General features: G+C 40.4%; 1 protein-coding gene across 1 annotated transcript; it reads right to left on the bottom strand.

Moving 5' to 3' along the window:
* Positions 1 to 12,846: 12,846 nt before the first annotated feature.
* On the bottom strand, positions 12,847 to 55,926 carry ptch1 (patched 1). Its single transcript, XM_058389903.1, has 24 exons — positions 55,342 to 55,926; positions 54,183 to 54,375; positions 46,090 to 46,279; positions 45,907 to 45,976; positions 45,731 to 45,822; positions 44,305 to 44,503; positions 43,923 to 44,044; positions 43,261 to 43,408; positions 41,780 to 41,911; positions 41,517 to 41,672; positions 41,323 to 41,421; positions 36,783 to 36,908; positions 31,775 to 31,893; positions 30,266 to 30,650; positions 29,285 to 29,594; positions 27,321 to 27,463; positions 24,313 to 24,496; positions 22,825 to 23,105; positions 21,156 to 21,293; positions 19,909 to 20,051; positions 16,516 to 16,615; positions 15,794 to 16,099; positions 15,043 to 15,589; positions 12,847 to 13,529 (listed from the first exon to the last, which is right to left on the bottom strand). Exons 1-23 carry the CDS (start codon positions 55,507 to 55,509, stop codon positions 15,044 to 15,046), a joined length of 4,350 nt encoding a protein of 1,449 aa, XP_058245886.1. The 5' UTR covers positions 55,510 to 55,926; the 3' UTR covers positions 12,847 to 13,529; position 15,043.
* Between the last annotated feature and the right edge of the window lie 16,163 nt (positions 55,927 to 72,089).

The following is a 72,089-nucleotide window of genomic DNA, read 5'->3' as shown; positions in this document are numbered from 1 at the left end:
TTATACAGGGGTATTTGACACCCCACATTTACCCCTTTCCCTTACTCATGGAACACATACCATGGTGTCCTGATTCGCTGTGGCTCATGCTTGGATACCGCTAGCCATTTTTTAATTGAACATTGCAAGCTAATATTGGATAAATGACATGTATGGTTGAGTGAAAATAAGGGTGTGTTTAACCCACACTGCTGGCTCAGTGCAGGTATAGCGTTTTAGACTGATTTCCCAGTAATTACTTTCTGTTCACCTCCGGCAGGAGACTATTATGGCTGCTGCTTCCTGCCCTTGGCCTATGTGTGGTCACGTCTAGCCAAACCATTGTGGTGAGAGAGAGAGAGAGAGAGAGAGAGAGAGATCCACGCATGACTGCAATCAGTGGGCCTCCAACTGACTCCAGGGTGGTGGAAAGTAGATATGTATATATACTGCATGTAGATATAGTGGATGTAGTCTGCATAATAGATCAACTGTATCTTTCAAGTTAGTATTTGTGTTTTCTGTTCTAGTTGAACACCTGATTCAACTGTACAGTTACATTTGGTCCCTTTTAAAAAGGGTAGTAATAGTTCCTATTATGCTTCACTTTATTTGGATGTAAAGACCCTCAAAATAACCTGAAAGTCTGCAGACTTAATTTAAACTTTAATATATAGATGATAGATGCTGAAATAATAACTGTGTCACAATTAATAATAATACATATCAGTATGCCTTCATTGTCTATTTTCCTGTCACATTGGTTATGGACAATATGGTTAATATCTAACACTAAACTTGTTAATCCATCCAACAACAGTCTTATTAAAGCCACATACACTATATTGCCAAAAGTATTCGCTCACCCATCCAAATAATCAGAATCAGGTGTTCCAATCACTTCCATGGCAACAGGTGTATAAATTCAAGCACCTAGGCATGCAGACTGTTTTTACAAACATTTGTGAAAGAATGGGTCGCTCTCAGGAGCTCAGTGAATTCCAGCGTGGAACTGTGATAGGATGCCACCTGTACAACAAATCCAGTCGTGAAATTTCCTCGCTCCTAAATATTCCACAGTCAACTATCAGCTGTATTATAAGAACGTGGAAGTGTTTGGGAACGACAGCAACTCAGCCACGAAGTGGTAGGCCACGTAAACTGACGGAGCGGGGTCAGCGGATGCTGAGGCGCATAGTGCGAAGAGGTCGCCAACTTTCTGCAGAGTCAATCGCTACAGACCTCCAAACTTCATGTGGCCTTCAGATTAGCTCAAGAACAGTGCGCAGAGAGCTTCATGGAATGGGTTTCCATGGCCGAGCAGCTGCATCCAAGCCATACATCACCAAGTGCAATGCAAAGCGTCGGATGCACTGGACTCTAGAGCAGTGGAGACGCATTCTCTGGAGTGACGAATCACGCTTCTCCATCTGGCAATCTGATGGACGAGTCTGGGTTTGGCAGTTGCCAGGAGAACGGTACTTGTCTGACTGCATTGTGCCAAGTGTAAATTTGGTGGAGGGGGGATTATGGTGTGGGGTTGTTTTTCAGGAGCTGGGCTTGGCCCCTCAGTTCCAGTGAAAGGAACTCTGAATGCTTCAGCATACCAAGACATTTTGGACAATTCCATGCTCCCAACTTTGTGGGAACAGTTTGGAGCTGGCCCCTTCCTCTTCCAACATGACTGTGCACCAGTGCACAAAGCAAGGTCCATAAAGACATGGATGACAGAGTCTGGTGTGGATGAACTTGACTGGCCTGCACAGAGTCCTGACCTCAACCCGATAGAACACCTTTGGGATGAATTAGAGCGGAGACTGAGAGCCAGGCCTTCTCGTCCAACATCAGTGTGTGACCTCACAAATGCGCTTCTGGAAGAATGGTCAAAAATTCCCATAAACACACTCCTAAACCTTGTGGACAGCCTTCCCAGAAGAGTTGAAGCTGTTATAGCTGCAAAGGGTGGACCGACGTCATATTGAACCCTATGGATTAGGAATGGGATGTCACTAAAGTTCATATGCGAGTCAAGGCAGGTGAGTGAATACTTTTGGCAATATAGTGTAGCTGTTTCTCTCCTCTTACACCGCTCCCAGTGAACCAAAATCCATGGAGATGGTTAGAGTCTCTACTGAGGGAAAAAAAACACTGCAGGTTCTTTGGCCTGTGTTTATGCTGCAAAAGGAACGTTTCCATGCCTGTTGTAAGCTGAGAAAATGATGTGAATATCACACTCATTTCCATGCAAAAAAGTAAAAGCATAACCTTTCTTATGGTGCATAAAGTTGTCATGGTGCAATAAAACAAACAACACAATTTTTTTTAGTTTTCATTGATTCAGGTTTCATGGATGATAATATGACCTCTTAGCTGGTGCTACTTCACCTAGAGGTTGAACTTACCCTCTCTCAGAACTATGAAAGAATACAAAGATCTAGCACAAGTCTATATCCCTGCCTCTACCTCACATGCACTGCTGGCTTTATGTTTGTAAAAAACAAAAGCCTGGCAAGCTTTGTCCATGTGTTGATTGCTGAAACCTTGATGTTGTGAAGTACTGGTACCTTCTCCCTCTAATGCTGGCAGCCCTTAAACAGGTAAGAGGTGCTTGGATCTTCACAAACAGGATCTTCAAAGTGCTATAACTTGATCCATATAAGAGAGGTTGAGGAGTGGAAGACGGCATTTATAAACACATCAGTTCACAATGAAGATTTATTCATTCCATATGGCATCGTTAATGAGCCTTCTGTGTTTCAGGCATCCTGAAGGGAGTTCCTGAATCAATGTGTCATTGATTCTCTCAAAAATATACAAATATACAAGTTTTTTGAAGGATCCAATGATCCTTCAAATTCCTAGAGTATATCCTTGATGAAAGGGAGTTGAAATGGACTAACTGAAGGTGGAAGCAGTGACTAAGGTTCATGGAGTTTGCAAATTTCAATGGTTTTAGTTCAGTAGCAGCACCCCTGACAATCCCTCTTAAAAGAGAAACCAAAGACACTCATGTGGACTGACAAACTCACACATGCCTTATGGTCCAGTTTGTTTCGGCCCCATCCTTCACCATCCTGACTCAGCATTGAGATTAATGCCTTGGAATCGAGTCGGGGCTATTCTGTCCCAAAGGCATTCAATGAAAATGCGTCCATTTGCTTTCTTCAGGAAGCTAACCAAGCTGAATGTAACTATAACAAGGGGAACTACTAGCTATCAAACCTACTTTGGAAGAATGGCCCCACTGGTCTGAGGGTGCTGAACATTTTAAATAACCATTGAAAACTTAAATATGTCAAATATGCAAAGCAATTCAACCCTTGCATTTTCTTTCTCACAAGGTTTAGTTTCACCCTAGCCATGGTTCCAAAATGGTAAAGTTGATGTCTTATATTAAGATGAAAATCTTCATGCAAAACCCGTTCTTGATACCGGAGTCCTGTTTATCCATGTCCCTGACATTGCCTGTGATTTGTAATTTGCACTTGGTTTACATTTCTGGTATTTATCCAGAGCAAACTTGCAATTTATCTCATTTCCAACAACTGAGCAACTGAGGGTCTTGTTCAAAGGGGCCAACAGAAGCAGCTTGGTGGACCTGGGATTCAAATACCCCTGTTTACCAGTAACTTTTTTGTGTACGACTGTGTATGAGACTCTGTATATTTACTTTGCCTGCGATCATTAGACTTGTAATTATCCTGCTAATCTTGCACATGGATCCTAGGTACCTCCAGAGTCTCCTTCATTACATTTTGTATAATTTCTTGACCTGTTGCTCAACCTTAGGAGAGATTCTTGTTTGTTTATCTAAATTATGGGAAAAGCTTTCTACTCTGGAGTTATTTATCAAAGGCCAGCATAAAGAACCCAATTTGAAAATTGCCCTTAAATAACACACTATCTCTGTCTTTCAAAAAAAGACACTTGATTTTATACCACTGACAATGGCAATTTAAGAATGTTAAGAATCTATGACTGAATTCTTGTTTTGTATTTAGTCTGAGAGACAGAGATTCAAAGTGAGAGATGGTGAGAACGATGGTCAATCTTTGTAGATGCCCACTGTGTGCTCCTCATCACCTGTTCTTCATTAGACTACTATCTGTTTGCCAAAATCAATATACCACAATGCTGGAAAAAAAATCAACCCATTTTTGGATTGGTAGAGCATTAATAAATTCCAAACTGTTTACAAACATGGGGCCACTCCTCACTTCCTCCTTCATTCTCTGTAGTGGTGGTGGTGGTGGTGGGGGGTATAATAGCGGTCAGGAGGTTGTTCCTCCTGGTTGATTGACCTGGTGCTGGACATGGGGCTCCTGCTCTATCCAGGAAAGCTGTATTTTTTTCCCCCCTCCAGCCTGTGTGAAATCAGATGCTGTAATTTTATTTCGATTAGCAGAATATTGTGTTCACACAAGCGTTCCAAATACACATGAAAGTGTTTAATGTCTCTCTCTCTCTCTCTCTCTCTCTCGCTCGCTCTCTCTCTCTCTCTCTCTCTCTCTCTCACGCTCACTCTTCAGATGACGTATATGTTTCCATAGGATGTTGCGTGTTTGCTGGCAAGGACAAACAGACTATAGTTTAAATAAAAGATGAGGAAAGGCATAGTGCTCTGTAGGAATTATAATATAAACCCCGGAGAAGCTCAAGGAAAAAAAAAAAATCAAACACTGCAATCCAGCTCTGGTTTGTCATCTTCGCAATAAACACATGTACATCACTCCCATGGAAACATGTGCCGAGCGTTCAGGAAAAAGGAGGGGGGATCTTGGTATGTGGTTGGGCTCGGAAGGCGAGGAGAAAGAGAAAAACAGCTCCAGCAGGCTGAGTGAGCGCTGTGTAAGCATTACGAGAAACCTTACCCTTGGCTTGCGATCCACAATCACTGGAGCTGAAATGTAAATAACGGTTTGGTCTCAGCAAAATAAATGATGCGAAAGGAAATCAAAGTAAACAACATCAGTCAGTGTAATTATTCTCGTGTTGCTCAGGCGTCTTGCTTGTGTACCTGTACAGGCCAAAAGATTCGGCCATTGTTATAATATTGAGCTGGGATGTTTTGCCAGATACACAGTTGCCTTTGAAGAAAGAGATTTCAAATTTCGCAGACCACCACAAATAGCTAGATATCACAGATACATGTGTGAATCTGCAGTGTGTAAGTGCATTTGTCTTTTGTTTAAACATGAAGGAAGAACTGATATGCTCACTGGTATGTTGACGATGACTCACCCCTTCACAATAATGCAGATACCCGTCAGGCCTGGGTGGTAGGTGAGCGCAATTCTTATTTCATTTGGAAAACAATTACAGTTACAACCATTAAGGAAATACTGACTGTAAAACTGAACTACTCAAAGTGTCTCTTGGTAGTTCCACACAGGTCCTGCCAGAAACACAGCAAATTACATGATTGCTTGTCTGCTACTCAGTGTGCCAGTGAACACTTCATCTACTACTAATACATCATGCACTGCTAACAATGCCTCTTTGTCCCTGAAACATTACGTATCTCTCTTAAAACTGTGGATTCAGAGGATGCATGTCATACCATCACTTTCTGGCACAGGAGTAGAGTGGCGTTAAAACATTCGCGCAGCACCAGATTTGACTTCACTCCTGGCTGAAAGTGGTGGTGGCTGTAATACTCCTCTGGGTGTTCCTATTCAAATCTGGGCCTGCCGTTGCCTAACAGCTGGAGTACAGCTCCCAGAGCTGAAAAATAAACACCTTCTCTCTCTCTCTCTCTCTCTCTCTCTCTCTCTCTCTTTCTCTCTCTCTCTCTCTCTCTCTCTCTCTGAGTGATGAGATGTGTGATTTCAGGGCCTCTGAATTCCTCCATTAATGGTTCCCAGCTTCGTGCTGAGAGGCTGGGGAGAGGGAGCTCATTCTGTTGCAGCTGTCTCATGCAAAAATGGATTCTCCATTTTCCATTTAGATGTATTACCTTTTATTAAGGGAATTATCAAAGGTCTTCAATACAGCACTAGAGGCTCTTCACTCAGGAATGACTGTGAGTTATTGTGATCATCTGAACACAAGCCAGCTGCATAACATTGTTTACACAAGCATCATGTGACCCGGTGTAGGCATGACTTCCTGACAACTTGTATGTATAACATGTTTTATGATAAACACTTTGCAAACCTCCTGCATACCTGCAGGGCTTTTGACCATCTTGTTGAATGAACAACTCACTGCTATACAAGGCTTACTTCGCTTCTTTTCTTCCCTCTTTGGACATGTGTGACCTGACTGTCTCACTCAGGTTTGATATGCAGCACAGGAAAGCAACACAGCACCTCAACATCACAATACAGACCAGGCTAATTCTTCAGCTCACATAAATCGAGGGAGAAAAAGTGGACCTGTGTTTACAGTCATAGTCAGAGTTCTAGACTCTGGTCTTGTTCTTCTTCTTCTTCTTTTGGCTTTTCCCTACAGGGGTTGCCACAGCAACTCATCTCTCTCCACCTATCTTCTGCATCCTCAACACTTGCACCCACTAGCTTCATATCCTCATTTATTACATCCATATACCTCCTCTTTGACCTTCCTCTTAGCCTCCTGCCTGGCAGCTCCATGACCAACATTCTCCTACCAATATACTCACTTTCCCTCCTCTGAACATGTCCAAACCATCATCCCCCAAACATCCAACATGAGCTGTACCTCTGATGTACTCATTCCTAATTCTGTCCAATCTTGTCACTCCCAAAGAGAACCTCAACATCTTCAGCTCTGCTACCTCCAGCTCTGACTCCTGTCTGTGTCTCAGTGACACTGTCTCCAAACCATACAGCATGGCCGGTCTCACCACTGTCTTGTACACCTTCCCCTTGATTCTCGCTGATATTTTTCTATCACACAGAACACCCGGCACCTTTCTCCACCCATTCCAACCTGCCTGTACTCGCTTCTTTACCTCTTTCTCACACTCTCCATTACTCTGGACTGTCTGGACCCAAGTACTTAAACTCCTGTACCTTCTTCACCTCTTCACCCTGTAATCTTACTGTTTCACTTCCCTCCCTTTCATTCACACACATGTACTCAGTCTTACTACGACTGACTTTCATTCCTCTTCTCTCCAGCGCAAACCTCCACCACTCCAGGTTTTCGTCCACCTGCTCCCTGCTCTCACTACAGATCACAATGTCATCTGCAAACATCATTGTCCAAGGAGACTCCTGTCTGACCTCCTCTGACAACTGGTCCATCACCATAGCAAACAGGAAGAGGCTCAGAGCCGATCCCTGATGCAGTCCCACCTCCACTTTGAACTCCTCTGTCTGACCTACAGCACACCTCACCACTGTCCACACTCATACATGTCCTGCACCACTCTAACATACTTCTCTGCTACTCTTGACTGCCTCATACAGTACCACATCCTTCTCTAGGCACCCTGTCATACGCTTTCTCCAAGTCTACAAACACAGTGCAACTCTCTCTGACCGTCCCTATACTTCTCCATCAAAAGTCTCAGAGCAAAAATTGTCTATGTCTATACTGTGTATTCTCTTATTCTCTTATCTCCTATTGTCCCATTTCTTCTTGGCTAACCTCTTCCTCTGAATACTATTCTGAACTTCCTCATTTCACCACCAAGTCTTCTTATCTTCTCTCCTCCTTCCAGATGACACACCCAGCACCTTTCTTCCTGTCACCCTGGTCACTTCTGCTGTAGTTTCTCAGTCATCTGGCAGCACTACCTGACCACCCAGAGCCTGTCTCAACTTCTGTCTAAATTCCTCACAACATTCCTCCTTTTTCAGCTTCCACCACTTGGTTTTCTTCTCTATCTCTATCTTTGACCTCTGCTTACAGACCATCAAAGTCATCCTACACACCACCATCCTATGCTGTCTGGCTACACTCACTCTCTACCACTACAGATACTAATCTCTTTCAGATTCTACATAGAAGGTAGTCTACCTGTGTGCTCCTACCTCCACTCTTGTAAGTCACTCTGTGCTCCTCCCTCTTCTGAAAATAAGTGTTAACAACAGCCATGTCCTTCAAGGTTCCTTTCCTTAACTCCAAACTTGCCCATCACCTCCTCATCACCTGTGTTCCCCTCACCAACATGTCCATTAAACTCTGCTCCTATCACCACTCTCTCACCCGTGGGAATACTCTCTCTCACCTCATCTAATTCACTCCAGAATCTCTCTTTCTCCTACCTGTGGGGGCATAATCACTAACAACATTCAACATCACCCCTTCAACCTCTAACTTCAGACTCATCTGACATCATCTGATCGTCTGACACTTTCTTCACCTCCAGAACATTCCTCACAAACTCCTCCTTCAGGACCACACCTACCCCATTTCTCTTACTATCCACACCATAATAAAACAGCTTGAATCCTGCTCCTATACTACGAGCCTTGCTACCCTTCCACCTGGTCTCCTGTACACACAGTATATCCACCGTCCTTCTATCCAATATATCAGCCATCTCTCTACCTTTCCCTGTCATAGTACCAACATTCAGAGTTCCTATTCTCAGTCCTACACTCTTACCTTTCCTCTTCTCTCTCTGTCTACGCACTCTCCTCCCTCCTTTACTTCTTCGACCAACAGTAGCCTAATTTCCACCCTGTAGTTCAGCGGCGCCGATGGTGGTTGTTGTTAATCCTTGACCGATCCAGTATGAAATTGAGAGTACTGATGATTCGCATGATTAAGTTTGGCAATGTTTTATGCTGGATGCCCTTCCTGATGCAACCCTCTCTATTTATCCGGGCTTGGGACCGGCACAGAAGTCCCCCATGACCCCCATGGCTAGATTAGAGTTCTAGACTCTAGTAATATACAGTTTGAGGTTATAACATGCATCTCTCTCTCTCTCTCTCGCTCTCGCTCTCTCTCTCTCTCTCTCTTTCTCTCTCAGATATGTACCATAATTATCAATTAATTAACGAATTATTGACTAATTATATATACCATTTTTTGTTGCTAGCAGTATAAAACATCTAATAATTATTGTATATTAATTTGCATTGCTTACACAATAAAGTGCTGGTGCTACAAGTAACTGACAAATATGATCAAATTTGTTAAAGTAATTTAATAAAATAATTATCAATAAATTTCATTTTAATTAATTGGGTTATATAATGAATATTGTCATTTCATTTCACAACACAAGTAACAAAGCTACTTGAAATAACTAATTCTTCTGTCTGTGTTGATAAACTCTGTAGAGTGTAATTGTTTTAATACAAACTGAAATAACTTTGAGGTCTTTCACGTTGCTTAAAATCCAAAACAAAATACAAAATACTGACTGGACTGTTCAGACTGTTTCCAACAGTTTTCCAGCTTCAATATCACTTATATAAACTAAACCGGTCCAAAAACGATCGAGATTGTCTTGCTGTTGTGTTAATTCTCGATTAAATAGTAGTAATGGTAATTAAGAGAAGTTAGGTAAGTTAGAGAAGGTCTAGCAGCTTGACCAGGTTGCACTGTTTTTTGGCAGACCATGCTGGAGTTATTTTGTATGGCACTTAACAAGACAGTGGATGTTGGGGTTGGACTGGTCAGAATGGAACAAATCAGAGCTTGAAATGCAGGCAGGTCCAATTATCCATTAGTCACATTGATATTTGTGTTTTTGGAAACCAGTTTTTGGTATTTAATGAATTTCTGAAATATTCTAGCTAATCAATTAATGAGAAAACATTTAACGATTAAATTGATTATCAAAAAAATTGGTTGCAGCATGAAATCGAGGCAAGTCCATACAATTACTGTGGCATCTACACAGCACACAGTAGTGGCCATCAAATCTGTTTTAAATCAAATTTTTGTTTGTCCCATAATCCACTACACATCACATGACCTGCGTGTCAGTGCTGATTGGCTGCTAACCATAGCTAATGTCTCTCATAGGCCATAAAAAGAAATGACACAGGCCGTGGACCATTAGCCGAGCGGATCAGTTCAGTGAATCGCAGGGTACAGTAGGTGGAAACAAGCTCAGCCATTGCCGGTGCATGAATAATAAATGGTCACCACCCATGCAGCCAGTTACAGGGGGTCAGCCTGAATCAGTTTCCATCACTCCGTTTTTTTCGTGGCCATGTGCCCCATTTCATTACTTTGAGCACACCAGCTGTATTGTAACTACAACCAATTTCCTTGCAGTCTATAAAACTGTCAATCAGAATCATACAGCAGAAGGAAAAGCCTGCTGTTAGAGGGGGAGAGCTCGGCTCTGTGGCCAGATGTCAGCTAGTGCAAAGCAAGATAATGCCGCTGGACCTCAACTTTTTATTTGTAGCCCAAAACAACCTTTGTGTCTTCTACAAGAAATATTTTGATGTCAAAAAAATGTAACATTGTTTTCAGTTGCTAATTCGGAATTTGTGGATTATCTTATAAAGTGTGGTAAGTCATGAACCATATTTATATGTGTAAATATTTGTTAAAAATAATAACGAGTCAGTGTGGCCATTTCAAAATATCTGATATTCAGTTAGTTTGATCATTTATGGTGTTCATTTTCAAAGCTAATACTTTTAGAAACATAGCCTTTATATTTTTAATACAGAAATAAAATAAAATATTAATTTTTTCTAAATGATAAACTGAAATAAGACAGACTCCATCCCAGGTAGCCACTGTACATCATTTTTTAAAAGATAGGTTTATTTATTTATCACGAAAGAAAGAGACAAATAAGTTATAATATTTTTATTTGTTAGAATTCTATCAGTGTTTGAACATTATTATTTTGAGAGCTAGTACATTTTTTTGAAATTCTACTTTCATGGCTAGCTTTTTCACAAAAACCCGAGCACAGTTTGATCAGAGCTCACTCGCTCTGTTCTATGGTAACACTGTAAAAGGGCACTTTAGCTGTCTGAGAACAAGTTAGCAATGAAAGTGTGCACCTTAATGACTTATTGTCTCTGTTATGTTCTCACAAAATAAACAAACAAACAAACAAACAAACAAACGGAAAAAAAACAATGGTAGCATTACATATAAACTCTTTAAAAATATACTTCTGTCAAATAGATTGACAACTACTATGTACACTACAAAAATAAATTTTCATATAAATAAATTATATGGCATACATTTATCTTTGTAACTGAAAATGACATACATCCACACCGGCTGAGGAACAAAATGGCAGTCTGTGAAAAAAAGAAACAAAACAACAAAAAAAACCCAAAACACTGATAATTTTCCTTTTAAAATCCTCTAAGAGCTGTGAAGAATCTGTATTGTAAATGTTATATACTCTTTTTTCCTATTTAACATTAGTAAGCACTTTATACACATCAATATCCATTAATGAAAGAACACACACACACACACACACACACACACAAAACTGTAATAGTGTTTTTAGACAGACATAAAAATCCCTGCATTGTTAACAACTGGCATTACGACCATTATTAAACACAATATCTTATAATACAAAAATATAAATATTGCAAAAAAAAAACCCCAACAAAAAAACAAACAAACAAAAAAAACAAATGTAAAAAAAAATAACAGAATATAAAAACTGAATAAGAATAGTTGCCAGCCATGATTCTCTCCCGTTTCTGCCAATGTGACATTTTAGGAGAACACAACACACAGCGCACACAAGCGGTGGACGAAAAGCCAGAACCTTCGCCAGAACAGGAAAAATAAGGAAGAACAAAGAAAGTGGAGACTGACATGCTAGTGTCTAACAGGAAGTCGTACAGGAGAGGGGGGATGGGTTGGCCAGAAGTGTAAACCATACACACACACACGTGTGCACACACACACACACAGTCTTCTCATAACACACACCAGACCCAGAGTGAATTGGGGGCTCCCTGACCCTTGACCCCAAAAGCACTTGTATGCGCCATTTGGCGGTCGAAGGAGGAACTTCCAATTAGTGTCATAGCATCGTGTTGTAGAGTTTTATGAGCTGAGGTCAGAGGAGAGAGCTGCACGTGCTAAATTGGGGCCAGAGAAGGTGGACGGACCTTAAAAAAACGAAACAAAAAGACAGAAAAAGTTTGTCGAGTTCGGCCATTTAGTGGTCAAACCCTGCGTGCTGCTCGTCGCCGTAGCTTATCAACATGTAGAATGTGAGCGAACATCACTGTGCTGTCAGAGAGCCTACAGCTGGTTACACCGCATGAGGTTTAGGTGTATTTGTGTAATGAAGCATCGTTAGCTTGAGGATAAAAATGAAAACAGAAATAATGCCATTCTACTGGAGCAGAAAGAGAGGAGAGAGGAATGCTACAGAGTGTACAGTACCACTGCCAGTCAGTAGAAAACTGCACCCATACTGCTACGCTACTCTATTATTGTTTCGACAGTAATTCAGTTCTCAGCCTCGAGCGCAAGCAAGGCTTCACACTAAATGGCCATTTTTTTTTTTTTTTTTTTTTTACAGTCGACCGACTCGAAACGAGCCAGAAGGACAGGAGAGTTTCGACACGGAGCACGGCAGAGCCGCATGCACAAGCTCTCTACGCTTTCTTCATTTCTAAATTCTCACGCATGGCGTGCTTCACGGATAAACAGCAATTGTTTTTCTTTTTCAACTACCACAGGTTTGTGATAAGCAAATTAAGATTTGTATAAAGCATACATTCTACTTCAGTACACACAAAAACACATCATGCACGTGCACGCCCACACAAACATACGGTGCTTGTCTGTTTGCAGTTCCCACACAGTGATGCATTAAAGGACCTGACTTCATGTGATGAGGTCTGATAATATGTCCATAAAAAGACTACACAGTTATTACAGTTAATATATTAACCAATATACACTTTGTAAAAAAAAAATATAATATAGTATATTTATATATATATATATATATATATATATATATATATATATATATATATATATAGTTTACAAAATCCCTGTAGAAATGCATGGGTACTTTCGGACAGGCGTTTCAGAAACATGAAAAAATCCAAATGAGAATATTAATATTTTTGATCAGCTGGCTGAAAAGATGCCCTGAAATGAATCATAATGTTTGTTTAGGGTGCACATACACACTCGGCCTCACGCAAAAATACATACTGTCATTCATTATACATGTTTGTGTGCGTGTGTGTATGAGTGAGTGACACACACAGGCACACACACACATATATATACACGCATTCATACTGGCACACTCTTACACACCAAAGTCATTGCATAGAATTATACAGGTACATTACATCAACATCTCAAGCAGCAACGTCTGGATGCTGAAAAATGTGTCTAAGATGAAGCTTCCTCATGGCACAGATACACACATGAAGGGAGTGACAGTAATCACAACCACCCAGTCTGACGACACCGAGCCAGGTCCAATTATAACTATTCTCACCTGTATTTACACTTGTGTACACATTTCTTTTAAATATTTATAGAATATTCTAAGGTAGACATACATTAGAGCTATACAGTAACAGAGTGAAGCACCGCCAAGTAGCCTCGCTCTGCAGCACCATGTCTCCTCCACTTCAGGAAGCAGACGTCCCATCTTTGGCCATTTGTGCTTCGACAGTCAGCCACTGCAAGAGAAAGAGCAAAGCGGAGTTAATTTTGCTATTTAACAGCATCTGACCTTGACCTTGATGTATGCTATGGATATCATTACTTTATGATACACAATATGCCATCATCTTATAGTACCTCAGTGATAGCATCCATGGCTTTGAGAGGGTGGGGTGGGGTGGGGGAGAAGAGGTGAGTGGCCTGACATATACATAACCCTGCCATATGTAAAGCTACTAGTCGCTATCATTGACATTTAGTTGGTTTATTTGGATTAATTACCTATTAACAAGGCCAGGCATGCTTGCAGAAGCTGTAATTTTAAATTAAATCTGAAATAAAATGATAGAAACTATATGTACATGTAGAAAACACATTTTATGAGACGCAACACTATTTATTTTTGTCTATCATATCTATAAACCACCCCCACAATGCTATCTGCAATCATTCCAAACTAAGCATACACTATATGGGGAAAAGTTTGTGGACAACCCCGTGACACCCAAATGTAAGCCTTCACCTTGAAGTGTTACCACAAAGATAGAGGCATAGAATTGTATTGAATGTTTTTGTATAGTGTATAGCATTATAATTTCCCTTCAGTGGAACTAAGAAGCCCAGTCATGTTCCAGCGTGACAATGCCCCTGTGAACAAAGCGGGGTTTGACGTGGAAGAACTCGAGGCGTCTGCACATAGCCCTGACCTCAACCTCACTGAACTCCTTTAGGAAATGACTGTGTCTCATGCTTCCTCACCCAACATCACTTTCTGACCTCATAAATGCTCTTGTGGCTGAATGAGCACATCTCTACAGCTGCAAAATCTAGTGGGAAGCTTTCCCAAAAGAGTGGGGGTTGTTATAAGAGCAAGGGGGAATAAACTGGGAATAGGATGTTCTACAAGCACATAGATAAGCACTTTTTTTGTTTTTTACAGTAACATTCAGCTTTATAGGGGAACTATTTACATGGAATTTATTATACTGTCATCTGGCTGCATAGCATTTTCATGTGTTTTGAACAACCACAACTTCAGCAAGAGAGGCAAGTAACAATAAAATAAAGCATGAAAAACATTTAGGTGCAATATCATGTCAAATATCAAATATAGAACAGTGTCTGTAACTCATGTCCTGAAGACAGGAGATTTTTTAAGCTTTTAACTAGGGATTTATTTGTTGCTTGCTGTCAGACTATGTATGTGCTGTCCAATAATATAAAGCTAGACTATGTAGGATTGTTTTTGTTCAAAACTATTTGATTAAAGAAGAAAACTACTCTATTTGATGTTTCCAAGGCTGTTGTGTATCGCACTAAAAATTCTGTAACAGTGATTCATATTCTGCGCTCAGGGATCTCAGGGATATCAGTCAAATTGTCCTCATATGTCCTTAAACATTGTGGTGCTCAAGTAGCGCACTTGCTGTGTCTGGTGTAACATGAGCATTACCTTATAAATACTTGGAAACTTTCCATGTTTGTACATGTTCTGAAATTGAAAACATTGAAAACATGAAGTAAGCTCACCTCAGCTGGAGGCACTCGTGTGGCGCTCAGTGTGAGAAGTGAATTCTAAATCCTGCAGCTCCAAGCCCTCCATTGTGGAGTCTGCACTATACCGCTGCTCTGTGAAGGGCACATGAGGGTCAGGGAAGTGTGTATCACGAGCATAGGCTCCCTCTGAAGAGCGGTAGCTGTCACTGGAAGGGTAGCAGGGGTAGGGGGCGCTCTGGCCAGGCATGCCTGGGTGCACAGCCACTGTAACTGAGGCTGATGCAGTCACAGTAGTGATGGGCTGGCAGAAGGTGGGGCCTGGGCCAGGGTGCATGGAGTGAGAGTAAGTGTTATGGGTGTGAGGCTGGCGGGTTGCCGAATGTTCTCTGGACCCGTAAGGGCTGGCACTTTCAAATGCGTCCGTGCGCCGCCTCTGAGGGGGAGGGGCCTGTCTGGGCCCTGCGTCCCGTTTAGGTTCCCGTCCAATGTGTCGACGAGTAAGGGGAGGTCCTGTGTCCTGAGTGTGAGGAGGGTGAGCAGAGCGGTAATGTGGCTGCTGCTTGGAGTCTGCTCTTCCAGCCTGCGAAAAAATGTTTTCACATATTGAATATGAAAGTCTGCACACACATTTTTTTGTTATTACAAACGTGACAAAAACGCTATTATAATCCTAACACTGCACTTTATTTCACTGGTCTTCTAAAATTAGCATAGGAAATTCTATACAAGTCTTGTCATGCATCAGAATTCTGCATAAAAAAACACTGTAATGTTCTTTTCTTACTGAGTAAGATGGTAAAATGTGTGGCTCTGTGTGATAAACGCTTGGTTTTGGTCCAGCGTTAATCCGCACGTCATCAAATTCAGATCGAGCGGCTCGCCCCCTGCTGGTCTGGAGGTCATAGTGTTTGAGCTCGTGGCTGATGCCTGACGCCGTGGAGTTGGAGCTGTACTCAGAGTCAGACGAGTCTGAGCCAGTTCCAGTGGTTGAGGTGGTAGTGTGGTTGGGCTGCATGGTGAAGTGCACCACTGGAGGAAAACGCTCTGGAGTTGGAGTGGGCAATCGGCTGCGTCCGTCCACCGGAGAGACCTTAACACACACGAAAAACAGGCTGAGTTTCAGAAATGATCAAGCTTTTTTTTGTAACTGACCTCACAGTGTTACATGAATATTAATATCACAGTGACCAGTTGTGCACATATATAGATATTTTTCCTTGTAAGTTCCAAAACATCTTCAGCAAATCACCAAGCTGACCAAATACCATAATAAATAGGAATATAATGTACTCCACTTTAACCTAATGTATGTTCCTCCAAATCTCTCCAACAGATAAGAAAGGGCAGAAAGCTGGTTCAGGAGGCATTAGCTAAAATGAGACAGGGCTGGAGGCATTGAGGTTAATGCTATGCTCTGTGTGCCGAGCACGTCCATGCCCGGTGGCTCTGCATAGCTGGCTCTGTGATATATGGCGGTGCTTGGCCTGACAGGAAGAATCCTCTTACCTCAGGATAAGGGCCGAAGTAGGACAATAAGACCGGGAGCAGCACCAGGCCATTTAGGACCCCCAACACGGTCAGGATGGCCAATACAGCAAAGAAATATCTGCAAAAAAACAGAAAATATTTTGAAATGGGGAAATTGTATATTAAACTTCCATGCATATATAATAAAGAGTAAGACAATAAATAAAACATATTTGTAATGTAACAGAACACACACTTGGGCACCCCCACCTTACACCACACACTCAAACAGGAAATAATCATTAAGCTTAAAAACTAGCTTTACCTTGTGCCAGACAAAGTCTCCAAAGAGGGCTAGTCTTTTTAGAGAGCAGGACAGAAAAGCTGGAGACATAATTAGTTGGTTAATTCAAAGGCATGGAAAAAGGGGGAAGAAAAGAGGGAGAGTTTTCTTTTCTTTTTTGAGGGGTGAGCAGAGTACAAGCAAACATAGGCTAAAGCAAAGTGGGAAGGAATGTGGAGTAGAGGACTTGGGAAAGAGATGAATCACAAAGGGACAGGGGCCTCTCTCCCTCGCTCTTTAAAAAAAGAACGAGAAAAAAGGAAGAAAGAAAGCAGAAGCAAACAAATGAAATGAAGGGTATAGAATTTAAACAATTTAGTCTAGGAGGAAGAGAGGAGGAAAAGCTACAGGCCCCTCTTGCTTGGCCTCAAGCTCATATTCACTCTCTCTGTCTCTGTCCTCTCTCTTTAAGCCTCTGTGAAATTTTCCTGCCTTTCACAATCCCTTGGTCTAATTAAATCTCTGGAGTATCAGGTAAGACCCTCCCCAAACCTCCTTGACAAATCCCCCCTGCCATCTTCCTTCTCTCTCTCTTCATTATAGCTAGCTTTACTTCTCTCGGCCAGCGACGCATCTGTGCAAACTTCAGCATCTCAAATTACAGCTGCCATCTTTTACCTAATTAAAGAAATGCAGGGACTCATAAGAGGCTTTTTTAAAAAGAATTTGAAGACAGGAATTTAGGCTGTACACGCCCCTCCTTCTCTTCCATCCCTTAGTTTGGATGTGCAAAGGTGGACGCTTGTCCACAGGCTCCAGAGCAAACCACTGAGAAATGGGTGACACCAAGACAGAGCCATCATTGGAATTCAGCCATTTATTTTTTAACATAATTTTAAAAGCGTGTGTGGTGGTTAGTGTGTGCGTGCATATGCATGTGTGTGTGTGTGTGTAATCTCCTGCCAGTTGATATGCAGCACAGCTGGGTCTCAGACTAAACTGATGCAGTTCCTCCACCAGGCCTTCACACCTGAACAATGTCCAGCTGCAGCCACACAAGGAGAGGAGAACTCTTTCTCCAGCCCTGCAGCTACAGGATGTGTGTGTCTATGAGATAACCTTATCACTCAGAGGAACTGTACTGAAGAAGTCCCCTTCTCAGAGCTGGAGATTTTTTGTTCCAAGCACACCAAACAAACGAAAATGAGAAAGAACTTATCTACTTAATTTGCTCTAGATAAAATACAATTCATTTTAAACAGAATACTACCTTACTGAAAGTCAGAGAGTAACTGGTGTACAATACTACCATATTCTACTATTCCAATTCTACATAACTATCAACTATTTGAGCAAAGTGTTTATGCATTTTATATCAAACGTGATGTGCCTTTTCAGAAATCCTCCTTACATCAGCACATTATTTGCTAAACACATCTAAATATCACCACACACTGGTGCAATAGCAGTCCAGCGCTCCTTTGTCTGTTCAAAGCTATGAGATCTGGGAGGAGGAAAGGTGTCTATTTTTTTTTTAGATTAGTGCTCACAAGCACCCTCTATGTGCCCTTACTGCACTCTTTGGCCAAGGCAGATTCAGCAGCATCTCAAAGCAGATTCAGCAGCATCATCTCTTACTTTTGCAAGGACCATAGTGGAAGTATTTGTTAAAAGCAAAATAAAGTGGATATAGCGATGTCAAACAACAACAGTAAAAATATATATTCAGTTTTCATTTTTTAATTTAACTGTTCACTGTTAATTTAGCATTAGAGTAACAGAATCCAGATGCTTACTCTTACACCCTTGCATCTTCCAAAAAGTTAACTAGGAGGAGAATCACAGGGCTTGGAGCAGCATTTGGGACAGGGCCTTCGACTTGTGCACCTGTGTTGGCGTACTGTTGACTGCACCCATCACTATGAACATCAAAATGATTGACTTAAGCAAACATGAAGCTCCAAAGTTCTGAATTATGAAGGATTTTGCTGAGTCAGTAGCCCTTGACTGAACGCAAAGTTTGTGGAGTGTGATTTTTCCACAGATGAGTGATACTGCCAGCGATGAAGACAAACAACAAAGACCTTTTCTGTGATGAACTGTGCAGTCCATTTTAACAAATCTCATGCCAAAGCGCAACTGAACTGTGAGTTCCGAGCAGCAGTCGAGAGCCGTGTCTCCCCAGTGAAAACGACCGAGCACATACCTTGCCGAGCTACGCGTCTCAACTGTTTAGACTCAAAACATTCAAAGCCCTGACAGGGGAAAGTCAGGGAAACATTTATTTCTGCAAGGCTAGAAAAATACAGAACCCACTGTTTTTACTTTGCTTTTTTTCTCATTATTGTCAGGAGCAGTGCCTGTGTGTGTGTGTGTGTGTGTGTAAAGAGGAGGTTGTTTGGTGAAAAAATAGTGGCTATGTTTCAATGGGAGCTTGTGAGTTACTTTGGCCCCAGTGTGGTCTGTTGATAGAGATGTGTGTGTAAATGTGTGTGTGTGTTTATGTGTGTGTGAAAGAGAAATGGGCAACACTAAACAGTTTTAAATAGATTTGAATCACCAGGCATTTATATAAAATGTTTATTTTAATTTATTTTTTCTAAAATAGAGAGAAAATTACTGCTTATATCTTAAAGACTGGCGTAATTCCCACCTGTAATGCATTTTAAAAGCTGCTGGTCTTGTTGGTAGATGTCTCAAAGCCAGAAATGGTATTTATTTATGTTTCAGCAATCTATAATTTGCATTACGATTTTGGTAATGATTTAAATTCTTTAGTAATCACATGGAATCTATAGCAGTGTGTTTGTCGGGTTTAAGAAAATACCAAATGTCTTCCAAACGAATGGAAAAGTGGTCCTAAAGCAAAGCAGCAAATCACACAAGACAAAAAGCATGCATGCAATTCTAATAAACTTTAAAGTTAAAATAAATAAAACACTAAAAATAAAAACTTATTAATGGAGAACCCTTATGTTCTGTTCGCTGGCTGATCAACTCGTCTCTTTTGGTATTACAAAAATGGATCACTGGTTATTTTGACCTCAGCTTAGGTTAGTTTGACTTGATCACAGTGTAAGGGTTTAGAGAACAGAACTGGTTCATACTTGATTCATAATCACAGCTTTTGTGTGCCTGTGTGTCCTTACTTGACTATGAAGTCGAACTCGGATCCTGCCAGCATGAGCACTCCAAGCAGGGTAGAGAAGGCTCCGTCCAGAACGGGAGCAAACATGTGCTCCAGGGCCAAAACTGCTCGCTTATTTCTGTCCCCTATGGCAGTGAGGAAGGCCTGTATGGAGCAATGAGAAGTTAGGATGCAACCAGAGCTGCATTTACAGAGACGTTCAGAATTACAGCCTCATTAAAAATGATCTAAATTTGATGTAAAAAAGAATATGTAATATAACAGCATGGAGTCTCTTCCTGTAACAAGGTTATCTAACAAGGTTGGAGACACTTAGAATAGGATCTTGGACATCTTTAAAATATTTTAAAAGTCCTATATACAGTATTCTTCTGTTTATGCATGAGAACTTCTCTTTTCAGTTCAGACCACAGCTTTTCTCTGACTAAGATCAGTATTCGCACAACATTGATTTTGGGATTTCTTTTCATTATTTTACATTTCTGTCTTGAAACTTGAAAGACTGTCTGGCTCATCAACTGTATCATCATCTATCATCTATTTATGGCCAAGTCTCAACCCTCTGGCAGAGGCAACCAGGTTTTGAGCAGAAATATCTGGGCACTTAGCAGAATTCATGGTGAAATTAATGTTTATATGAGCTCTTGAACCATCAGCCAAGCATTAATAATCCATCACCATATTATATAGTGGCATATCAGGTGCTCTTACTTGTACGCTGTTCTCCTTTACCATAAATTATGCTGGTGTACATGACCAAAAAATTCTATTTTGATAACTATTGTAGTTTTAATTACACATTGTGAGGTTCAGGTGTTGCAAATGCCTTTAAAATGTAAGGTATTTAACAGTGGATACTGAAACTTGATCTGAACTGTGCAATTCTAAAACTGTGACCTTTCTGTGTTAAAAATGTCTTTGTTTTTTTTTCTCATGCTAAGCGGATAAACAGATTTTGTGCGTTACACCCAAACTAAACAGTACACGGTTAAATGTAACAGTTACTGACAGCGAAAGGTTTGTCTTTTATCATTTAATTCATTAATGTCTTTTTTTAGATATAATATTATAATTTCAGAAGTAGTTCTAATTTTTGTTTGAACAAATATAAATAGTTTCTCCTATTGATGAATTATTGTGTGTTTCATTTATGCAGTCAAAAAAATCTTTTATAAAATGCACCAATTATAATAGAGAGCACTGCAGACAAATTTGTGTGTGAATCAGACAGAAGTTGGACAAACTCACCAGGGCTACGTGGACAGTAAATTCTACACCAATGCCCACAGAAGCAATGAGGATGACCACGGGTACGGCGCTAAGCTTGATGCCAATCAGCCCCATCATGCCGAACAGCTCTACGGTCATCAGCGACAGCACTAGTACCTGGTAAAGATCAAATGTATAAAAGTTATATTCAGTGGTCCATTAAGTAAATATTAAGCAATTAATAGAATATAATAACAATTTTCAGCTGTCTGTAAAATGTTCCATATATGTGTCTTCCAGCGCGCAAATCAAAAAGTCGTTCTTTTGAGAAAGACAGGTTTTTGTGTTTAGTTTTTCAATCAGCCAGAAGTTTCAATAGCATGAATGCAGCAAGGAATGAGGTGAGGGTTTTGGAATGTATGAGTGCACCTCGACTTTAAAAAGTGGCTCGGCTTGCTATATACAAATTTCCGTGAGGGTGCTTAATTTGGACTTAAGAAAGAGGAAAGTAAATGCCATCATCAGTTGATGAGTCTCGAGTTACTTGGAGGCCCTGCTGCCTTTGAAGAAGGATAGAGGGGTGGGGGTTAAGGGGAAAGAAAAGACAGTGCTGGGGGGTAGATGGAAGAACAAGTGAGGCGGAAGCAATGGACGTATGTGGGGGTGGATAAAGAGGGCTGCTGGTGGCCTGGGACAAAACCGAGACAGTACAAGTAAAAGCAGCGTAGTAACTTTCTCTTTCATCTGTCCTGTAAAGCATGGAGGGTGAAGTGGCTATTCTAGAGAGGCACAGTGGCTAAAACACAAGCTGTAGCGAAACACACAACAGTGAGGCATAAAGAGAAGGCGTGTGGGAAAGAAAAGTGAGCTTATTTCCTCGTAAACGCATCATGTACAAAAACAGAGAAAACAGACCAAGGAAAAGCAAGCAAAAAGGTCTATTTCATACATAAAGTGTCGTGGTTGCTGTGGTAACCTCTCCCGTTTCTTCACATTTTATTTTAAAGAAAACCCCAAAGTGCTCCACATAGACTAAACAAACTGGATCTGACAGTATAAGATAAACACAAAGACTGGGGCTGCAAAAACACACATTCTATTGACCTGGGCCTCCTCTCATTTTCTAAACTGTGTTTTTACTTACTCCCAGACGTCTATCTACGACATTCAGCCATGACAGAACGTTGGGGAAATAAGAGGAGAAAAAAGCAGGCATATAAAGCACATCACAAATGGGCAGTATGAGCAGAAGCTCGATACTGAATCAATTACAAATCACTAAACAGTTTGATCAGTCATGTCAAACATCATATTTCATCAAAATATAATAGCATTCTGACAGTTATGTTTCTGTATAATCTAGTTAAGCACATTGCAACAATATAATTTAATAGAAATTATTAGAAATAATTACTAATTGTTACTGTATTAATTGTTGAAAGAGGTCGCAGAAAGGCCATATTATCTCACTTATCAGTTATGGTTAGATCACCATTAACACTGTGTACATCTGTTTTTAATCTTTACAAATCCTAATGAAATGCATCATTTCCCAACAATATAAAACAATGAAGTGCTCTGTGAACAAAATTTCACACAAAGAAAGGTGACAGATTAAAGGGAAAAAAAATGTACAGCACAAAACCGAAACTGCTTTTATGAAGTAAAAGGAAAGGAAAAAAAAGCAACATAAAGGCAGACCACTTACAATAATGCCAGCGGTCCATGGATTGAGCAGGAAAACAGCACACACGAGAAAGGTGCAGGCGAGCACCACGCTAATGAAGAGCAGCAGCCAGTGGCGCAGGCCGACATACTGCTCCCAGAAGAGGAATGGGTAGCCGTTTGGGTAGCTGGGCACACCCAGGCGACTGTAGTTGTTGCAGATGGCGCGTACACTCTCAATGGCCTCCACAAACTGGGGTGTCTCACGCAGCCCGTTGAGGTAGAAGGGAAACTGTGCGTATTCAATGGGCTCCGCAGCAGGAACTGATAAAATAAAATGATAAAATAATTCATTAGTTGTTCATTCTTTAGGTCATTTTTTTATTTGCTGATTCTTCAGATTATAATGAAGGAGTATTACAGAGTACTCTGGAAAAAAAACCCCTTCTGTTTTTACTAATAAGTTGTTCCCGCAATAAGATAAAGTATTATAAACAGTCCAATTAGGTGTGTTATTTTAGCCAAACTGAGGCGAACTCCACTCTCCCTCTGGCTTCTTCTACTCGTCATCCGATTATTAATGTACACAATGAAGCACAAAGAGACATATTTCAGAGCGACACAGTGATTTCCTCTTAGCCTTGAGGAGAGAAGGGGCCAAATTATGAGCTATCAAATCTCAACATGCAGCTGACTGTCAGCCCTGACAGTGATCTGTTGTAATTATGCTGTCAAAAATCAACCCCACCACTACTTCCCAGAACACACATGCCCTCACACAGAGCCTTGTTCACCACTCAAACCACTCACACATGCGGCATGCGCTGTTCTACGTACCTTACCTTATGTCACAAATATAACTGGACCATTATTTATTTCATTTGTTCTCTTCCTGTTATTAAATTGTACATTAAAAAGTTACAATAATCTTTTTTTTTTATCATTAACACAAACCATGCTACTTATCACCAAAGCTGCTCTCCACTGTAGAGCTTCAGTGAGTTTCCCACCTCTGACTACTGTCAGACTCGGATAAGTAGCGGTCTTAAATCTACAGATAAAATCACAAGAATGTGACACCGAATCACCACCTGTCTAGAGGTGTGTGTGTGTGTGTGTGAAGGGAGTATGCGAGTGTGTGTTCTGCGTTGAGTTTTGCAGCACCACTTGGTAAAACATGACTTTGGCTCATTGTAATCGCCATTATAAATTTCCATTAAGACAGAAGTTGGACAGCAGCCAGCTGTGCTGCAGAGGCTCTGCCGTGGAAAAGCCATCTCTGGATTGTTATCCAGTCATGTGTTTCTGTGTGTAACCAGACTATAGCGTGTCCAATCAAAAGGCTAATTTCTTCTCCCAATATTGAAACTTCTAGGAAGCTTCTGGAAGGTTTCCTTACTTATAATAATAGTCTGAGGTTGCATCGATGCCATCCCTAAAGATAAGCTTCGAATTAACCTCTGTTTATATACTGCGCATGATTTAGCTAACCGGAAGAACAGACATGAATAAGTACTAGAGTATTACTGACTAGTGAGCCTGCTGATGGAGATGGAGTCGGTGCGGTCATGGATCCATTCTGGAGGATGAGGGCGGATGTTAGCCTGAGAAGCTGCATAGGCCACTGGGTCATTACTGACCCATGCGGTCAGGTAGATGTAGAAAGCTTTGGGGTTGATGATTCCATCTGCATCCACCAGCCGGTGTCTGGTGAGCTGAAAAACCCCCCAAAAAAACAAGACACAATTTCAACTACACCACAGTAGCAAACATTGATATAGTAAAGAGTATTCTGTGAGTATTGTGAGTATTCTGATTCAACCTTCACTGCACTGCTTGAGCTTTAGTAAGCAGCATGGCCGCCTCAGCTCAAGGGTCCTGAAAGCATCTTTTTAGATGGACGGTGTGAATGAGTATGTGCGTGGCACAGTGAAATGTACTGATGTTCTATCTACTGAAAATGTTCGAGTGAATGTGTAACAAAGATGAATGAATGAATGATTGAATACAAGTCACTGAATAACATCCACTTTACAGGTTTACAGTCTGTTAATTAGCTTAATCCCATATTAACACTAAGAAATCTAAAGTAAACTTTCATTTAAAATACCCATATTCATTTAGGAACTAAATTTTTTATTGGTTAAGGAAGCATCCATGACTTCCTCTTTCACTGGACTATAACCATGAGCTAGCATAGAAGTCATAGTTGTTGTTTGTTGTTTTGATCTTTATTAATAGCTACATGCCCATATCCTCTGTTAGGGCAATAATTAAGACGTTTAAAACATAATGAATGTATAGAAAAGGATGCCATTTTTTATGTTACAGCAAACAAATAATGTTAGCTAATATCTTTAATTATGTAACAGTAAGTTCGCTAGTGTGCTTTTTTATGTGCCTCATTTTATACAGGCTGAGAAAGTCCACCAGAACTGCACTAATCTTTCCCTGATTCCCTCCTTACTCACTCCATGCAGGGGGGCTTAGTGAGTTACCTGCTGAGAAGGTAAAACCATTACGGTATGTTGCTCTGTGCCATATGCACTTTTCAGAACAATAAATCCACAGTCTCTGAGTCAGGAGGTGGTAAAGGCTCTGTGTGTGTCTGTGCATGTGTGAGAATATGCGTGTGTGTGTGTATACAGTGGGTGGGGGTAAAGAGAGGGAGAGTGAGAGAAATTGCTTGAGTTAGCGTAACAATAAAAAAATTGGCCAGAGTCCCTGAGTGCGCCTGTGTGCAGTTAACCTCGCTGTTAACACAGGAGGAAATGCCACCCAGCAAATGGAGGAGAGCTATAAAAATAACACAACATCTGTACAAATGTTGCTAACACTTGCTTCTCCTGACCCCTATGGATACCCAGGATGCCCGGCATCACAGAGGGATCCTGCCCAAAGGATGGAAAAAGGGAGTTTTGGAAAGCCAAAATAAAATGTATTTAGATTTTTTTGAAGCATTATGTATGTAAATGTAATTTTAAAAAAAATTAAGTAAGTAAGCTGAGAGTATTTTTCAAAAGAGAAACAAAACGTATATAAATGACCCAAAATATTAAAGTTAAAAACATCATAATACATAATATACAAACTATTTAGTTTTACCTAGAGAAAAAAATTCCATTTATTTAACAATGATCATTATTTTATTATTCAAAAAAACCCTTTTTAATACACACACTGACTAAAAGATAGCACATGCTCCCTGTCTGTTCAAAGAAGACACGGCAGCAGTTCTGAGAGAAAAAGGGAAGAGAGATTGGGGGGAAAAGGAAAAAAGTGAACTTGGATTCCGAAGATCTGGATCGAATTAAGCAGCAGGATACGCAACAACTGTATGTCTTCAAGCTGTCACGGGAAGCCCACAGTGCGAGGCCGGCAGCCCTCTGGCCTGCTGCCACCCCTCTTCACTCACAGGCACAGGAAATGACATCACAGGGCCGCACACCAACACGGGCAGGGTGCCTTAGCGCCCCCCCCACCCCCTTTCCCCCATCCCCCACTCCTCTGGCAACTGCTTAGTACAACGACCACACTCAAAAATGAGGGAAAAAAAAGAGTCAACATGCAGACAAGTGGAGGAGTAAACATGCAGACAAGACAGCATGCGTATCGGCCTCACTGGACCTCTCTTATTTACATTTCCCTCTTGTCTGCTATTTCTTACTGAGCAGTAACTGGAAGCATTACAAATATTTTAACCTGTCATATTTAATGCGAGTGTGTGTGTGTGTGTGTATGAGAACAGTCAGATGATGCAGGAGCCTTTGCTAGCTTGAGTTTGGGCCTGCACCAAGCAAAAGGGATACAACAGTTTAAATGAAAGGCTAATTGCTTTTTCAGAGGTGGGTTGCGGCCCCATCGAGGGCTTTAAATTCCTGTGCTCGGTAAAGCAATCAGTGTGAAAGAGAGAGAGAGAGAGAATGGAGGGACAAGAAGAAAAATGAAGACAGGGAAAAAGAGAAAGGACACATAGAGAGAGGAAGATAAAAATACACACGCATAAGCCACTAACCCCACTAACTCCCAACATTAACGCTAAATGCTCTTTATGCATCACAAGCTGTACTTCCTGTACGGCAAACTCTAAATCATAGGTTCCACTGGAAACTTAGGGGAGGCAGGACATACTAAACGCTATCCAAACAGCTAGAACACAAAAAAGCCTATTTACAGATATGCCAGGACATAAATATATCCACATTAATTCCATAGTTTAAAGCCCTAAAATTTCAACTCGCATGTAAAGGCTGCTCAGGGTGGCGTCACGGTCTTATGTTTCCCTCCATGCAGAGCAATGTGCTGCACCATAAAGGTAGATATATAGGAGCTATTTTCTCTCTGAAGCTCAGTGGGGAGTGCTGCTTTCATGTTTTCGAAGCCTCTCCCTCGACTTAAAGCTGTATGAATGCAGGGTTTAGTTTAGGATGTTTGCATATCAGGTGACTAAATGGGGTGTATAGTGACTCGGTGGAGTTTCCTAGTAGAAGAAGGGGGGGGACCAGAGGGCAACAAGAGTAGGCTTGCTTGGTCGCTCACCAGGTTGAGGTTGATCGGCTTCTCTCTGCAACCTGTCTGCACCAGGAGCTTGTAAGCCAGTACGCCGTCATCTGAGCCGTTCTCGTAGTCCTTCTGGGTGATCTTGCCTGCCTCATAGTCCTTATCAAAAGCATCCTGCAGACCTGCACAAACACACATACACACATAGCAGAGGACATTGACAAACAGCCGCCTGACAACCGAAAAACACAGATTAAACAGATTAAACGTATTTTGGAAACCACAAGTACGCAATCATGTATCATGAACTTTACTTGCATTTTATTCTGTTTGCGTTAACATCATTGCCAAATCATTGCATCATTTGGATGTACATTGTACTTGCAGGGCAAGAAATGAGCTTTTTTGGGAGTTCAGTAAGTCTGTGGCTCATAACTGTTTCGAAAAATTACATGTATCTAGTATAACTAGTATCAAGGTTGTCATGGTTATTACTTAGTTATCATAGTTGTAAGCTTAAATGACTGGGCATTTGAAAAGGAAAGGGGCCGTATACTCGTTAACTAACTAATAAATTCTTTTCAGAAATATTTAAAACTAAGGAAAACTTAATCTAAATGCATTTTTATGTTACAAATCTACATCTGGATGTGTGCAATGTTCTGGAATAAAAAGTTGGCTGGAATAAATTAAAATAATTAGGTAAAATGATTGCTCTATTGTAATGTGCACTGTGATCATAAGGCGCTTCTTGGAAATTCTTTACTCTGGTCCCTGGTGCCAAGAATTTGAGAACCTCTATAATAAGGCACACAAGTACAACATGAATTCATATAGTAATTGAATATTTTCAGTATTTATTTAATCGATGAGTAGGTAATTAAGGGAATATATGGTAGACAACTATTTGTGCCAATCAAGAAATAATTGTGCCACGGTATAAAGTGTTGCAGTATGCTAAGCGTCTCTAAAATCCTCCTACAGTTTTGAAAAGGCTCACCCACCACCTACCTCTCTCTGGCCTTGCTGTAAGTTTAAAATTTGTCCAACGATGTTCTTAACACCCTCTCCAACTGCCTTCCCTCTGCCCCTAAACCCACAAACACATACATATGCACCCCCCCTCGGTGTACACCCAATGGAAACATGGGCTCAAATTAAAAACACTGCACAGTGGGACCATAAAGAAGGGATTCAAAACTGGACCGAGCGAGTCCCTACGCGTCTGCGGTAGCAAAGCAATTTCGGCTTATGGCAAACAAAGGGGGGTTTACACTCACAGATATGCCATTAAAACAGGGATGTTGACTCAGTGAGTGAGAGAGAGAGATCTGAATGGGGTTTTACGCAGAATAAATCCTGCCCAGGATTACCCAGAATTCAGCATGTGTGCTGCAAAACATTTCTACAAATCACAGCAGCTGTAGAGACATGCCCTCAATCCCTCTAATGTACTTTCTTTAGTCATGTTCCCCATTCAATACCTGGCTTTCTTCTCCTGGTACTGTAATTTTGATTTTCTCCTTAATGAAAAGCCCCCTCTTTTTCACTCTCCCTCTCTGGAATGTTAATCTGCCTTGGTAAGTCATTAAATGTGTTATGGCTTAGAGGCTTCGGAGAGGGATTTATATTTGTGAAAAACAGATGAGCTAATGATGGCAGACTGATAGAGGGATTTTTTAAAAGACACACACACACTTTCACAACACACGCAAAGTGAGGGAGAATCTGGACTCTGGATTTGGTTATTAATGAGCACCCCAATCCATTTAGACAAGGACTGATCTCGCTGTTGTATACTGACTGATAGTGGATGAGAACAATGAACCCGTGGTCCAAGAAAGATCTAACTAATTGCGATGACTTCAGAGAAACTTCAGCAAAGTCTACAAACAGCAAATAAAGCAATGCTAACTGAGTTTAGACAACACTCACAAACTCTGCTCTCCACAGTCAGGTCATGTGAGTTTACAATACATAAAACAGTCAGCTTGGTGCAGTACCTTGCAACCAATCACGGAAGTAGTGGAGCCACATGAGAGGCAGGTGGCCTTGTTCGTCACGGAGCACATACTCGACGGTGCCGAAGCGCTGGTGAAGCTCATAGAGCAGAGGTTGGGCCTGGGCATAATCTGCCCGCTGTGTCACCACATACATGCTGTAGAAGGAGAAGTAGTGGAATTGTGCACCCAGGAAGTCGTACTCAGCCGTCTCACGTGGTACGATGTCTGTCAACTCCAGGCCATCTCGCACTCTTGTGGTGCCATACAGACTGACACCAAGTAGTGCCAGGAAGAGCACGATCACCACCACCTGAGACCACACACAGACAAACACACACACACACACATACACAGAGTGATGAGTCACATGTTGGCTGGAAACAGAGCTCCGGTCTTTATGACTGCCCCTCTGACACAGAAGGTGTCTGTGGTTTTTGTAAAAGGGTTTTACTCAGAGCAAAGCGGTTGCACAAGTGCTAAATCTTTCAGCTGGTTTCCATTCACCTCTGTCCTTCTATCCGTCTCTGCAGTAGATTAAGTCCGACCTGGCAAGAAATTCTCACTTAATACGTCCAGGCTTAGTGACTGCCAAGGGTCTCTGGACTCGACTGAGAGAAGTTCTCAATCAAGGCCAAATACCCAGAGAGTACACATTCTTGTTCTATTTGTATACTTTGTATGTTTTTGTTCTATTTTGTCGGAGAGTGGTTATGAGGGAAAGCGGCGTAAAAACAAGGACTGGGGTCCTAAAGAACACGCCTCGAAACCTGTGCCAAGGGAAATCACCAAGGGAAAACTGTTTTTTAGAAATCACAACTTGGAGGGAAGTTAAGGTCGACCATGATTACATCTGACCCAACAGTGGCTGTCTCAGGCTTGAACTCAATTTTCCGGTCACTAGAACTTTAATGAATTGTCTTTAATTCAGTTTTCTGGTGTTGTTGCTAAGCTAACTTCTACTGTTGTCTTTTTCCTCTTTACCTTTGTGGTAGGCTGCAGCAGGAAGGGCGCGTAGTGCTTCTCTGCAAATGACGCGAAGGTCCAGCGGGAACAGGATGGCTCTGTATGACCCGATGGCACCTCGCTGGTCTGGTTGATGAGGTCTCGCGTGGAGCTGGTGTTGTTGTTATTGTTGTTGTTGTGGTTGGGGTGGAGCGGCTGCACAGAGATGCGGGAGCGTGGCTCGGCTGTGGTGTAGTAGGCTTGCGTGCGAGGGTCGTACTCGGTGCGCAGCTGCACCGTCGACTGCATGGTGATGTGCGTGTGCTGAGAGAAGCCGTGGCTGCTGTAGGAAGGAGGTGGCGTGCAGTGGCCTACATCGCCCAGCGCCTGAGGCTCCAGCTGGATTACACGGTTAGAGCATGGGCTGAAAGAGAGGGAGGCGAAAAAGAGGTAAATCACAATCAGTTCCAAGGAATGCTGGGCTTCTGAATGTGTTTCAGCGGCTTATCAGTTGGTCAAACCACTAGCATTTAAAAGTGATAACACATCTGCTTTTATAATGTACTTGCGTTCGTAGGATTCACACTGCAGGCAAAATCCAAAATACCTTGTTCAGAGACATTTTTAATTCTGATTAGGTGGTACCCACATGTTTGGTAAATTCCATACATATCAGATGACACCTCAGACTGAACAGCCAGAAGATAAATTATGTAACGTTTACATCAATGCATCTTTCTTTTCTTCAGAATTGTTGCGGTCATTGACATTAGACATGCAGTTAAAGTGGAATACAGCTCAACAACGCAGAACAAACTGCCCATTAAAATGTGCATGAGGTCGTGTAGGAGTTCTACTGTATCTGTATTTCATTTATTCACACTGAAAATTGCCATTGTGAGCAGTTGTGAATACGTCTTTGAAAAGTGATGGCAACCGACAGTAACAAGCTATGGCTACTGATTGGGAGGAGGCAGGGTATTTCAGTGAAACTGGAGGCTTCAGGTTCAATTTCCTGCAGGAGACTGGGACTGCGATGGAGAGTTAAGAGTGCAGGCAAAACCTGAAAAGCAATCGTGAGTTTATCTTTCACTGCCTCCAGCACTACACACCAAAAAATGAAAGCAGCATGAAAAAAAAAAGCCTTGAGCAGGTATTACATGAGGGTCGGGCCCCCGGAGAATAACCACACACACACACACACACACACAGGATTACAACACCTCACAATAGCATGAAGCAGTAACTCATACCATAAACCACACATACCACACATACACGCACACCCTCACCTCACATATTTACAATTTTACTAGCCACTACTCACAAAAGAAGCTGTTTAACATGTCTGTGTGTTTTTTGTGTGTTTCTGTCTAACCATAGTGAGAATAAAGATCCTGCAACTGGAATCAATAGAACATTTCAGAGCAACTGCCTCATAGGGCTGAGAGATTTATGGAGAAATATCTTGGAAGTGACATTCCTCCAGAAATGTGTGTGTGTGTGTGTGTGTGTGTGGGTGGGTGGGTGTAGTTGTGTGTGCGGTACCTGATGAAGCAGCAGAAGATGTCGAAGCGGCGATCTTCTCTGCGATACAGGTCCATGCTGAGTATAGCAGGGAAGATGAGCAGCACCATGGCGAAATTAAACACCACCACGACAGCAGCCTGAGACACACACACACAGTCAAACACAAGACATGTCAAATCAACTCACAAACAAGACACACAAACACACAAAAAAAACATACTGCTGCCAGGTTAAACCCACACCAAACCGCACACAGACTAAACAAATTCTGTTTCAAGACAACTGCTTTGAGCTGCAGTGAAACAACTCCCAACATCAAGTGAGCTTTCAGAGTAATGTTGCTTTCATTCGGCAACTCATCTATTAAAACCAAGACAATTAAATACTGCACACAACTCTGAGACACACATTCAGTATAAACACTTATATCTATACAGAACTGGGAGGAACAACCAGACCACAGAGCAAACTGGAAACATTCTCTCTCTCTCTCTCTCTCTCTCTCTCTCTCTCACTAGGTCAAAGACAAAATGATTTTCCCAAAAAGAAAACACTTTAATGTGGACTGAGAGAATCCCCCTTTTTAGGTTAGACACATTTTCTGAATATTACAGTTTTAAAAAAATATATTTTTCTATTGATTTTTATGAACACCGAGCCAGATCAATATTCAAACATTTAGAGACATTAAACATATATATTGTTAGTATGAAAGAGTGACCATGGAAAAGCCAAAGGTTAAGACAGTCTGGTGAAAGAAAGCAAAAATAAAAAATAAAAAACTGGTAAAAAATAAAGTCAGGACTAGGATCTTGATTGTTCAAATAAATCCCATAAAGGAGCCCATCTCCACCAGAATAGTTCACACTTGTTCTAGTAAGTCATATGTAAGTTTTTCCAAAGGGAGAAGATTAACCACTTGTGCCAAACACATCTTCAGAGTTGGTACACGAAATGATGACCATAAGATAAGTATATGTTTCTTTGCCAGATATGATGATTTTTTAATAGACAATGTGAATTAGGAGGACGATCTAGTGATGTTTAACAGTTTAACAAATATATAAATGGAGACAAAGTGAATTTTCTAGCCAGTATTTTCTGAACCATTTCATGTACCTCATACCAAAAAGATTTAATACAGTTTTTAAATGTATGGTTTCTTTAATGTTACAACATTGCTGCTGTCTTTTTTTATATATAGTTGTAGTAAAGTTCAAAAATAGCATTTCAACAATGTTTGAATTTATGTAATATTCAATTCAATTTAATTTATTTGTATAGTGCTTTTAACACTGGACATCGTCCAGAAGTAGAGAAAAAAGTATATATATATATAGTTTAAATTAAAGTTTATAATGAGCAAGCCTGCAGACTAGTAAATATAAGTAATAGACTGAGCGAAATTCTAAAATCATTGTAAAGCAAATCTTTATTAATTTTAGACCTTTTTCCAGAACTATTATTTTCCTAATGATAGACTCTAACTTTCTTAGAACATGCCCAACACTTTACTGTTCTAGTTATGTTCTCTGTTGGGACAATTTTGTCACTTTTTATGCCACTTTGTTCCTGTGAACAACTGTATAAGACGACACTGAAGCAGAAGTAGACATAATATTTACACATGTTAATACTTTTTCTCTTGAAAAGCCTTTGGATGCAAAAAAAAAAAAAAGGTTTGCATTTGACTGTTATATGCTTTATCATGCTGAGTGGAAAGTACTTTTTGAGAGAAAAAGTTTTGGAAGCAGAGAAAAGTTGGTTTCTCTGCACGCAAAAGTGCTGGAGCTTGTGAAGAACTTGAAACAAGAGAAAGAAATAGAGAGAGAGAGAGAGAGAGAGAGAGAGAGAGAGAGAGGGCATGTCTGGTCTGGTCAGCTTGTGTGGGTTTTTGTGTTTTTCGTTCCTGGGTGGAGGCTGGCTCTGTGTTCAGCTGCCAGACCACACAGAGAGTGCAGCAGCCCAGTACAGCCTGGAGGTGCTGAGAGAGGTCTGTACTTCAAGACATACACACGCACACACACACACACACACAGCTGCCAGGCACACACATCGCCTTACTCATCTCTCTCTCATTCAGTTTTTCCCCTAGCACACAAATGATGTCTTCTTGTGTTTGCGTGTCTTTAAGGAGCTGAAATTATAAGTGTGTGAGTGCTAGGCATGAGTGATGTGTGTGTTCTGTGATGAAAAAGTGAGTGCACAAATGACTGCTGAAGGGATCCAGCATGAGGCAGAGAATAAAGAGTACATGTGTCTGCAAGGGATTGGAGCTACAGAAGAGACTCTGTGAAGACTGCTGCACACACACACAAACACAGACACACACACACACACACAGTTTGCCACACAAGCTGCAATCTCCAACTACAGCATGTGTGGAGCTTTGCGCACGTATCCAGTTGTGAAGGACCTAAATCTCTCTTTCTCTCACACATAGACATACACACATACACACCTCTTTCCACACATACTAATCAGCTCACTAATATTTAGTAAGTAGAAATTCTCTTTGATTCACATATGACCTTCAAAAAAAGTAGTCAAATAGGTCAAAAACCTTTGAGTTGGGATTGAGTGTTACATCCTGTATACAGTATAATGCTGAAGATAAAGTGCCCTTAAAATACTGTAGGAAGCTGGGTATCAGCACCCACTGGAAGCAGTAATGTAACGTAAGCTGTCGGATGGAGTCTGTGACTTGGCAGTTAGGCCCTGCTTACACCTGGCGTTAACATATTGGGGTCACGTTGTGATCCAGTCATTCGTCTGGGAGGCATATAGCCATCCCATGTTGTGGTGCCCAGCATTGCCCTAGCTGGAAAAATGCAGTCATTACTGCTGTGCTAATTGATGATGACTAACAGCAGAGACAACAGCAGCTAGCTTTCATAGCTTTACTCATGGTTCAATCATTAATTAAAACATTAGAAACAGCTCCAGTCTATACAAGCTTGAGTACACACTGTCATTAAAGCGAGACAAAAAAATTCTAAAACGTTTAATTTAATACTTTCAGCTTTTTACTCAAGTTATTGCTAATAATTTAATTTGTAGTAAAAAATGTATGCAAAATAGAAAGATTTTCACTAGTACCCTCAGACTTTCGGACCCTATAGTGCATCATAATACATTAATCTACTTGAACACAATACATTAATTCAGACTGGAAACATTGGGAAGAAAAAACCTAGCTTTATCTTGCACTCATCTGCACAGCGGGAAACAGATAAGCACAAAAATGCCAGGCGAGAAAGACAGAAAGCTATCGCATTATGCTTTGGAAGAGCGAGAGAAACGTAATACAGGAAGGATGCAGAATCGATTGTTTTGACTCTGGGTTCATCGGAGCAATGAGAACACACACGCTGGCATGTGAAGAGCTCTGAAAAACAGAGCATTCTTAGATATGGATTTGTTTCTTGGTTTCTCTCCAGCATGCAGGTGAAGTGAAGGGTAGAAAAAGAGAGATCTTTAAATCTTTTGGAGACTGTTTGGCCTGAGAGCTGTGTGTGTGTGTTTTGCATGCTGCTGAATAGCAGCCAGCTGGACTGCACTGCAGGCGTAAACAGTGTGGTGTTTGACAGACGGTGTGCGATCCATCCATCCACAGATGCTAATACCAGATACAGACTGCTCGTGTGATTTAACCACAGCCATTCAGTCTTTCTACAATATAATAAATGAGACTGCAGTGTACTATGATAACATTACTTAAAGGTGAGTATCGCAATCTGCTCTCCAGTCAAGCAGGTAGGTGCTCTTCCAAGTGTGACATTTTTTTATACCTCAAAGGTGCTGCTCCTCCAGGTCTGATGGCTATATGAAAGATATCAGTGATAAAGCACAAAGCACAAAGCTCCACACAACACAACCACACACACTGACCTGAGCATGGATACTACGCCTAAAGAATGAAGGTCAGCCAGTCTTTGTAGGTTTAATACATGTATATATAAAATACATGTGTGACATATAATAATGAAGAAACATATTTTATATATAAAGTTATACTTGCACTAAGCATCTACAACCCTGCATACCCCTAAGTACAGCAATGCAGAGTCTCACACAGAAGTAGATGATGAAGGTGGAGTGATATTTCCTTTCACAAATCATTTCATCCAGGTAAAAACTGGATTGTGTGAATACAGGGACCTTTTTCCTGTAAAGGTCTACGCAATTCCAGATTTGGTTCATCTGTTTTATTGAGGAAAAAGAAAACCCTTATGCTAGTGCTAATTCATAGTGTTGTGCTCTGAAACTAAAATGCAGAACTTCATCTATTATGTTGTGACAAAGACGTATAATATAGAGTTATCTCCTCTACTGGCCTGCTTTAAAGTGTCATTTTTACCTGAACAGAACAGCAGTTGTAGTAGAAAGCAGAACAGAGAGCACATGTCTGTCTCTGAGTTAAAGAACGGATCGGTCTGATACATGCTGGCTATGTAAAATCCCGCACCGATTTGGGCTGCATATTTTCCAGCTGTTATGTAGTGTGGTCTGCCTCACCTATTCCTGTTCAGTTAAAGGCTGCTCGGCCCAGATCCTGCCCCACTTCCACAACACAAATCAACTCCAGCTGTTTAAAATCACATGCACACACAATAACCCTGCCAGACCTGAGCCTCTAACAACCTCCCACACAGAGACCACAGAGCACCCCCCACCCCCCCTTCCACCACGGGATTGAGTTACGTGTACTCGGGCTACAATGTGGACGCACAGGGGCCGTACCACTAATCAAGCCCAGTGGGGGGGTTGTGGGCCGTGCCAGCCCTCGACCTGTCACATGCTCCATTTGATGGATGAAATCAATAAAAGTCACCAGGAGAAAGCTGGTGCCAATGAAGAAGCAGTGGAAGCCTTCACATACACAGGAAATCACACACAGCAACCACTAACAGGTCTAATATTGTTCAGATAGATTTATCTCGACCTCCTAGATAAAACACTCAACAACTACAAACTACCCAGGATTCCCATACACACAAAAATCATACACGCTAGTTTGACCTACCTGTAGAGAAAATGCCCGTAGTGCTGGGATAGGGATGAGAGCGGCCATGAAGAAAGCAGTGATGTTACTGATTGAGGTCAAAGCCACGCTGGCCCCGGTTCTCTTCAAACACTCGCCTGTACGGTCCTGTAGTGTACAGAAACACACAGAGTTAACCTGGAGTTCACACACCCTGACAACTATTTTTAATCTTCAAAAATGCAATATACAGCCAAAACTTTACGGACACATGACCATCATACCCAGATCTACTTTCTGAACATCCTATTCCAGATTTATCCCTCTGTGCTGGTATAATAACCTCTACTCTTCTGGGAAGGCTTTCCCACTGGATTCTGGAGCCTAGCTGTGGTGATTTGCTAGTTCAGCCACAAGGGCATTAGTGAGGTGAGGCACTGATGGCAGGCGAGGAGGCCTGGGAGCTACATTATAACTTAAAAAAATTTAATAAAAAAAGGAATAAGAGGATGATGATGACGATGATGATGGATCCTGAGTGGTGAGAGGTTCCACAAAGCCAAGTCTTTTGGCCTAATGCTGTGGAATGCTCAAACGGAAATCCACTATATTTATCTCAACACTATATATATATCAACATTACTGTCTTACAGATATATTGGTCAGAATACCTACAAAATTAAAAGGAATATATTAACTGGCCAAGCATGCTTCATAAAACAAAGTCCATAAATGTAATGTAAAAAATCATTCTAATATTAATTAGTAATTCCTCACTGCTTTATTGGCATGAATGTTACAAATGTCACATTATTGCCAAAGCATTTTTTTCAACCATGCTAATTGGCTTAAGCTGAGAGCGTGATCATCTTCAGTGATAGCTGGCTCCTGTTCGTACGTTTATTTCAGATGTAGCTCACTGCTATTAGAAGGTAAAGAGCCATGTTGCTTTTTTTTTGGACAAATAAAGACTGGTTTATATACCGGTGTTATACAGGAAGTGTAGCATGCACAGCCTACATATACAGTATACAGTATGTTACCTTTCTATTAATTTTAAGAAGCAAATATACTCAAAGGGACTTAAAAATGATTATGCTATATTCACATATAAATGATATTGACTGGAATATCACAAATATATCTTTCATTAACTGATATTAGGAAACATTTTGGAATATAAGGCTAATGTCGACCTGTTAGTATACTTTACTTACAAAGTACGAGCTTCTGGGTGCTTTTGGTTCGACTGTTTGTGCATCACACAACACAACAAACACACTTGTACACTTTTGTTATTTAAAAAACACCAGCAGTTCAAATATTTCAGGTATAACCATCTTTCATTTCATCTGTCATTCAAAGTTTAGCCTATGAAATATGTAATTTCTTACACTTGCATCAGGACCGGGATCCCATGGGAAGTTTTTACTCTTATGCAGATGGTCTGAAATGAACATCTGAGAGCAACGAGAAACATCACACAGCCAGTGTAAGTGCTGTTTAGCAACAGCATTGCCTCATTTTACTTATTTATTCCAGAAAGAAGAAAACTAGGCTTGAGCATTTTGCTTCCCATCAGTCACGCTTTCACAGGTTCAAGTGTAGTTCATCTGAACTCAGCTTGGAAGACCTTATTCTCCATGTTCGATCTGACCTGCTGGCTTGTTATGATCTAAGCAGCAGTTTAAAAACAGCAGCTGAAAACAGTCCCGCACACAGTGTCCTATAGTGAAAAGAACCAACAGCTTTACATTATAGCGACGAACACATTTTTGTAATCTGCTTAGATAGCCAGCCCTTACTGTCAGTCAGGTGAATGCTGAATGGCTGAGCAGTACACATACTGACCCTTCAAGTCAGTGAGACTGTCGTTCCTTGCTCGTTGGGAGTTTTTGTCCTTGATTGCATGCCTGTGTCTCTGTATTCCAGGTTAAGTCGTCTCACCTACTCATCGGCATGATTACTTGTGATTAACAGTGAATAAGAAATGGTATTACTCCTTAAATAATTAAAAACAAGCTTTTCACAAATTGTTCGCCAGCTCTAATGCTTCCACTTAACAGGAACTTGCTCATAAGTGTGTAAGTGTTTAATCTGATCGGCTACATAATAAGCATGAAGCATCTGGAAAGCTTTGCCAAAAAAGGGAGGGAAGGTTCGAGAGCTCCTCTCGTCAGGCACAAAACATGCCGGCACATAACTTAGCAATCCTACATAATCTTATTTGGCACGTTTTCTTCCTCATGTCGTCTCAGGGAGTTTTTCCTTTCTCCTTTTCCTTTGCTCATTAAGGCTCTAAATCTACATCCGGATTACTGTAAAGCCTCTTGGTGACGGTGTCCAATGTTAAAGTACTATACAAATAAATGGAATAGGAACTGAATAGGAGTGATCCTCTGAGCTGTCACATCTGGCCCCTGACATGCCCCCTTACATGCCTCTTTTTTTTTGTCAATAAAATGTTTGACTTTCCTTCAATTTTTTCATTTTCTCCTCACATATATAAGGCAGCCACCTAAGCGACCACCCGCACACTTTGCCCTCATTGTTGAAGCTTTACTTCCTTTCTTTTCGCTTGCCTCAATGACACAATTTGTGTTACATGGTTTCTCAACTTGCTATTGACATACGAGATTCATTTGCATATACCCCAGCATTCTTTGCCAAGCTGAACATTTGAAGTTGTCATGGTTCAAACATCCATGTACATAGCTAATCTGTTGCTGATATTTAAATATATTATTAAGCCCACTGTAGCAGCAGTATTTCTATCTAAGCTGTGCCCTGACAAATAATGCTTTATAGGATAATATCCATTATTGACCCAACAGTAACTCAAAAGCCAATGTCAATTTTCCAAACCTCCTTTACACAAACCCTCCATGAAAGGTGTGTTATTTATGTTGTGTGCTGCAGAGGGATACTTTATCTTTCCTTATTTAAGCTCTTTAGCTGCTAGTTCCATGCGAGAGAGCCTGCAATCACTGAACCTGCCATGACAACTTAATGAGCTGAAGTCCTGATGAAAAGCTTTTCCGTTCTAATCCACTATTATGTGGCTTTTTTCAGCAGGAGTGCAAAAAAAAAGAGAGAGAGAGATTTATTTCCCTCCCACTCCTTGTCCCTCGCTTGCACAGAAACATTTCCATCAAACACAGGAGATAGCCATTTAAACAGTCAGCTTGGGACCACCGAAATGTAGTTGGCTCATTGTCTTGTTAGGATAAGCTCTTGTTTTTCGTCTAGAAGCCATTCAGATTGTTGACCGGGATAAGATAGTGTTCCAAACTCCACCTCCACACACACACACACACAGAGCATAAGTGAGGAACATAAGAGTGGGAAAAGGGAAAAAGGGGAGAGAAAGAATGAGTGTATGTACAAGTATGTGTGTGTGTGTGTGTTGGGAGTGACTGTGTGCAGGCTTTGAGTGAAGCACTGAGAATGTTCTGGACCACACAGTGTGTTCTTAAAGTCAGAATGACTCTGTGCTCTTCTCCCAAGAGTCTCCCAAGTTTACTTTCACCAAAAGAGCCGTGCTGCACTGCGCAATTGCACACAAACACAAGCAAACACTTGCCCTGACTCTCCTCTCACCACCAAGGACATGAACAGTCACACGTATACTTCTACGCCTGCAAAAACATTTATGTTCAACAACACAGTGCAGTTTGTAAAGCTGGACAATGTTGATAGAGCTGTGATTACCGTATACTCTATCCTCTCTATAGATCTCACTAGTTTATTCAGCTCAGATTTTTGTTTACATTTTTCTGGAAATCAGCTCCACCCCTGCCAGTACAGATCTGCTGAGCCCAACCCCTATTCCTTAAAAGGTAACTCACAAGAAATAGAGAGTTTAATCAAACATAATGCGATGATTTGAGGGGATGAGGAAGGCTTTCCAATATTTTCACTGCCACTGCAATTCAGTACACAAGCAGCAAAAATATATAACAAATTACAAACTCCTCCTTTAAATACCAAGTAATGCCTTATTTTAACATCATTACTTAATGACATTGGAAGCATCAAAAAATCATATGCAAATTTATATATATATTTATAAAAAAAAATATTTATATATATTTATGAAATGATTCATAAATGACTAAGTAACATGGAATGATGCCCAGTCTCACACACACAGATGTAGAAATGATCAAAAACAGATAAGTATCTGCTCTCACACTCTGCTGCATGTGTGTGTGTTTGTCATCACCATCCCCAAAAGCCCTTTGTGCAGCCACACACATCCTGTATTGGCCCCCAGGAGTCCCTGTGTGATGCCGGTGCACATCAAAGCTGAGCGAGGGGCAAGGTTTAAACTTACATCACAGGCTGGGACAGGTATGCGCATTCCGTTACGTGAGGGATAGCATGAGGGCAAAAAGTCGTAGCAACTCTGATACAGCCTGGCCCCTAGAAAACAAGTGAGCCCTCTTCTTCAGGATCTTAGCACATTATCTTGTCTTGACACAATCTCTGCAACTAATGTTATGTATAGTGAGGTTAGCAAAACAGAGATGTTTGCGATGTGGAAGAGAAAAACAGATAGATTGAGAAAAGGCTTATTCACCTCAAATGGGATTCTGCGGTTCTGACCAGTTTCACTAAAGGCATGAGCAAGAAGAAAGACATCATCCACTCCTACGCCAAGAGCAAGGAATGGCAGCACCTACGCACACACAGGAAATGCTATAGTTACACCCCAGGCTTTCTGCAAGAGAATACATCTTTGTTACATCTTCATGCATAAATTTAGCGGCATACCTGAGTAGTAGCAGCGTTGAAAGAGATGCCAATGAGAGAGCAGAGGCCGAGTCCGGCGGCGACGGACAGAGTGACCAGCAGCACTCCAGCTAGCCCCACTGCTCCCTGGGATTTGGCACAGTCCCAGCGCAACATGGTCAGACACGCATAGGCAAGCTGCACACAGGTGACAGAAAAAGCTATTAATATTCTATAACATTCAATAATACACCAACAAGTGTATGGCTTGGTGTGACTAGTGTAAAACAAATGTGTACGGATACCATGAGCAGGTAACCGCTGGCGATTCGGATTCCGCTGACACTGGAGAAGGATTTAAGGATGTCCTCTAGTGTAGTGGTGGTAAATGTCAGTACTTTCTGAGAGGAGTTGATGGACACACTCTGCTGGACCACCTTAAGATGAGAACATAAACATAGGATAAAGAGAAAATTAATGATGTCTTTGCCTTCATAATAGCAACATTAATACAATAAATAAAATACAAAGACCAGTTATCTAATATAGAACTAGGTTCTATATTACTCAATTGATGTCATTTTGGAATTTTCCATTTTTTCAACTGCTAACAATTAGATGACAGAAAATTTCAGTTGATTTACCATCTCATTACCTTCCTTTTATCCAGAGAAAAATACGTTTACACAAGTGCACACAAACACACACAACGCGCACAAGGGTAAAACTATACCAATCAGAGGTCAGGGCCTAAACAACATAGCCCAGATGATGTCACCTACAAACCACCAATGGGATGGCAGCTGTGAAAGAGATTGAGCGCTGTGTGGTTTAATGTGTTCCAGACGGGGCCACATCACGCATACACCGGATTTAAATGTGACCTTTTCTGCCCTTACATATGCACCTCCCCAAGTTCACATATAACACAGGCGTTTCAAATATGGAGGAGAAAGAAAGTCGAAGGTTGCTTTTGAACCCCCCCTCAAACAGCTGGGACCTTACCTTGAAGCGGGTTATGTGTGAGAGAAGTGCAGTCTCTGGAATGTCTAGTTTACTTATGACTTGCAGTGGAATTCTTTCACACACATATAGCTTGTATACATGCACTGTGTGTGAGTGTGAAAGAGAGAGAGAGAGAGAGAGAGAGTGGGGGGGGTCAAGAGCGTGAAAGAAGCTTTGATGTAGGCCAATAAAATTCCATTTCCATATTAGTTCCAGGTGGGTTCATGCTTCGTAAAGGGTTTCAAAAGCATTCCAAATAGCATGTCCTATGTCAGAATAACTCACTTATCATATGGGAAACCCTTTTTCCTATGTAAAGGTGGGTTAAGCAGTGAGTATGTGATCACATAAAGGAAAGAACCACAGACCCTTTCTGACTATTCAGCTCACATTAATGAATACAGCAAATGTCAGCTTTCTTTTCTATACTATTATTATTATCATTATTATTATAGTTATGAAGTTTGCACCGAGGATGACAGTGTGACTTAAGGACAGTGGGAGTAATGCAGTCTGTGTGTGTGTGTGTATGTGTGTGTGTGTGAGGGCAATCCCAACAGCTGAATTGCTGTGTAAATAAATTTTTACATGTATGCCACTGAAAAGGAAACTCAGTCTAAACACTTACCTAAACACTAGGTTATGAATTAGCCAGCTGCTTTCAGACTAAGCCAAAAACCTAGTCCTGGTAAAAGCAACATGATAAGTAATATACTTTATCTTTCTCTCTCTCTGTCTTTGTTGTTTGATTCAAAGTTGAGTACTAAAAGCAAGCTTTTACCTCAGAGTACTTCCTCTGCCAAGCTTCCAGGATGGCAGCCGCTTTCTCCTCGTTCCAGTTCAGGTGTGAGACTTCATCATAGCCCTTAAAGTGCTCATACATCTGTTTGGGGGTCATAAGCTGGAACATGGTCTGTAAAGCCTGGCCACTGTTGGAGACAGATAATTAAAAAACAAACAAACTGAGCCACAGTGAACAGCCTCTTCAAAATCTAAAACTCAAACACAAATGTTAGCTACATTGTTAGAACACACGCGTCTTCTTGTGCCATAAATAAATAAATTAAAGACTTTTTACTGTCCTGTACTGCCTCATGCTTTCTCAAGACTTTTGCCTACATTATCACAAAGCCAAATCCAATCAAAATAAACGGAATTAACAGATGCGTTAAAATCATCAGAAATCGTCAGACATATTCATCAGAATCAGAGTTTTCATGCATAAAATCAGTGAACTCTATCTTTAAGAACACTACTGACAATAGCACATGTAATCCTGGCTTGAATCTGACATTTTGTTATAGCTTGGGGTCTAGCTATAGTTCTCTCCAACTTCATGCTGAGGCATGCTGTACTGCCACTTTCGTTCTTCTTTAGACCTCCAGGTTCTGTCTTCCTGATGCACTGTCGCTATATGCTATATTCTGGTCTGCTCAGTCTTACCTGAGAAGCCTGCCGCTGTTGTTTTTTGTGGTCCCTCCGATGATGAGCTCCTCCTGCCAGTGCATATACTTCTTAGAGACCCCATGACAGCCACCTGTTAAAACTTGGGCAATATCCAGTGGCTGTGGAAAGAAAAAAATGGCAAGTGATTACAATCTCGGACATTGTACAGGGATTTAAATCTCTAGTAATATACTCAGTCTACGAACTAAAGATCTCTATGTTACATGCCATATCACATGTCATATTGTGACACCTGCTGGCTTTGACAGTTCCGTGTCTCTAAAGCACTTAAAGCGATAAATCTAATGAAATAAATAAATGATACATGGTATTGTCCTAGCAGTGTGTCATACAGGTTTTTGCTGGACGTTTCCGTTACCTGTGTAGAGTTCTTATTGGGAGCTGATGATGGGCAGTCTGGGTCAGCAGGGTTGATGCACGGACGGTCCATGTAGCCACGACCCACCTCAGCCTTGGCCAGTATTTCTTCCCAACTGCCCACAACTTTGGTCATGGTCTGCATATCAGCAATCAATGCCATTGGGTCAAAGTTCATCCATTGCAGAGGGGGTCTACCACTGTGGCAAGTGAGAAGAATCAGCATTAAACCAAAACTTTATCTTCATTTTAACTGAGCATGTCTGATTTGGCATGCTAACAGCCCGGAGTGCGTTTGATTTATGAGATGATCTAAGCTCTCTGTGGAGAGGATGGACTGCATCTCATATAACTGTCTTTGAAGCAGCAAAGAAGCACCATGGGCGGTATTTGAAAAGATAACGGACGACTTTGGTTAAGCCAAATCCACTGACAGAATGTTTTGAGGATCGTTTCTAACTCTGGGGATAGCAGAGGCAGCATTAAATGCATTTCAGAATGCCTCCATAATGACAGCTCTGCTAAACTGAATCAGTCCAATCATTGTAACTTTATCCTCAACTAATTACTTTATACTCCTGCTCCAGCTCAAGGCCTACAACATCCCCACAACTAAGAGCTTTTGAAATCATATTTAGAAACCTCTAATATTTCTGTTCCGCTCTCGGTTCCAGTCTCAGTCTGGCCTGCTCTTTCTGGATTTCAGCAGGGCCTCTCTCCCTCTCTCAACTTCAGTAAATCTGTCCACATGCTATCCTTACATGCCCTCCCTTGTTCCCTAAGTCCTCACTCCCTCTCTCCTTTGTGCTGTCGTTTTCTTCCACTCCTACCAATCCGCTGTCCGCCTCTCCAGACCTCCCGTTGGTTCTGCACTGAACTAGCCGTCCATCATTGCTGCATCTCTCACTTTTTCTCTTTTCACGGTGGACTCATCTGGCTAACCCTCATTGCCTTAGACCACATTGTATGTGCCTAACCAGGCTTGGGTCATTATTCAGACTCCCCCAACCAGAACACAGTCAAATTCTTATTTACCATCTACGATGGAGGGAGGAAAGAGAGGCTGAGAGAGGGAGAGAGAGAGAGAAAAAAAATTAGTGTTCTGCTTTTGCTGGATTGGAGGGAAGTCTGCTGAGCATAACTATTGCACAAAGCTATTAAAAGCAAAAGGGTAACAATTGTGTGGGGTCCCAGCTTGCCCAGGCCACAGAGCTGTTACAATGAGGGCCTTTAGAGAGGAGCAGTGCAGTCCTGAAATGCACAAATACAACAAAGCAGCCTTGCCAAATTACTGTTTACCGTCCTACTGCCGTTGCTCCTCGCTCATAAGCCCATTTCTCATGCAAATCACTAAGATTTTAGCATTTTATAACATGTCTCAAAGTTGCAAATGAAAAAAAAAAACATTATTGGTGACTGTCACTTACGGGAGATAGGCAATGCCTGAGTGTAGCTTAGCACCTTCCCAGAAGCAGTCCAGAGGAGTGATGATCAAACAAGGATGCAGGTTTTCAATTATCTAAAAGCATGGATGTCATTAAGCTCATTTATCTCACTCCACATATAACAGTGTATATAGTATGCTCAGTTGGCAGTATCTCACCTGGTAGACGAAATTGTTTTCTGTGAGGAGTTCTCCTGATTTGTAGCATAAATGTTCTAATTTCCATTTCCTACAAGGTATAAGTAAATCCATGAATTTTCAGTTTCACATAAACATAATACAAAATGATATAAAAGACATGTATGCATTGCATCTTAGCCCAATATGAATGCTGCATTTTACCTGTTGTACATGTAAACATGCACTCTGCTAGCTTTTATGGCAGAGTCCAGGTGCTGCTTGAGCGCCTCCACTGTCAGGATGTTAGCACCGTGCTGCCGTGGAGTCTGGATCATTAGCTGAGGGTTAAACATGGCCTCCTCACCGATCTTCTGCCGCGTGTATTTCAGCTCCTGATTTACCCTACCACCAACTAGTAGGAATGAGAAAGGAGAAATATATGAGACGTTGCGACTGGAGCCAGATATACACTGGACACTCTTAATAATAATATCTGATGCATCCCATGATCTGTATTACTGCAAGCTGACATTGTATAGAGGTTATGCATAGCAATGAGGTACTTCCACTGCAATTCCCCTTTGCCATTATCACCAACATAACCGCAAACTACTGTCAAAAATAATTCTGGTTAAAGAATATAGTTGGTCAGAAAAAGAAAGCAGTATCACTATATAATTATCAACTCACATCATCTTGATTAAAGCTCTCAAACACACGCTTAGCCAGATCTTAGACATGCAAGATTCATGAGTGCAATCAGAGGCACATAAAGTAAGTACAGTGTACATGCATGTGTGTGTGTGTGTATGTGTGTGTGTGTGTGTGTGTGCGTGTGTGTTCTTAAGAGCTCAGCCTATAAAGTCCTCAACTGGCATCCCTAAGCCTAAAAACTGCTACAAAAGTCGTCTTTCAAAGAGACCTGCTGACTGGTGGCCAAGTCTGCCTCTCAAAGCTGACGATTCTTCATGTTCCATTTACCTGCCCGCAGAGAAAATCAGACTTCTCCGTTTTCAGGATCAAGAATCTTTCAAACGGCTGTCCCACTTACACAAACTATCACACAATGCAGCTCACTCATGCAGGTGATTGGGTAAATTTACTACAACCACATACACACCGGCTTCATATTTTAAATCCTCCTTAGTGTTGATGTAGGAAAGTAAGAAACTTTGATACCTGGTTAAACACGGTGAAAAGAGTCAAATTTGTCCTCACAACGGTTCATAAGAACACTTTTTGAATTTTTTTTACTCATCGCTTCATGTACATTCCCTCCGGCTGGCTTTAAACTGTATGTTCATGATTTTTTTTTTTACTCCAGATAACATCACAAAGCAAAAGCTCACTTTTTTATCTTATTTTCAAAGAAAGCATTTATGCACTTTGTGCATTTAATGAAAAGGAAACATAAAAAAGTGGTTTCCTTATGAATGACTAATCTAGCAATAGTGATCAGTTTGAACAGTAGGCCTAAGCTGAGTGTTTTGCAGCCATTGTAACTGAATTAAAGATAAGAAAACCATGCCTTTCTCTGAGGCTAGACCACCAAGTCAGTTTGGAAAGACTAGCAGGGAAAGAAAAAATGTCTACCCACATTAGGACAACACTGTGGAGTCTTTCTTCCTCAGCCCAAAACGCACTCACATCTGATCTTGTTTTAGGGCATGTTTATAATATCCATGATTAATCGCAGCCTTGACCAAAGCCAAGCTCAGCTTCAACATGGTTATGGAAGCCAGGTTGATTACGGCCTAATATGGCTTAGCATGTTCTTTATTTAGTCCTCTGGAACACCAGCAGTTTTTTGGGGAGAAGAAAATGTTCTAGAAGTCATCAGAAAGCCATGACTGTACAGCAGAGCTCTCCTCGCTGCGAGGAGAATGTGAGCTGAGTAGCCTGCTGACGATCGGACACTCACCAGATGCCAGGCAAGATTTACCAAGGAAAGACAATAATGCACATAGACGGATTTACAGGGATGAAACCCAATATGTGTTACGTAATATGTCAAAAGATTTACAAGCGTTGGATTATGGGAATGTCATAATACATCAAGATCTCATAAAACACATATCCAGAGCACCTGAGCTTGATTAGGATGGTTACAGTTTTGGTTTGAGGGCTCATTTACATATTATCACCTCGCTTGTATATAGTTTAGATATTAACCTTTATATATTATGATGACTGTGATAGCGGTATTGTAAAGGGAAATACCTTGATAAACTTTAATTAGCATAGCACACATCTGTCATATCATATATAGCAAAATCTTTACTGTAAAAAACATATAAGGAAAGCATACATGCATGGAATGCATATCTTACCATGAACTTTTTATTCCTGTATTAAAACTGGATTATAGTTTAACATTATGGGCTGCACTATAGCTGTGTCACTGTGTAACATTTTTCCACAAGTATTGAGTGAGAGATGCGAGTGAACTGGGTGTGCATGTCAGTGTGTTTGAGCCTAAACTGGGCTCATTCATTTTGTTGCATAACATTAACCCCTGACCCTCCCTTTTCACTGCTGGACGAGTGAGGATTGGAAGGGGCCCACCATCGCCCCCCGGTTTTCAAGCTTTGCCCTACGATTCTCACCATTCAGCCATGAGCTGGCTTTTTATTGGGCTGCCTTAGAGGCTAGCATGGGGCTCCTCACTTCAAGAAGGCACCCCTCTGATACACACACACACACCACATCACAGCTCCATTGCTCTCCACCTGATCCTGCCAACTATACACCATCCCAGCTCCAGCCAATCCTGGTGCTGCTCACTGGGGGCTGGTGAGGCAGGGAGGGGTGCTGCGTGTGGTGATACATGAAGGCACTTTTTATGAGTGTGTTGCGGGCGGGATTAGCTGGATTAGAACCCAACTCAGGGAGACCCCCCTGCGATCATGCGGAAGTCCTTGAGCAGTTTTTAAGATCCAGAGCCATGCTTGCCACTTCTGCTTGGCACTGCCATGCTGCCCTGCTTATGGATTGCCTTTACATTTTTTCTTGTCTTTTTAATTACACCACCAGGGAGACTGAGGTAGTCCTGATCAAAACATCCTGCACCATCTCTCACCGCAGTTTATGCTGCACTTGCTGTGCTAGCCTGCAGGATTAATCAAAATTAATGTTCAGAACTAACAGGTTAGTGTCATATTGTAGCTTAGCACTGAGCAGCACTGACGTCTTGCAGCTCCAAAGTCTCCAGTTTATTCCTGAGCTCATGTTACTATCCCTGTGCCATTATGCATTTCTGTCCTAATGGGTTTCCTTTAGGTTTTCTTGTCTCCTCCTGGGTGGTAGGTAGATTTTACTAGTTGAAATTGGCCCTTGGTGTGAATGAGTGTGTGCACAGTGCCGTGCAAACCTATTCAGGGTATCTTTCCACTTCACCTAATGATAAGCTATAGATCCACCTTGACCCTGACCAGTTTAAAGTGGCTGAATGAAAATACTGCTGCTTCTATAAGAAAAAATCCAAATTACTTCCAACAAATGTTCTGATAATAAAAGCACCTAGTAAATGTATGCTGAGCAATTTATTTATTTGATTTCATCAAATCCGACAGCAAGCTAACTTTGCATACTAAATCGTGTACCCACTGGCCACACACACACACACCAACACTCCTCAGCCCTTTTAAAGCTTTCTGGAGATAAGAGAAAAGAGGGATGTGATGTCATTGAAGGTGGGAGTGAAAGAGTAGGAGAGAGTGAGAGGTGACAGAGAGCGAGAGAGAGAGAGTTCCTGACCCGCAGCTGTGGCACAATGCCCCCAAGCAGTCTGCCGACCCCTGACACAAATTTTACACCGCAGCTGCCATTTACTCCATGCTGCATTACCATATGTATGGCCTGCTCTTCCCTAATTATGCTAATCACATGTCCAGAGCTGTGCCTTGAAAAAATGGGTGTATTTAGCAGTCCGCTGCGTACAAATGCAGCTTACTGCAATCCAGAGATGTACATTCAGAGTGCCTTGAAAGGCCAGATTTTTCCACGTTGCTGGCTTCATTCAGGTCGCTTACCCTGGAGAAAAAAAACCTATTCAAATCAACTAGATTGCAATGCAACAAAAAAGTAGGGAGAGAATGTGTGTGTGTGTGTGTGGTGTGTGTGTGTGTGTGTACTCATAGTACTGAGGATTCTGAGTGTGCACCGACCCAAACACTGAGCGAGTTCCAGCAAAATAAGATATCATCCACAGGCATCCACATGTCTTGGAACTAAGTATTATTCTCTAGTGTAAGCAGCTATCTGTGACTTTGGTTGCATAATACTGTACTATCGTACTTTATAAGAACACAAACATTATATACTTTTTCTGCAAGATGTCAAAACATCACTAAATGCCCATGCACTAATGTTAATTCAGATCACTGAAAACTGTGCAGTGCATTTACTGTCTAACTTGACCAATTCACAGTTCTTGTCCATTAGTGAAATAAAAAATCCATGCTTCCTTCAGATTTCAATCAATAAACAAGCTACATCTTTTTCCAAAGTCTTACAACACAATGTGAAAAAAGCTGCTCTTATCTCTTAAGGTGTGTTGCCCAACGTATTCTGTATCTCTTTCATGTCTCTCTACTCTTTTTCCACTTTGAAATTTTAAGCCTGTTAAGACTGAAGGAAAAACTGGCTCTGTAGCCCAAACACAAATATCTTTATAACTGCTTCCACTATCTTCTTTCTCCCTCTTTCTCTCACTCTCACTCTCTGAGCGGACGAGAGGGGGAGGGCCGGACCACCCGGCATCCGTGGCAAGACACAGTGTTTACATTGCTGTGCTTCACTCTGTAATACATCTGGCATCCCAGGGCTGGACTCCCAAGAGAGGAGGGGAGGAGGGACGTGAGGCGAAGAGAGTAAAAAGGGGGGAGGGTGTTTAGTGTGGGGAAACGTTTCGGAAGGAAAGCAAGCAGAAGCCAGGGGGGGCACATGGGTAAGTGAGAGGGAGAGTGTGTGTGTGTGTGTTTGTGTGTGTGTGTGTGTGTGAGAGAGAGAGAGAGAGAGAGAGAGAGAGAGAGAGAGTGAGAGAGAGAGAGAGAGAGAGAGAGAGAGAGAGAGGGAAACATTCTGGTGTCTCTGGTTTTTGAATAACATCAGGTGAAGGTATGCAGAACATAAACACAGGACTTGGAGGCCTGTCAGGATGCCAGTTGTGAATGGGAAGTACTCCATTTGTCCCTGTCTTCCACACACATCTGTCTTTTTCAGACTTTTTCAGATGGTTTACAGCAAAACTGGAAAGGGAAATTATGCACATAACGTAATCCTGTATTACTTACAACAACATAGCTAACTTCAGCAAACCTTTACTGGTGTGTCTTTACTGTGTGAGCAACAATACACATCTAGTATATACACTGTAATGCACCATACCTAAACAAAATATTTTTATACTCATTTATATTAAACAGCTAGTCTGATACAAACATTCTCCAAGCGACATGCTTGTTTATTTCTCTCTCCTCACCACAGAACAAAAAGGCTGTTTCATCCACAGTAGAAGACAAGATATATATTACACATATGCATCCCAGACTATATACCCTTGAGTATGACCATGACAAAGAGCCAGTCCTGACCATATGTTTAAAGGGATGTATGCACTTTCCTCCACCTGTTAAATGCTTGTCCTACTAGCTACATTTTGGTCCATTTGCTTCCTTCTCTTAGAATCATACAAGTAATGCATGAAACAAGAGACGCTTCAGAAACCTACCACAGTCATATTGATCACAATCACTGATAAAATCATACTGCCCCCTACTGGGTGCATCTAATACATTGCTCGTGGCACTGACTTCAACAATGAAATGAATATGGCATAATGGTGTTTGCCTCTTACTATTCTCTCCACCTCCACCGTAGGCTGGAACCCCTCACTCCACACCAGGCTCATTCAGCCTGGTATCAGATGAGCTTTTAAATAGTGGTGGCTCCACATGATGACCTCAGGTCCTAAGGGACACCGCCTTGTGGCCTCCAATTGCATGGCCCCTAACCCCCCCCCCCTTTTTTTTAGAAAATGGTGAAGTCTAACTCTCAACATCATAATGATTTCTCCGCAGATTTGGTTGGTGGGATGACATACAGAACAGCAAATGTTCATGAGACATGGTTTTAATTAACGTTTATAGTTTATAGGAAAACACGCAGGTCACTATCTGGCAATGAGCTTTAGAAGAGTTTCACGATTATGAACAGAACACCCAAGATCACCAAAGGCACTGCTTCTTAATGTACGTTATCTTGAACAAAACATATATAACAAAGTAATTACAGTGTGAAGAAAAAGAAAACTGTAAGCTGGCATAGTGGATTTTAGAAAGACACAAACTTACTGCTATCTTTCTGGATCTTAGTATAAACAACACTCATGAACTTTACCTTTCAGAGACGTCTTATGAATGAATTAAACTGTGACGTCATGCTGTGAAGGTAATGCAAACCTAATAATATGTATATTACTGTTGCTCTCCCTTGAGCTAACTTGGCTTTTTGTCAACAGCATACCCCTTTTTATCAATGGCATACCTTTCAGTTACAGATACGCACTCAATCATGAGAAGTTAAAACTGCATGCAGGCTTTTTTCCCCCGAATGTTCTGAGACAGCAAATGTGCATGCGTTTCCTTTCAGAGTCAGTTAAGTCCGTAAAGGCACAACCTACATCAGTCTTAACTGTACAATTTGTACAGAAACCAAACAAATTATATTCCTTGGACCTGCACGCTTCTAAATGGCGAGTGATGAAAGCTGAGATGAGATCACGCCGATTCCCATTTGAGCTGAATTTAAGCAGAAGGTACAAGACAAAGTGCAATAGTGGGGTCGTTCAGAGGTCGCTAGGAAAAGGCTGTTCCAAATGAAACATAAACATGCATCCTAATGGACACCGGGACGATATCTTCCAGCTCGAAAACCCCGGGACAGGCAGAACTAATCTATCCCTCAGCTACAGAGCTTAATCCAAACAAACAGATTTCAATGTTCCTGCATCTGGCAGCTGTCATCTCTCCAAATCTGATCTCTAAGAGGGGGGCTGTCACCTAATAAGCCTGTCATAGAGCAACTGTACTCGCTTAAGAAATCTATTTATGTTGTGTTCACATTGAGATTGGTGAAAATGATTGTTATAGCATTTTACACATTGTTCCTATTTTATTTTCATCAATTTATAGAAACACCGCATTAAAAAAAACCCTGCATATTACACACACGTTTGTTTTTGTGAACATAGCATTACACATATATAAACACACACACACACACACACACAAACTAAGTATATATAGTTTGGTTTCCATGTAGTTTTATTGATGAATATATCACATTTTACTGTAGGTAATTTTATTCTACTTGGCTAAAAAGCATTTTAAGTTGTCAGCAATATCTTGCTGGTCCTGACGAGGTAGTTTGCATACCCAAACAACAACAATAACAACAACAACAACAACTACACAGTGACCAGAAACTTGATGCTGAGAATAGCGTTATTATATTGGTGGGGCTCATTCAGCCTAATATTCTGATATGTTTAATTAGTCTGACGAAAATTGACTGAAAAGAAGAGCAGGCTGTCTATCATAAACATAATTAAATAAAAGAAAACACGGCTGCTAAAATACAGAGGCTCTATTTAACCGAACGGCGCTATCAAAACTCCTCCATTTTGCTGGAATGCAGATCAAAGTCTCCAGTCGCCCCTCCCCACTGCAGGCAACAAAAAAACCCACCACCCGCACTTAACTGCCCCAAACCGCGACTTTATTTCCCACAAAATCGCAGAAATAGTCTAAAATCATCTCAAGTCTGTTAGTTAAGCGAAGTGGGACTTCTCTGTGTGTCCCTAGTTCAGCCTACGTTCTCTCTCTTCATCCTTTAACCCTGAGACAAATCTTTTTGGAAAGTTGAAAGCCGTCCAAAACAGGACCACACACAGCCACTCGGATCACATTCAGCTGCTGGAGGCAGACACACACACACACACATGCACACACACACACACACGCTCGCACCCCCTCACAAAATGGCGGCTTTGTCAAACATTTCTTTACTAAAAACACAAATTATTCAGTCTTACTAAAATATCGCAGCATGGTGAGATTGGGTCGCGCGCGCGCGCGGCCGTGACGCAGCCTTAGCAAGATGAACAAAAACGAACATTTCCAAGGTTTTAACACAGAATAAAAAATTCCTCCAGCATCCCATTTACACTATCTTATAAACACACACACAGGTTAAAGCAAACGATTAGTACGATATAAAGCCGAGATGTAAGAGAAAGGGACTTTTTTGCTTACCTTCCACCCAGAGGTTCTCCACGTTGGTCTCCAGGTTAGCTGCCCTCAAACCAACAGCGAAAGCTCCAAATATCAAAAGGCCCACAACTAAAAACTTTCCACAGTTCTTTTGTATATAACAGCCGAGTCTGAACAAAAGTTTTTGAAACTTTGCTCTCAGCCACAGCGGTGCTTTCCTTCCAGTCGCCTTACCCTATAACGAAGAGGGGGAAAAAACACCAACAACAGATATTAGGCTATTTCTCTCTAACGGGAATGCTTTTGCGCAAAATAAACTTGCATTTGACTGGACACTTATTTATTTCTCCAGATATGTCAGACTCCTGCTGTTATCAAACCCACCTGTGACACTGTGCGTGCTTTAAACCGTAACTAATTGTGTTTAATGCTACAAGTTTCTTATGGAAAAGTTCCCAGCGTAACGGTTCACAACATGTGTACATGATCCTGACTACACCAGGTCACTTCTAGTCATTTGTCAGCCGTACTATCTCTCATTCCGCATATAGTTGATTAGAGGCATTACTTTTTAGTCACTACATAAACTCATTCAGGCTTGCAGTGTTCGTGCGCGTGACCAAACGGTGTCAAGTGATTCGAGTTTCTAGGTGCACGTGGGTTCCGCTCCTGCAACGCCGCTGAAGTTTAACCATAACAAAATGCACAAACTCACGTAAGTAAACAGTGCGTACTGCAGTGATGTACTATTTTAACACAATAGGAGAAATCATGTGTGGTTTGGGATGTAGTCACAGAGTCCCGCGACGCCGAGAAGCGGCCATCACAAGGGGAGTTACGGCAATATTTGTGAACGGAAGAGGGCAGCCACATGGATTTTCTCTCAGTCGTACGGGAGGAGAAACTACTCCCCGTGTAGATACTATCGCGAAAAACCTATCGGTTCTGCACTAGGCATGTTAGAAAAGAGCAGTTGTACTCAAATAGCGGAAACATAAGCTGGGGCTAATGTAAAAGCGGCAATGTGACAGTTATCGCACTGTGAACCTGAAAGAGCGCAAAACAAAACAGCAGGACAAAAAAGGCAAAAAAAACCCAAGTCCCGTTACGCGGCCACTTAACAATAAGGATGAGGTATTTAACCGTCTGTCCTGCACCGACTATTTCCACATCGAGTAGTTCAATAAAAACGCAAAAGCACCTCCGATATCTGCTCAAGCGCGAACGCTGCATCGCAGTAGCTCGGCCGCTGTAAGTACTCCAAGTCCGGCGGGGCTGCGCGACCGTTCCGTCTAGTCCTCCGCGTTACCCTCGGCCGATCGGGCTCCCCGTTTTCCTGATCGAAGGAGACGTTACCAGCCGAGGCCATGTTGTCCAGTCCTCGCTCTCGGCACTAGTCGATCGGCCCGCAAGCGTCGCTGAATATCCGAAGAAAACGGCGTTTCTCTGTCGGTGCTCGCAGAGCCACAAAGCGCTTCATACTCCTGTTTGGCACGGCGAGTCAGAGTCGGCGCCTTCCATTGCAACATTTCGCGAATCCGGAGGTCTCCGATGATTTCGCATTCACAGTTTCTCTCTTTAAACCAAAAGCAAAAAAGCAGAAAAAAATTCAGAAGCCAGAGCGCTTTCTGTAATGCGAGGTACGACGGCTCCGTGGCCGATGCATTCTGTGTTTTGTGCTTATGAGTTCCTATGTGTGTGTGTGTGCGTGTGTATATATATATGTGTGTGTATGTGTGTGTGTGTGTGTTGAGGGCCGCGGGACACAGCGGTCTCTCTGCGATTCAATAAGATGAGGAGGGGAAAAGAGAGAGAGCACTCTCCATTCGGAGACGGAGGAGGAGGAGGAGGAGGGGTAGGGGTAAGCAAAAAGTAAAAAAAAAAAAAAACTTCTGCCCGAAATCCCGCCTCCAGGTCTGTCAGGTGGCCGGGGTTTCTCGGCTCTGATTGGTTCCAGAAGGGCAAAAATTACTCAGCAAACACGACTATTATTAGCTGCTTAGCAACAGCTCACCAAAGTAGAGAGACCACCCAGGCGGCCCGAGTAGCGCGTGTGCGTCCCGAAAGTTTGAGGGGCAGCCCTTACACACAAGCCCCGCCCTTTCCCTGCGATGGAGGAGCCCGTGCTAGTGGTTGGGATTACCTCCGTGTGTGTTAGAGATGAGGAGCAGAGTCCTTTTCACACGAGCAGCAGCACATTTGCACAGTATGAAAACATCACAGCTGTTCTTAAGAGTTTCGGTGATGGAAAATGACACTGTGAGGGGCATTTTGCTGGCATGATTTTTGTCCGCTTGTCCCCTTAGTTTGTGGAGTAAAAATCTGGATTTATAGCGACATGAAAATAAATATGGCAAAGACGTTAAAGTAAACTACTGCAGGCAAAAACAAGAAACCCAGAAAACACTGTTCTTACAAACACTGAGTGCTGGTGTACTGTCCCATATTTGCAATCTTGCATTAAGTTTATTCTTAAGTTGAATCCTTTATTTTGCTGAAAAATCACTGCAGTTCAAAACAAGTGCAAATCATAAATATGTTGTAGCTTCACAGTCACCAGATATCAACTCACAAACAGATATGAACACCTTCACAAGGTCTAAACCACCACCATCATTAAAACACCAACAGAGATTCTTTCTTCACATATCCCATCCTCTTGGGTTGGGGTCAGAGTGCAAGGTCAACCATGGTGCAACACCCCTGGAGCAGGGTGGGTTGGGGGCCTTGCTTAAGGGCCCAACGGTGGCAGCTTGGCGGTGCTGGGGCTCTTCCGGTCAACAATCCAAGCCATAACCACCTGAGCTACCACTGCACAGATCCAGATCTGTGAAGAATCTATCCCCAGCTGAAGCTGTTAATGGTGGCCCAAAACCTTAGACACTTGTGTTCATTTTCTTGTCATTTTTCACCTGTCTGTTTGCATAAAATATATATGTATATATATATATGTGTGACGCAAAGTTGCTTCAAGAAATAATGTTTGCCATACACTATATGGCCAGACAAAATGTGCTCATTTCAACGCCACAGAGTTGGTCTCTCTGTGCTGTATAATAACTTTCATTCTTCTGGACTAGATTGTGGAGTGTGGCTTTGTGCACAGAGGCACTGTCGTGATGAAACAAGTTTGAACCCTTTAGTTCCAGTGAAGGCAAATCTTAATGGTACAGCATACAAATTCATTCAAGACAGTTATGTGCTTCAGATTTTCTGGCACCAGTTTGGAGAAGGCCCATATATGGATGTCCAGATACATTTGGCCATAGAGTGTTTTATTATAAATTGCAGTGAACAGTAAAATTGATGAAAAATCAGTATTTGGTATGAACATTCATTCGTTTTAAAACTGCACCAATTCACTTAGATACATTGTTATGTAGTTTTTAAGGAACTCTGCTGGTAGGTTTTTTTCAGCCATGCTTTAGCTCTTTTGCAGACTTTGACTGTCTCGCTTCTGTTTTTTTGCAAATTATTTAAGATGTTTTGATCTGAAAAGTAATGTGCTTTTACCACACTGCTGTTTGATTCCCACTGATGGCATGAGCTTGCAGTGGAGTGGATGACGACAGGTCATCAGCACAAGATTTTTCCTGATTGACTTGACACTCTGCCAACAGTCGTGTTGCTTGTTTCTTTTTTATTATTTTTATTTTTCTAAATGACTTTTTGTTTAATAAAAGGATATAAATAATAAATTTTGTTATAAAAGATGGTGAATTTTAATGAATTTAATGATAATCGTATATGTGCATGAAAATTGACTGCAGTCTAGTGTTCACAGTGAATAAAAAATTTGTTATTACAATGTAATAATCTTGCTATTGTTATTATTCATTCTATTAGGATTAACATATTAGGCCCAGCGTTATTAAAATGTTCTGTGTTCATCATTAGATGTAAAACCAATCTTCTGTGTTTATGTACAAGAAAATGATTATTCAAGAAAACTGACTTATTTTTTAAATTCATATGGTAGGCTCATTTTCCATAAGATTGACCACAGCTCATGGTTTTGGCCAGCAGCAAGACTACTGCCCAAATTCAGTGTTTTTTCAGTTCGTCCTCAGACTGCTACCTGCTACTCTTGCCGCCAGTCAAGGCCAGATGCAGTTGACCTCAAAAACACCTCAGTATAAGTATAGGTATAAGAAGCCAAGTCTAGCCATTAAATTGCAGGGAAAACCTTGCTTTTGCCTGAAAAAAAAATGACTCTTTCAAAATAAGAGTATTTATAATAGTCAACATTAGCGAGGTAATACCAGCGTTGTGATGTAGTTTACCATTTAATATCAGTTAATAGTCATATATATATACTCAGGGTTAGCCCTAACAAACATGTTGCTATTGGCATGCTTCCTCGTTTTATTTACATAGACTTGTACTTAATATTATCCAATAATGATTAAGTTATAATTAATTTCTAATTCATTCATCCATTCTTTCATCTTCAGTAATTGCTTTATCCTGGTCAGGGTCGAGGTTAGATAATTAAATGATTATTGAGGTTAAAATAAAGCCAAAAACCATTCAGAAATGCAGTTCAAATGAACTAACAGAAACCTTTTTAATAAATTTAAATGGATTTTCAGTGACATTGAAAAAGGTATTGAGGAGAAACAAAGCTTCACTCTTGTGATCTTTTATTATTAGATAAAAACATAATATTGTAGTAAATAATAAAAATTGCCTTGATACGTTTATTGGTGTAAACATGGCCATGTACTTTTGAAAGTAATGAAAAATTTGACTATCTAAGGAAGAAATATTCCAACATGTAGTTTATAGTGTTGTCTAAGTGGATGGTACCATTAGAAACCATAAAGATGGCTTTGGTCTGCACTTAATACTATTGGTTTTGTTATGATGGCTTACGAATGATATATTATAATTTTATTTGGTAAAATTCTAATAAAACACACACACACATACAAACACACACACACACACACACACACAGATAAGGCAGATATGTAATGTTTTTAGTGTTTGAATTCTGATTAGCTTCATACAGATTTCTGCTTTGGTGATTTGTTAAACTTGTTTCAGCTTGCTTAGCCTGTATATATTCCCATATCTGGATGAGTGTCTGTTGTGCAGACTGTCTGACGAACCAGAATCAGATCCCGATCTCACATGTGGAAGTATTAGAATTATTGTCATGTATCTGTTGTCAAGTTGTCATGTGATGAGCCATCTTATTCCTTTGCAGTTTGCAACTCACATGGCAACAAAAGATGGAACCATCTGATTTATGGATACCGCTATAAAATTCTGACCACATATTGTCCAAATGTTGCCATCTAGACTGGGCTAACTGATAGTGGTTTCACCAAAGATCACTGGGTAAATGCTTAGCACCTTTCAGCAGTATTATATAAAGCATGCTTCAGTAGTGCTGACAGGAGCATTTCAGAGTGAAAGACTTACAGTTACAGTTACTTACAGTACAGTGAAAAGGCAGATGTAAGTAGATCTCTCTAAAGACAGATATTTTTTCGTTGGACAGTACTATGGTTCGATGTGTTGGGGAATTGCAGATGTTATTGATCAGCAGTTAGTGTATGTTATTCAGCTTGACATGGAGTTTAGCATATGTTCAGTAAATACTTAAGATTGAGTCGTGATTTATTGCATCCTGGGTACTCATAGTGAGTAATTCATCGATAAAAAGCAGTAGCAGCACATTAAGCGATATTCATTTTTAACAGAGAACAGTATCAGGACACTGAGGTGATTCTATTCCTTAAAAACACACACAATTGTCTATTTTGCACTGACAGGATGTGTTACAAACTCTTCTAATGACTTTGATATGCTAGTTCTGCAAGACAAATTACGAAATGGAACAAAATATTATGTAACCATGGTCCTGCCGTGCACCTGCCAGGACCTTGTCAATTTGGGTAGATTAAAATAGTCAGATGTTGAACATGACACAGCAAGAAGATTTTATATGCTAATCATGTGAGGTCACAGCCACAAAGTGACATCTTTGTTATTTGTACACGGTAAGAAAACAAGCACACAACTTGCCTCTATTAGCTCCGCAGGAGACTGCCCTTGCAGTCCTCAACTTACTCATAGCATCAAAGTTGCATACATAACCTTCAGTTTACTGCAAAACTACAGGCTATAAACACTTGTTAGCTTATATTCTTGAACACAAAATAGAAACAGCTTGTTGTTGACATAAGAAATGGCTGCATGGCTATGATTCAGCGATCGAGTGACACAGGTAACCACAGCTTCACAAATTCTCAGTAATTTGTACATTCCTGTTAAAAGGTACATCTGGTAAGCTTCCCTTCTTTCTTTTCATCTTCATCTGATGAGCTTTTCTAGTTTAAGTCAGAAGTTATATTCATGGAAAATGTATCATTTGGTGATGTTGATAACTCTGCTGTAGTAACGGTTTCAGTTGGACTGTTGCTAGAATTTAAAACGACGAACGCAGATTAGTGGAGCGATACAAACAGTGAAAGGTCTCTGTGTAGTTATACTAAATACTGTATAAGTCAGTCTTGGCAACTCCAGTGGACTAGGACTAGCTCTTGTATAAATATTATTTACAGCTGATGAAGGAATTTTTGAATAATTATTTCTCTGGGAATAAGCTTGTGTTTTTACTACCTTACATTTGCATTTCTTACGTTTATTAAAGAAGGACATTGTACATTTGAAATGTTTGACATCCCATAGCCTCAGTGAATGGCACTACACTGAACTATTACTACATTTACTATACACTGTATATACAATCCCTGACCACTTTATTATGAACACCTGTGCACCTATTCCTTCATGCAATTATCCAATCAGTCAGTCATTTGGCAGCAGAAAAATGACATAAAATCATGCTGATACGTGTCAAAAGCATCAGTTAACATTCACATCAAACATCAGAAAAATGTGCTCTCAGTGACTTTGACTGTAGTGTGGATACTGGTGCCAAACTGGCTGCTTTGAGTATTTAAGAAACTGCTGATCTCCTGGGATTTTCACTCACGTCTCTAGACTTTAAACAGAATGGAAGAAAAAGCAAAAAAAAATTATCTAGTGAGCAGCAGTTCTAAAGGTGGAAATACCTTGTGGATGAGAGGTCAGAGGAAAATGGCCAGACTGGTTCAAGCTTCCTGGAAGTCTATGGTAAATTAATTACCACCCTTTACAACCGTGGTGAGCAGAAATGCAGCTCAGTGGTTAATCCTTGAGGCAGATGTGCTGCAAGAGTAGAAGACCACAAAAGGTTCCACTCCTGTTAGCCAAGAACATCTCACAATATCATTGGGAGCGTCCGGTTTTAGCGAACCTGTGTAGAAGGTAAACTCACTCGTAAGGCTATAAATAAAAAATCTTTTATGTTATGAATAAGTTATTCAATCCAAAGTGATACAAGCAAGGATAATTGGCTGTTAATGCCTGACAGTCAGGGATTTGACCTTCTTGTTGCTTGTATTTAACCTTGACCTCTCTTTTAAATCACATTCCGTCACCTTTTTGCAAAAAATCATATATACAATAAACATACAGTTGACCAACACTTTCCAAAGCAAGGATACTAATGTTGCATTTTCTATAGACAGCTTGAACCAATGTTCATCATCCATTTAAGACAGCTGCACTGGATACCTTCCACTGAGTTCTACAATCTGTTAAACACTCCTTCTTGCCCTGTTACTCCTAGCGCTCCACCGGGTCCTTCATGGCGTCGCACCCTTGCCTCCTCTTCTGTTTACTCTGCAGCACAAGGTTGTGTTCAATCATGTGGATGTGTTTGACAGCTATGAGCACTGCCCTGCCAATGTTTACACTCTCCAATTTCCTCAGCGATCATGCTGTTCTTGTATAATCACCGTGACACTGGGGAGAGTGGAAAGATCTGCAGAAAAAAACGAGCTATTTAGTTAAGTTCTCAAACTGGAAATGTTCAATCACAAAAAATGTATGATTAACACATGTTCGTTTCCAAACTCAACTATTCCTGCATATACCATAATTATGAGTTGAAAAGCGCCTTTTGGAAGTCTTGTTAAATAACGAAATAAAAATAAAGTGAGGGAAATGAATTGCTGAAATGCTTCATATATCATCTGAGGAAAATTGTCAGTGTGGCTATTTTTCATGAGTTCTAGGCAAACATGAACTCTTCAAACTGTCCTTTATTATCCTTATCTTATTTTTGGTTCTGAATTGACCCTCAGCCCATCACCAGTTTCCTAAAAGCATTACAAAGTTAAGCTCATCTTAACTGGAAAGGAGAAGGTTCAGTGTGATGCTCAATCTACTCTTTAATGATGATCTTAAACGATACTCTTGGGAAATTCAGCGCTGTTCTGTTCCTTAAACCTCATTACTATTTTTATCTGGCAATTACAATCTAAACACAGCTGGGTGGCAAATAAGTGAATTCACTGGTTATATCATAATTATTGACTTTACTTCACTTCAACAGCCAAAAGTGTGCGGCAGCCTGGGAAAACCTGTCTGATTTCACTGTGGTCTTCCTGCTTATAACATACATTTATTCTTCAATCATACCATACCATGACTATATTTAACCAAAACCACATGAAAAAATTATTTCTATTTATTTAGCTCATTTAGTATCTAATGTATTCATCCTATCCTAAACTATCCTTGCCTAAGCAGCTATGTATTCATCTTTGCCTAAGCTATCTGCCAATTAGGGTTGACATGCAATGCCAGTGCCTGTAACTGTATCTAGTATATCTCTGTAAATCTACAATTTAGTGCTACAAATATCTGGATCAGATTTAAACCTGCAATGGGTGTGGCCTAAATTGGAGTTAAAATTAAATACATGCCCAAAAATAATTGGAAAATACAGGTGAAAAGAGCACACCGAGACCATATATCTACATCTCTCGAGACCATATACAGTGTCCAACTACACTACCCAGAGTTCAACACAGCCTAAAAAACATGGACTACAACACCCAGCACCAACAGAGACAAGTCAAGGCTCAAGTTCGCCATTTTACTAATCACACACCTGTTCACCATCACAGATCTCAGTTTATAAAGACTCCCCACTCACACACAGTTTGGGAAGTATACACTCTGTGTTTTATCAACAGACGTTACCTTGACTCATTTCACGTTTTTGCCTTGGTCTTGCTGGACTATGTTGTTTGCTCATCACCTGACCTCTGTCTGTTTGCTGATTATTGGTTTGCCATATATTTTGGAATTGTCTGTCACTGTAATGAAGCTATTGTTATATCTATATCTGTGTCTGCTTCTGCTTCGTGACAGTTTAGGGATCTGCTCACAAAGCCCATGTTATTTACAAATTTAACTTATACTATTTTCCAGAATATAAGAGAAGTGCCCTAGTATTCTCATTTATACCACAGGGACCCTTACCAGGCAGTTACTAAGGATGCTGTCTATGTATTATGCAGCACTGTATGTTAAGTGTAATATAAAAACTTTGCACCTGAGCAACTTTTCTCATGGTATCCCAGTACCAATGCACTTCTGTAGTCTCACCAGATGACCTATGAACCTTTCTGGCAAGCTTAAGAAACTGAATATGTGCACCCTGTATTCATATCTTTATAGTTTCCATTTGGATCATATCTGCTCATTCTGAATCATGTAGTCTGCTTTCTCCAGACAGTGAATATTGTCATATGGTGATATTAGATAACATTTAGTTATGATGATTGTAGTTTTATTGCACTCACATGTAATTGTGTAAACCATCTGCATTTATAACTAAAGATTCTGTCAGGTTAGCTTAGATTAGCCAGCAAGCTAGTCTTAATGATTACAGAATTCTTCATTTCAACAACTGGAGTATACTAACAGTTTGCTACTGTTACATTTTGCGTGCATATTTATTGTTGTAAATTAGTGCTACTGCACAAAATATACTAGCTTATTGCCATTTTTTTATTAGCATGGATAGCCTATTTTAGATCGAATTGAAAATTGAGTGCATAATACATAATGAAATGGTGATTTCAGGAGTTGTTGCAACTTTTTTTTAGTATTGTTAAGTATTTTTTAGTGTTTTGTTAGTATTAATTTTATAGTATCTGTTAAATAATTGTAGTGATATTATGCAAAAATCTGTCAAATGTATAAAAGCGGTATGTTCCTAGCGAAATCTTTCCTTTTTTTGAGCCTGTGTGCCAGAGGAAACCACTGTTGAACTCTGGATCATCTCAGAGCCAGGCATAAGCAGTGGAGGAAGAGGAATTTAAGAAGATTGACCTGTCATTGTTTTTAGCTTAGTGAATGTATGCTGATATGAAGATATGGTGCATTTACCTGTTTTTAATAGTATTTTGAGTAAAATGTTTTCACTGTAACAAGTAACTGCTCTTTAATCCATGTGTAATTAATGTCTCAGTCCGAGTCCTCTTATCCCACAATAGATACAGAAGAACTGAATCTGTTTTTTACAGACCTACATATTTATAAAGTTTATGCATTCCCTGTATTTTATCTGAAAGGTCTTAAATACAGTTTATTTCTGTGAAATACAAATTGTTGTATTAAATTTGTAAATTGTTTGTCTTTGATATGTAGCTTTCTGGCATTTCATGTCTCACTGGTTGTTTAGTTATTTTATACCTCAGTAAACTGGCAATGAAACTATAAATGACACTGGCACTATAAATGGTTATATGTATGTATGTATGTATGTATGTATGTATGAATGAATATATCTTTCTTTTGCTAACCAACCAACTTTCCAATTTTGTAATCTGTTAATATTTTTTATTACATAATACATGAAATGCAAATCAATAAATAGTGATTGTTTTTAGACACTGTGTTACTTTCTACTGAATATGAACTGAATGCCATGGTTGTATCATTTGAACAGCAGTTTCAGTATTAAAGCTTTTCCCAGTCCTCCACAGAAACGCACTATAGATGAAGTGTTGATTGATGAATGGCATATTGTCTCTGACAGAGAACATTTAAAATCATTTCAAAATAAGTGCAGTTTTTTTTTATACAGGATACATTTGTGCAATTGACTATTATGGTCTTTATATAAGTTACTGAAAGGACGGTGATGCTTTGAACAAGTAAACAGTAAAATACTCTACACTATACAACAAGTAGAGCTAATGAAGTTGTCTTGACTTCATAAACAGCCGTAGTATCAGAAGACTCAGATAGGCTGAACACCAAACTTATTCTTGATTATTCATCTGCAACATGGCATTTCGTGCAACAACTTTTTTTTTTCAGACTCTGTTTAAAAGATGAATGGCTAATTACAGCATGTCCTCCGTGAATATAATGGCTGATGACATTTAGTGCCTGTTAACACATGAAGCCATTTGGGCTAAGCAGACTTCATTCATCGTCAATCAGCTAATTGAGGGAGTGTGTGAAAAGAGGAATTGTGTACATACTGATGTGGTCATGAGTATCTGGAGCAATGCACATTGCCCTACACTAAAGCTTTACAATGATGTTTTCAGAAAAGAATCCAAAAATTGTTGTTTATTAGCTTTGTCTCACACACACACACAATATAAGAACAAACTACATTGTCGATGGTATATGTGCTATTCCATTATGGACTGCTGTACTAAAATGAAAAAGAAAGTTTTTGCTTTGTTTTTACTTTTGTTTTTACTAGCATTGACTCATGACCCATCATTTTCGTAAGGTTTTCAGTGGTAACTGATTGAGGTAACAAATAAAAACTGAAGTAAGAGCACTATAGTGAAATTGGATATTTGTGTACTATAAGACTAGATATCTAGGAAAACATATAGACAAACTCAAAGTTATGCATCCATTGACTAAGGGGCAATAACCAAGACCAATGATTTGAGATTGGTAAAGACAGTGACCAGTGCAGAGCTGGAAGTGGGAGAACAGGAAACAGAAAACAGGGCACAGGAAACAGAAAGCAAAACATGATGTAAACAGAAAGCCTCTGTGGTACCATATAGCTCTAGATCAGCTTCAAATGTGGTATTTTTAATTAAAATGAGTTTATGCGGTTTGGCTTTGGCTCTGTTTGAATTATGAAGGTCAACAACCGCTTGTTTCATTATATTTCAAGATCACTGTGTCGTGTCTGATGTTCTTCATATTGCTGAATAGCTCAAGGACATTGGGCATTACATAATTCCCACAAAAGCAGAAAGCATGGCTAAGTAAGATTTGAGGTACGCTAACATGCATGCACGTTTCTCAAGTTTGACAAAAGTGTATTTCATTTTATGAAAATCGTTATAAATATTTGTAGTTTTTTGTTCAAATTTCTTCTTACCTTTGCGAGGATAATACTTGTGGAAACCATGGTAATTTACACATCTGAACAACAGCAATGTACACCAGCATTAGAAGTGCAGCTGAGAGGCCACATCATGCTCACATCGATTATGCTACTGGCTAGAAATGAGCATCGTTTGATGAAGACACAAGCTGATTGACGTTAATCGTTACCTTACAACTACAACTGCAAGGAAAAGGCTTCAAAGCCTTTGAAAGGATTTCTGAATGAATTGCTAATAGAGATAATTAACACAACAACAATAGGTACTTGTCAGGACTTTATTGAACATAATCATTACTCATTCACAGTCTGTGCTTAAAAAACTATGTGCACTCCTGCATTTAATAATACTATACCTCATAGTTGAGGGGATGGGATGAGGTTTTTTAATGGAAGCACACCAAAACTGAAATCATTGCTTTTCAGAAAAAAAATATACAAATTTATTTTATATGAAATGGTAATGATGTGTATTGGAATACAGAGGATATAGAAAAGAATTCCAATGTTCAGGGAATAATAATGTCATCTCAAATCCTTTCCTTTCTATCACACACACACTTGAGGATGCAATTAAACCTTCAAGTAATGTCAAGAATGGCATATGATCCTGAGTTTTAATTCTCACATTTTCCACTGTTCTTCATCATCTCTGCCCAAATCATGGCTATAAAATCTGACACAGATTCTTCTGCTCTGCTCACGAACGACTGGAAAACCTGGAAAGCCTCACCGCAGAAGGCATCCTTTGTCTTTCGTCCAGAACCTTTGCACAGACAGCAAGCTGGTGCCAGAAAGTGTTTGTATTATAAAAGTGATTATTTCTATATGTCAAACACAGCATTCAGGAAGACTTACGGCCACATGTGCTTCAGCAGCCCACATGTGCAGCAATGGGGAGGAGAATCTTGGGAAAATAAACACTTCTTACATTTGTATTTGTTGAGCAGATGCCTGTCGTTTTTCATTCTGTAAGCACAATAAGATTGGTATTTCATGAAGTCCTGTTTGCTGTTCTTCCTGTTGCCCAAATAACTTCCATTGTAGAAATCAACATTTTTTTTTCTGTGGCCCTCTCTCATATCAGTGAGGATTTTACTGAAACCCTGTTTTTTTTTTGTTTGTTTTTTTCACCAAGTTCAGATTTCATACTATTATCTCAGGTTCGAAGTTAAAATCTCTGTGTTCTAGTACAAACACCTTTGTCATGAAAGGGAGGTGAAATGCATATTAGAAACACACAGTAATTCCACACAGGGACATTGGAAAGTATTGGAAAGGTATTGATGTGTGAACTTAACTTGATTGCGTTCTTCATGGTGTATGTCCCCTTAACCAAACATATAAAAACTGGGAGTAAAGAGAAGATTGTGCTATGTTTAATATACACTGTATTGTATAAAAAGAATATACATTTTCAATATGACACATCATTGAGGTGCTCAGCAGTTTTGAGATAAATCTCTACTACTGTTGTCCCAATGTTTGTTGTATTTTCTGTGATTAGTGTGATTTATAGCAGGTGTTGTTTTTGTTTTATTTTATAAAGTAGGCTATGCTGTTTTAATAAATATTGTGTAATTCAAGGCTTGTGCTGCTACTAAAAATTAGTAACATTACTCAAACATAGTATACACTGACCAGGCATAACATTATGACCACCTGCCTAATATTGTGTTGGTCTCCCTTTTGCTGCCATAACAGCCCTGACCCATCATGAAGTGTGTATTCTGACACATTTCTATCAGAACCAGCATTAACTTCTTCAGCAATTTGAGCAACAGTAGCTTGTCTGTTGGATCTGATCACACGGGCCAGCCTTCGTTCCCCATGTGCATTAATGAGCCTTGGCCGCTCATGACCCTGTCACTGGTTCACCAGTGTTCCTTCCTTGGACCACTTTTGATAGATACTGACTGACCACTGCAGACGGGGAACACCCCACAAGAGCTGCAGTTTTGGAGATTCTCTGATCCAGTCATCTAGCCATCACAATTTGGTCCTTGTCAAACTCGCTCAAATCCTTACACTTGCCCATTTTTCCTGCTTCTAACACATCAACTTTGAGGACAAAATGTTCACTTGCTGCCTAATATATCCCACCCACTAACAGGTGCCATGATGAGGAGATCATCAGTGTTATTCACTTTACCTCTCAGTGCTCATAATGTTATGCCTGATCAGTGTATATAGTATATATCTCGGCTATAAGTAAATCCAGATATAAATCCACATATAAATAATGCTGATGTACTACTCCAAGCTATGAACCCAGTAAACTGTCCAGCATAACAATATACATATGCAGGTTAGGACATTATCTGAGAAATCTGTGGGTGCCGCTTGATCTAAGGTGTATTCACAATAATTTGCAATAACGTATAATCTGCAATACGTTCATAAAATCTAATTCATTGTGTAGAAGTTTCTGTTTTATCTTTCTTTCAATTTGCTCTGAAAATAATTCAATTCAAGCATGAAATCTCAAATTTAAGCACAGAAAAATTCAGTGCATTATAGACTTACAGAGATTCATGCTGTTAGCTGTGTTTTCTGTTACATAATTTCCGTCTTTACCTCATACTTCTATTCAAACAGTTCCCTTCTTTAAGAATCCGAAATGTTTTCAAATTTCTGCCGGCCATCACACATTTTTTCAATCAAACGTCTAGTTCTAGTCTCTCACAAGCAAACATTTGTCTTTACTAGTGTTCTTCTTGCCTCTGCTCCTGCAAAACATATGCCTGCTCACTTCTTCCACATATTACTGTCAATAATCCTACTCCCAAAGGAAGTTGGTTGGAAACCTAGATTTAGTGGATTTCAATATTCATTCATGTATGCAGTAATTTTTACTTTATTTGCCTTAAGCTTTGTGCATATTTCTGCATAATGAGAGCATGTTTAATTTTAGATTTTTGTAAAAGTATTCCAAGACTGACTTACTGTATACCACCATCGTCATGTCTGTGCATCATGAAATACTCATGTTGTTTTTTCATTCAAAGTAAATGCTAATGGAATTACAGCCAAAAGTAAGTGTAAGACTAAGACCATTGATTTGATTAAGAATATTTTGCATTACAATAAGAAATACTAAATAATAATAATAAAAAAAATCTATACCATAAAATATTATCAATGATACTTTCAATTCCGTTTTTCAATTTAGTGTATTTGTATAGCACTTTTAACAATGGACCTTGTCTCAAAGCAGCTTTACAGAAGTATAGAATCAAAAAAAATTATGTTAATTATGTTATTAATAATGTTAATGTTAATGACCCTAACATTTATCCCTAATGAGCAAGCCTGAGGTGATGGTGACAAGGAAAAACTCCCTGAGATGATATGAGGAAGAAACTTTGAGAGGAACTACTTATTAAAGTAAACACTAATATATACACCGATCAGGCATAAAAGTATGACCACCTGCTGGTCCCCCTTTTGCTGCCAAAACAGCCCTCACCCATCATGCACTGTGTTTTCTGGCATCTTTCTATCAGAACCAGCATTAACTTCTTCAGCAATTTGAGCAACGGTAGCTCGTCTGTTGGATCGGATCACACAGGTCAGCCTTTGCTTCCCATGTGCATCAGTGAGCCTTGGCTGCCCATGACCCTATCACTGGTTCACCACTGTTCCTTCCTTGGAACAATTTTTATAGATACTGACCACTGCAGACCGGGAACACCCCACAAGAGCTGCAGTTTTGGAGATGATCTGATCCAGTCGTCTAGCCATCACAATTTGGTCCTTGTCAAACTCGCCCAAATCCTTACACTTGCCCATTTTTCCTGCTTCTAACACATCAACTTTGAGGACAAAATGTTCACTTGCTGCCTAATATATCCCACCCACTAACAGGTGCCATGATGAGGAGATCATCAGTGTTATTCACTTCACCTGTCACTGCTCATAATGTTATGCCTGATCAGTGTATCATTGATCAATCATCAGATGTGTCTTGAACGCCTGATCCTAGATAATACACCAGCTTCATGAACACAAATATATAGCTGATTTAAATATTTGAACTTACTAATTACTTACTTATTTTGAAACTATATTAACAGAAATACTTTGATTAGAGATTGAGTTAAGTGCTTCACTCAAAAGAATTAAACATAGTGTGGCAGGCTGAAAAAAATCCACTATGGGTGTGGATGTTCGTGTGATGCGTTCATTGTGTTCAAGCGTGTTAGGTCAGTATAAGGACGGGGACATTGCAGTTTGTGATTTGCTAGCATCAATTTTCAAATGGTCTTCTTATCAAATTAAAAAGAAAGACAAGTGATGAATCATGCTGTAGTGTTAGTGATAGCATGTGTTGCTAATTAGTTTTGCAGATGTTCTATGGCATTTACTGTAACTATAAATGCACAAAATGTATGACGTGTCATTCTTCAGTGGATGTTGTAAGAGGAATAAAACACTTTGGAACATGGAAAGTAAATGGATTGGAAACTTCAAGGTGGTAATGGCTTCATTGCACCACCTGGTCATTGATTATTTTCCTGTTGCATTTTATTCCTTACATAATAAATGGAAATTATTATATTGATACTGCTTTGTTTCAATATGTGGAAACAAAATGAAAGACTGAGCAAAATGATACAATAACGACTCCAATACTTAGATGAGTAGATATTTTTGTGTTGGCTTGATTGCTGAAATAATAGACATTCAACAAGAGACATTCACTTATTCTGAAAGCCCAAGAACAGAGCAGAGAACAAGCTTGGGAGGTAGAAGACCACACACCATGGAGTGTTTAGTTTACACCATGCTAAAACAGAGCACTGCTGAGGCCAGCTAGCACTCTCATATCACTATTTAAATGTACCCTAAATATGTTTGAACTCACTGCAATGAACCTCTGCAAGCCAGTTACCAAGTATAATATTTGTTTCTTTATGACCACCCACTGGAAAATTGCATGCAGCCTCAGGTCATGGACATGGCATGTCCATGCTTTTGTTAGTTTTGTTTTGGAGAATTAGATAAGGATATCACATGTTAAGATCTAGCTGTCAAGGCTTTGTAAGGGAATGTGAAATTTCTTTGTGGGCACAGACACAGATTTGTTGGTGAACTACACACAGAAATGAGAGAGGGAGAGAGAGAGAGAGAGTTATCTTATGTGGCAATGGGGTGTGAACACATTAATGGTCCAGTGCTTTGAAACCATTAGGGCAACATAAGTTATCATTTTGTTATCTGATATCTCTGATATTACAAATCATTCCTGACATACTTTACATATTGGTAAAAATGCTACAACAATATTTTTATAAAGGTGTATTCAAGTGGTCATATGTGCCAGATACTGATTAGTCACTGATTCTTGCGATGGAAAAAAAAGTCCTCACCACAGCAGTAGTACCACTGAGATGCCACTGAAATGTTGAAAGTTGTTATTTGCATACATTTGTTAAAAATAAAGATATTACTTCAGCTCTGTGCTCTGTTTGGCAGTGTGTTCAAATGGCCATTGCGTGCCTCAGTTGTTGGCTTTTGCTGAGCTCAGACTTTTCAGCAAGTCTTTGTTGATCTGCTCAATCATGCAACTCTTGTATTTCATGGTGGATTGGGGAGAGACGACTGCCTGTCTACGACACACATGTTAAACCATCCATTCCAACCCAAATGTGAGTGTGGGCCAT

The sequence above is a fragment of the Hemibagrus wyckioides genome, linkage group LG05 (assembly GCF_019097595.1).
Source record: "Hemibagrus wyckioides isolate EC202008001 linkage group LG05, SWU_Hwy_1.0, whole genome shotgun sequence".
Classification (NCBI taxonomy): Eukaryota; Metazoa; Chordata; class Actinopteri; order Siluriformes; family Bagridae; genus Hemibagrus; species Hemibagrus wyckioides.
Note: the sequence above shows the minus strand (reverse complement) of the source record. Positions and strands in the feature narration are given on the sequence as shown.

Coding starts and splice junctions, on each gene's coding strand:
- ptch1 (XM_058389903.1), bottom strand. CDS start 55,509: ATGGCCTCGGCTGGTAACGTCTCCTTCGATCAGGAAAACGGGGAGCCC. Junction 44,045..44,304: donor CCAATAAGAACTCTACACAG/GTAACGGAAACG, acceptor TTCTTTCCACAG/CCACTGGATATTGCCCAAGT. Junction 41,912..43,260: donor GGCAGAGGAAGTACTCTGAG/GTAAAAGCTTGC, acceptor TCTCATCTTAAG/GTGGTCCAGCAGAGTGTGTC.